At 35.6% G+C, this 72,089-nt stretch overlaps 4 protein-coding genes and 1 pseudogene across 5 annotated transcripts; 3 read left to right on the forward strand and 2 right to left on the reverse strand.

The window, feature by feature from the left end:
* The first annotated feature begins 6,159 nt into the window (after nt 1–6,159).
* Nucleotides 6,160–10,063, forward strand: LOC120087057 (probable aminotransferase TAT2). Its single transcript, XM_039043902.1, has 7 exons — nt 6,160–6,599; nt 7,749–8,088; nt 8,223–8,441; nt 8,570–8,629; nt 9,088–9,243; nt 9,328–9,421; nt 9,541–10,063. The coding sequence occupies exons 1-7, from the start codon at nt 6,223–6,225 to the stop codon at nt 9,657–9,659; spliced, it is 1,365 nt and encodes a 454-aa protein (XP_038899830.1). The 5' UTR covers nt 6,160–6,222; the 3' UTR covers nt 9,660–10,063.
* Nucleotides 10,064–11,894: 1,831 nt separating this feature from the next.
* Nucleotides 11,895–15,542, forward strand: LOC120087338 (D-amino-acid transaminase, chloroplastic-like). Of its 2 annotated transcripts, none has more exons than XM_039044323.1 (5): nt 11,895–12,163; nt 12,444–12,502; nt 14,076–14,251; nt 14,371–15,044; nt 15,134–15,542. In XM_039044323.1, the coding sequence occupies exons 1-5, from the start codon at nt 11,926–11,928 to the stop codon at nt 15,232–15,234; spliced, it is 1,248 nt and encodes a 415-aa protein (XP_038900251.1). In that variant the 5' UTR covers nt 11,895–11,925; the 3' UTR covers nt 15,235–15,542. The 2 variants fall into 2 exon arrangements, with proteins under 2 accessions (XP_038900251.1, XP_038900252.1); XM_039044324.1 differs by having other exon boundaries at nt 11,898–12,302.
* A 7,152-nt stretch (nt 15,543–22,694) lies between these two features.
* LOC120086917 (uncharacterized protein At4g28440-like) lies at nt 22,695–24,583 on the forward strand. Its single transcript, XM_039043726.1, has 2 exons — nt 22,695–23,213; nt 24,039–24,583. The coding sequence occupies exons 1-2, from the start codon at nt 22,940–22,942 to the stop codon at nt 24,227–24,229; spliced, it is 465 nt and encodes a 154-aa protein (XP_038899654.1). The 5' UTR covers nt 22,695–22,939; the 3' UTR covers nt 24,230–24,583.
* A 1,062-nt stretch (nt 24,584–25,645) lies between these two features.
* On the reverse strand, nt 25,646–26,541 carry LOC120084972 (annotated as a pseudogene).
* A 1,718-nt stretch (nt 26,542–28,259) lies between these two features.
* LOC120084973 (pectinesterase inhibitor-like) lies at nt 28,260–28,781 on the reverse strand. Its single transcript, XM_039040784.1, has one exon. It carries the CDS (start codon nt 28,779–28,781, stop codon nt 28,260–28,262), a length of 522 nt encoding a protein of 173 aa, XP_038896712.1.
* Nucleotides 28,782–72,089: the final 43,308 nt, after the last annotated feature.

A 72,089-nucleotide genomic window follows, 5' to 3' on the forward strand; every position in this document is an offset into this window, starting at 1 on the left:
TCATTTCTTCGTTTTTGAGAACAAGAAACGAGAAACGAAGAAACGGGAATATGTTTGATAACTATTCGTGTTTCCTATTTCTTGAAAAAAAAAAAGCGAAACAAAAACTTGTTTGATAACTGTTTCTTGTTTCTGTTTCATGTTTTTTTTTTTAATAATATAATATAAAAAGGATATGTCCTACATTAAAAATAAAAAAAGAAATTATCAAAAGTTTATATCATTTAATACAAATAAGTCTCTAGCACAACTAAACTCAATAACAAAATCTTATCTATCCTTCAAATGTTACCTAAATTTGATCGGCAATTTCATCTCTTACTCGAGCCATTTGTCTTAGATGATGTCAACTCACATCTAATTCAATTATATCACTCTACAAATTGTTTGGCAAAACGATCATTGATTTATTTCTAAAGTCATTGAATAGATCATCTTGACGATCATTCAATCTAATATAATTGTGAAATGTGCAACATGCTATCGGTATATATTTTGGTGTATTGATTAGGTAAGGAGACATTTGCTTAGAATAGGAAATCGGGCCTTCAAAATGCCAAAACAACGTTCAATGACATTCCGTAGTGAAGAATGTCGATAGTTAAATATTTATTCTTACCTCGAGGGCGATGCCTCATCTCTCTAAAATCTCATAAATGATATATTTGACTGTGAAATGGTACTAAAAATTCAAACATATTTGAATATCCCGAATCGACAAGATAGCCTAAGAGACTCTTGCTATTATTTTTACCACTCTTCAAATCAGCAAAAATTAAAAACTAACACATCAACCCACTTTAAATTGTTTGTTTTCCAAAACCATTTCGATTTTTTTATATATAAAAAAGGAAATATAACAACATGTTAGATGATGAAAAAAATTATTTTGGTCCTGAGTTTGAGGTCTAATTTCTATTTAGTCTTTTGGTTTTAAAAAATTGCTCATTTAGTCCTTAAACTTTTAATTGGTTTCAATTTAGTTCTTAAGTTTCAAAATGTTGTAATTTTACCTTTGACATTTGAGTTGTGTCTGAATTTAATCATTAGATTTCAAGATTTTACATTAGCTTCAATTTTTCATTAAATACCCACTTTCAAACATTGACGTCAATGTCTATTAATTAATCTAAAATAATTATGAAATAAAGTTTTAAAAACAATGAAAAATAGTGAAACTTAATTAATTATAATTCATTTAATTATATTAAATTTATTAACATACATTAACACTAAAGACGAAAAATAAGCATTTAGTGAAAAATTGAAATTAAAAATGTAAATCTTGAAATTTATGGACCAAATTCAAATAAAATTCAAATATCAAAGGTAAAATTGCAACATTTTGAAACCTAAGAACTAAATTGAAACCAAACTCAAAACTTAAATGATTAAATGTGTAACATTTTAAAATCTAAAGTCTGAATGAAAATGAGATCCAAACTTAGGATTAAATCACGAATCACGAATTGAATGCATTATTAAATGCATTTTCCTTTTAATCATCATTAAATCACGAATCGAAGGATGATTAAGATGCCAATTAAAATGGACCATTATTAAACAACAATAAATTCCTAAGTCCTTCTTTTTTTAGGATTGTTTGGTTGGAGAGTTTTCGTGGGAATTGGCATAGGTATCAAATTTTCATGATTGTTTCATAGTTTTCAACTTTTTACTTGGAAATAAGCTATTCTCAAGTATCTCATTTCCCACAAATAAGAGTTTTCTATTCCTTCCAAATCTGTGAGTTTTTTCTTTTTCCCTTCCTATTTATTGTTCATTTTACATATAATTTTACTTTGAATATAGTTAATTAATTAATTAATATTAATTTAATAAAAATAATAAAAATATTTATTTTAATAAATCAATAATAGTCTATTAAAATATTTACTTAACTTATTTTTATAATAAAAATTTATTAAATGAATGGAATTATTTTTTTTTACATAAATTATTAATTTATTAGTCAACACTATCTTAAATATATTTAATTAGTAAACTAGGATTAGTTAAATTTAGTTAGTATTAAACTTCATTTTTTTCAATAATAATAATAATTTATTACTTTATTGTTTTTTTTAATAATCAAGTGATTAATGTTGAGATTAATTTTAATTTAATCATTCATTATGAATATATAATCATGACTGATTATTTATAAGAATTGAATTATTTATTGTGATTAATTTTTATTACTCCATTCATTATTAACATATCATATTTACAAAATACTTTTTAGTATTCTTTATTAATATATCATATTTTCATTTCATTTTCTTCCCTTTTTATATAATATATTATCTATTAAAATATATATTTTTATATTATTTAATTAAAATTAAAATTACTAATGTTGAACTTAATTAATAATAAAAATGATTAAGTATTATATTATAATTAGTATGATGTTCATTAAATGCATTAATTAGTTAATTTTAATTACAAATTACCGAGTATTCAAATATTCATGATTAAAATTATTATTGATTCGTAATTAACTTTTTATTGATATATTAAATATTTTTTATCTTTAAATTATTAATCTATTATAATTATTATAAGATTTTCATGTTTAATTACATAATTAAACGACACAAATTTTATTCATAAAATTCTGATAGCATTCTCATACACCACCAAACAAAGTCATTTTTAATTCCTAGACATCTTATTCCCAGACATCTTTTATTCCTAAAAATCTATAAAACCTTAAACCAAATGATGCCTTAAGGGTTTCTTTTTCTTATTAACAAAGTTATAATAACTAATAAGCACTTAGTATTATGAATGAATCCAGATTTGATGGAATAAACCAAATTAAAGATAGAGAAAGAAAATAGTAGATAAGTGAATCTAGAACCAAATAAGTCTAAGTGTCAACTAATCATTAGTTTAAACAAATCTTATCATAACTTAAGTAGAATAATAAAATATCATCTTTATCACATTCTTAAGAAGAAAAGTTAAATTCCAATAATCCTTTCTATAAATATATTTATTATTATAACTCCATAGAAAGTACTTGAACTTCATCTAGTTAGAAGAACCTCCCGACTTATTTTCCATTCTACAATTTTTTATCTTTAACTTTGGCGTCGTCTTCTCTTTCTTCGAAATTCAAATTTATCCTATCACGTGAAGGTTAGAGTTTTTTTTTCTTTTCTTTTTTCCCTCTAGATTTTGTAATCAACATACATAATTTTTATGTTTTTTTATCCATAATTTAAATTTGAAAAGTTAAAATACATAATTATATTAAATGAAGATAAAAACATTTAGTAATATAGTATGTGATGTTATAAATCCAATTCAAAATTTTTTAATTAAAATATATATTATATAATGTATTGTAAATTAAATAAGTTAAGTTTCAAGTCTGGTCCCTATGGTTCTAATAGTTAAAAATTAGTCTATATGATTTTAAACTTTTAAATTTAGTTCCTATAGTTTGGCATAACTTCATATGTAGTTCCTTTAGTTTGTTAATCTTTCTTAAATATCCCTACATATGGACTATTATTATAATATAAATCGCAAGACCTAAATTTTAACTTACTCTAAATTATGGGGATTAGAATTTTAATCTTTCTATAAATTATATAATATTACAAAACAATAACGGTGTAATTTCTTTAACATAATACATGTTCAAAATAAATTAATAATAATTTATTGTCAACTAATATTTATTGGATAATCATAATTAGTTTACAATTATTTAAATTATAATTCAATTTTGAATTTTCCTACTAAACACATATGTGAAAACATGAAATATAATAATATTTTTATTTAATCCCTTGTTTTCAAATTTATATCTTAACATTTTTTGAAAGTACCAAGATAAAAATTAAATATTTAAAAATATAGTGATCAAAATGGTAATTTTCTTTAAAAAAATTTTAATCAAAAAATGGTAAAACACTTGTGTTGTTGGTAAAACACTCGTTTTTCTTTTTCTTTTTTTTCCTTTTTTAATAAAGCAATTTTATAAATGCTAAATTATTATAGTCGCTTTAGAATCAAATTTTGGATAATCAACACTTTCAAGTGGTTCTAAACCAATTTTGATTAGTTCAAATGATGTTTTTTTATTTATAACCAAACACCCTATTAAAAAAAAAAATTGATCTTGACATTTAAAATTACTTACAAAAATTAATCTAAACAAACCTTTTATTTATGTTCAAAGAAATGTAGGATTGGAAAGATTTAATCATCTATCCTCCTCTTGAAAGACATGCATTTAAATCAGTGGAATTATATTCGATAAAATTATTATTCAAGTATGCTCTTTAAAAAGGGTTTTTTTCTATTATTCTTGTTCTTGTTATCTTTTAATTTTTAATTTTTAATATTTTGTTTTTGAGGAAAAGAGAAGAGTGACCTTAGTTTAAATATTCTTTTGGTTATTTAAGAAAAATAAATGTTGAAATCGGAGTGATCATTGTTAACAGTTTTTTTTTTCTTTTTTTTTAGTATTATTATCATTAATTAGTCTTATTAATTAGCCTCTCGAGATAATTTGTTATAAACAATGCATTCTCATGTTTTTTTCTTTTTTCAAAATTTGACATATATAATATTGTTAAATAATCAAACATGATATAATTAAAATAAAAATCAACTTAAATATAGCTTATTTGTTTGTTCTAAAACTAAACGCAGCTCAAAAAAAAAAAAAAAATAGAGTGAAAATCTCAAACTAGTAGTAAAACTTGGCAATACAAAATTGACATGTATTATTTTTCATTAAATCCTCGTACCCATCCCTCATTTATCATACTAAAAAAATTACTTGTATTAATATTTTCTCAAAGAAATAAATACTTGAACCAATAAATTGACTGTAATACTATATTCTTAAAAAAAAAAAACTCCTAAATTTATTTGCTTTTCTCACAATATGTGAGATGAAATCGAACTTTTGACTTCTAAATAGATAGTATAAGTTCTATACCATCACTTTTACCGGTGATATTGACAATTTTAATTAGTTAATAGATATATAAAATTAGTTAATAGTGTATTCATTTAAATGTGATAAAGAAAGGTTGTCCAATTCATTCCATTGTATGTTTACAAAAACAACACGTCACCGTCTTTTTAAAGTTACAAATTTTATTGCACAATATTTATATTTTAAATATAAAATTTAATCTCTATATTTTAAATAAAATTAAAACAACGTCCAACAATCCCACTTTTTTTTTTTTCCGAAAAATACATCGTTGGAATTGGGTTGAAACACCAAGTAGCTCGAGATTCAGGGTTGTTGCAATAGCCGAACATGAGGAAAATATCAGTTATACCGATATGGACAAGATCATTTTTTTAGCAATGGGTATACTCAATGAATTCCATTCGTTATATATCAACGTTTTAATAATACTATTTGAAAGGTTTAAAAACATATAGTAAAATACTAAGGGAATGTTTGGAGCAAGAAGTTAGTTATTATAGTTGGATTTTAATAGTTTGTGTTTGGGTATAAATTATATTAGTTTGGGTTATAATAGCATGTTTTTGAGATGTAAACTATTTAGTTTGAGAAGAAAATGGTAAACATTGTAGCAAAGAATAACAAAAATGATAAATGTAAAATAGTAAAAATTGTAATAAATAGTAAATACGGTAACAAATTGGGGTTTTGAAATAGTGTTTATGGTAGTTAATTGAGGGTTCTGAAATAGTATATACGGTAACAAGAGGTGGTTATTATAATCATATGATAATATTTGCCCCAAATACCCTTTAAGATAGAATAAGTGAAGGAAAGAGCGTACTACTTCTAAAACACTTCTTATAGAAGTGAATAACTACTAACTTTCGAGATAATAATTGATATCTTAGTTATCACCTAAGTTCAAATTTGCAAAATTTTAACAACCTTATCCTTTCTAAAAGAGATTAATTACTTTTTTTTGGACACGTAGGATCAAGGATGATAGAATTTGAATTAGTTATTAGTTTTATAAAGTTTCAAAAAAAATAAATTACTTAAAATGTTTTTTTAATTTAATATTTTACTAATTTTGTTATGTAATTATCTCGTCGTCAAAATATGAAAAGAAAAAAAAGGCAAAATTGAAAATTTAGTGTAACAGAGGAATCCCACAATGCCCTCAATTTTGTTCACATGCAGAAGAAAGAAGAAGAGGACGAAGAAGAAGAGAGAGAAGCCGCAGCTTCAAATCCAACGTGTGGTCTCTGTGCATGGAATTCATTCACATTTCACTCAACCCTTTTTCCCAAATTCTGAAATTACTCCAAATTTTCGTCTATAAAAGAACTTCCCCAATTTCTTTTTACCAATACCCAGAAATCAATCAATCGATAATAATGGAGATTGGAGCTGTGAATCCTGAAATGGACACAGCTTCAACTATCACCATTAAAGGAATTCTCAGCCTCCTTGTTCAGAATGTCGATGAGAACAATGGCAGAAGGTTGATTTCACTCGGCATGGGTGACCCTTCTGCTTATTCTTGTTTTCATACTACCCGCATCGCTCAAGACGCCGTTGTTGATTCTCTTGAATCTGAGAAGTTCAATGGCTATGCTCCCACTGCTGGTCTCCCCCAAACTAGAAGGTTCAATTTCTAATTCAATTTCTATTTCTATTTCGATTTCGATTTCGATTTCGATTTCAATTTGAATTTATCCCCTGTTTTTGCCTTTTTTATTTGGGGGTTTGGAGTTGAAAATGGTTTCATGATTCAATGAATGCATGTATGAATTTTGTTCTGAATTTCTGAATTTGGTTTCGTTCTTCATTGTTTTGAATTCGAATATTCTTGGCTTATTCGTAGCAGTCTGATTCTGACCTTTTTTTTGGCTATTGTTTCTCATTTGTCCTCTTGTCATTGATTCTAGCCAACCAATGTAGAAGATTCTTTCCTATTTTTTCTTGCTTTTAGTTGCTTCAGTTACTGGGTATTTCTAATTCTTTCTACACGAATTAGATGCTGGATTGAGTTGCTCTTTTGCAAGCCTTTTAGGAGGAGACCAACTTTTGCCTCTTGCATCAGTATGGTGACTGTTCATCTGGGTTTCTATAGTTAAGATGTTTCACAACGAGTTTTAATATGTTTACTTCATCCAAGCTTGTATCATATTCATAGTAAGTACCAACCAATTAGAGGGTCAGACTCAGAGGCAATGTTTTTTTTTAGTACAAAGACTTCTTCTCTTCAAGTCACATCACATGGCTTCCAATTTATCATCAATTTCGATCCCTTGTTATATTTCCTTTTTCATCAGTTGGAGTTTTTGAAGTACTTCCTGGCATATCTTTTCCTATAATTTTCATTACTTATTCAGAAGCTGCCCTGTAACTTTCCAATGCAATTCTTTAGAAGAAACCATAGTAAAGCTAGAGAATGATCTGAACCAGCGATCTCACCTTATTTGAAACAGTTGATCACCATTTTCTCTCCGTATAAGGGACTTTCTTCGCTCTAGAAATGTTGTGATTTGAATTGTAATACTTGATGAAACAAGCTGCATGATTAAGTTTGTAATGAATATGTGTAGGTACTTTCCAATTCACTTTGTACTGAATATCTAACTAAAATGCATCAATTTTTGAACTGGGTCAGCTAAACAACCTACATGAATTGAAATCTATATCTATGGCGTAATCATAACTACTCATGTTTTGGGTAATCAATGACATGTAGCATCACATTAAGGTTGCAGTCTTCTTTTCTGATTTCTGTGTTTAAATTTCCCTTGAACAGATCGATTGCTGAATATTTATCTCGAGATCTTCCATATAAGTTGACATCTGATGACGTTTTTATTACGTCTGGATGCACACAAGCGATTGACGTTGCTTTGGCGATGCTTGCTCGCCCTGGTGCAAATATACTGCTTCCAAGGCCTGGTTTCCCAATCTATGAACTTTGTTCTGCATTTCGGAATCTTGAAGTGCGGCACTTTAATCTGCTTCCTGAACAAGGCTGGGAGGTCGATCTTGATGCCATTGAAACCCTTGCAGATAAGAACACTGTTGCCTTGGTTATTATCAATCCAGGGAATCCATGTGGAAATGTGTACAGCTATCAGCATCTGAAGAAGGTTGGTAATGTAGAATATATATAACCTCAAGAACTCAAGTATACTGTACCTACAAGAGTTTTGCTTTTGTTTTGTTTTCATTTTTTTTGACAGACAGAGTATCTGTATAATGTTTTTGGTTGATTGCCTTTCAGATTGCAGAAACTGCAGAAAAGCTTGGAATCCTTGTAATTGCTGATGAGGTTTACGGGCATCTTGCTTTTGGAAGTCGACCTTTTGTGCCGATGGGAGTCTTTGGATCAACTGTTCCTGTTCTCACCCTTGGATCTCTTTCAAAGAGATGGATAGTACCAGGATGGCGACTTGGTTGGTTTGTGACTAGCGATCCTTCTGGCACATTCAGAAAACCCAAGGTTCCTCCACCTCCCTCACCCGCGACTTGATTGCTAAATTGGAAATTTAATTAAATTAGCCGCACAACAAGTGACAAGCCTGTTTGCGTCATCTAAGGCTTATTGAACTATACCGTCTTTTCATGCAGGTTAACGAGCGAATCAAGAAGTATTTTGATATATTAGGTGGCCCTGCAACATTCATCCAGGTTCTCATCTTATAATTTTGTGTATTTTCAAATGCTGGCTGCTTTGCTTTTCTTTTGGGATCTGAGTTGCATCCGAACAAAATAAATTTCTCCTTTCATACAAGCCCGAACATATGGAGATGTTAGTCATATCAAAATTGATATAGAGACAAACACTAGGTTCTGGTAGATGCAGATGGTGATAAGATTCTGGCTATAGTAACTAAGATCATCAAAATATCAACTAACGACTCAAACTCGAAACTCAAATCTAGCTTTGTATGTATTACTGTTAGCACTAGATTCTGGTAGATGCAGATGGTGATAAGATTCTGGCTATAGTAACTAAGATCATCAAAATATCAACTAACGACTGAAACCCAAAACTCAAATCTAGCTTTGTATGTATTACTGTTAGCAAAGTTCCAAGTTGCAAGCTTCTTCTCATGCAATTTCTGCATGGTGTTTTGTTGTATCAGGCTGCAGTACCTCACATCCTTGAGTCAACCGATGAGGTTTTCTTCAAGAAAACAATTAATATTCTGAAGCAAAACTCCGAAATATGTTGCAGAAAGATCAAGGAAATCCCTTGCATTACATGCACACACAGACCAGAAGGGTCAATGGCTATGATGGTAATGAAAGAAACCACTAAATTAAGTACACAAAAAACTTATGAAATACCATGTTGCTTATTGGCCTATGGTTCAATAATGTAGGTAAGATTGAACATTGATCTTCTTGAAGATATCAGTGATGATATTGATTTTTGCTTCAAGCTTGCCAAAGAGGAATCACTCATCATTCTTCCAGGTAAGAACCCAAAAAAACCAATGCTTTTGATGACACTTCCAAATGTTATTTCAACACTGAGTTTGTTCAACTGTACAATACACACAACTGAAATTCAACAAATCGTGCTGTGGTTTCAGGAACGGCTGTAGGGCTGAAGAACTGGCTCCGGGTTACTTTTGCAGTTGATCCGTCCTTTCTCGAAGAAGCACTTGGGAGGCTTAAATCTTTTTGTCAAAGGCATACACTTATGATGTAAAGAAGTTGAGCAGCCAGTGATGCAAATGAAACAATAGGTGGAGTTTCATAAATTAACAGATAGTGAATGATTGTTGTAAGAGAAACTTCTTTTTACAAATAAATGGAAATCCCAGCAACTCCTTCCATGTACTGATGTAGCAATAAGTTCAAAGGAATTCATTGCTTTCTGAAATGATTGTAGGACATGAGAAATATATGGTCACGGTATCAGTTAGAGTACTGCCAAATGTACAAAATTATTGAAGTAGGGAAAGAACAGTGAGATTGAGTACCATGGAGATGGAGATGTGCCCCCCAACCCACTCACCAAAATAATCTTTTTTCCCCATTTTGGTATTGTACTTCTGAAACAATTTTGGTTAAGTTGAGAGTGTTCAGACCAAAATAAATTAAAGTTAAATGTAAAACGACCAAAATAAATATTTTAGGAATATATATGGACCAATATAAGCTAAAATTGAAAGTATATTGACCAAAGTAATATTCAAACCATCTAAAATGAGAATCATGTTGTATATTTGATAGAGATCGACTATTATGTTTAAGGACACAATGTAACATTAATAATCACATAAAAATGTACTATAGTTTATGCTGCCTAAAATGTTAAAAATCATTTTTAGTTTACTTTTTTTAGTTCTCAAAATTTGGTTTAGTTTTTTAAACCATTGATGAAAAGTAGATAACAAATGATGAAATTTGGAGGTGGAAATAATATTTATTGGCTTGATTTTCAAAAACAAAAGGGTTACCAAATGAGGTCATAATTTTTTAACTTTAGTTTGTAAGATGTAGGGTGTATTTGGATTACATTTTCAAGTGTTTAATTTTAAAAATAAGTCACATAAATAAAGTTTTTTACAACACTCAAAATAGCTTTTGAAGTGTATTTTAATTAGTTTTTAAATAAAAATGAGTTTTTTAAAAACCATTTGTTCCCTTAAATCAATCCAAACGGGCCCTTAGTACTTCTAAATATAGTCCTTGTACTTTCAAATTTGTAATAAAATAAATTTTTGTACTTAAACAATTTAATAGGAGTGTAGATGGGTTGGGTTGGGTTGGGTTGGGTTTTTTTTTTTTTTTTTACCAATCTGAAAATTCGGGTGAGTCAAGTTGGCAACCAAAATGACCCAAACATGGTCTCCAACCCAACCCTTGGGTTGAGTTGGGTTGGTTTGTCAGGTTATTAATATTTTTTTCTTCTTAATTTAAAATACTTAAATTTATCTATAACACATATTTAGTAACTAAAATTTTCATAGAATTAAATTCTTACATACTAAATATCTATAATATATATTACAAACTTTATATAAAAACAAATATTTTTTAAAGAAAAACATAAATAATTCACAAATTCATCCCTTCTAAATGAAATATAAATGTATTTTATTTATATATATGTAACTCGGATTGAGTTGGGTCAATCCAAATCTTTTTTCTATTTAACCTTAGACCCAACCCAACCCAGGAAAAATAGAAAAAATTCAACCAAATTCAATGCAAAAACCAAACTAACCCAACCCAACCTTTATAGTTTGGGTTGGGTAGACCGAGTTATTCAAGTTGTCGGATCATTTGAACACCCGTATAATTTAGTGTATGAAAAATACTATTAAGAGATTTGATGAAATTTCTTATACATGTATATTGTTAAATTGGTTAAGAGCCAAATTTGTTATAAATTATAAAAATAAGTCGTTACATAACCAAATTAGCAATTAAGTTAATCAAAGTTTTCACGAATATCAAAGTTTAAAGACTAAATTATTATAAATTGGAAAGTACAGGAATTGTGTCGTTACAAACGACTAAATTGTTATTTTCTAAAATTTAAAAACTAAATTATTACAAATTTGAAGGTAGAAAACTGAATAGTTATAAATCAAAAGTTAGAGACTAAATCATTATTTTTACGAAAATTAATTGACTAAAAGCCATAAAAACCTTGCCAAAAATGTAATAAATTCATTATCAATAATTTAAAAATATCAAATTCGAGTTGGGTCTTGGATTACACCATTTCATGGTCGGGTCAACCCGACTCGAATATATATATAAATAAAGTTAAAAAAACAGTCAAATTAAAAGAAAAAAATAGAACCGATTACTCAACCCAATCCAATCCCAACTATGCACACCCTATCAAATATATATTATTGACCCGAGGTTAATCCCGACGCCAGCCCACGTATTGAAATGAAATAAAATAAAATAAAGGCCAACCGCCGGCCTGTTGCTCATGTGAAAAGTTAATATGTATGTTCAGTGGTGTATTCCTGTTCCTACTCCTTTTGCCACGAAGCTTTGGCCAAAGAATGCTCCGTTTTATACAAGTTTTTTTCCCAAAAGACAAACAGAATAAAGGGGAATTCAATCTCTCTCAATCCTCCAAATACTTATCGACAAACTTTCAGACAGTCAATCCCAAAACGATTCTTTCTTTTCACAAATATCCATTTGAATACGATCTGAAACCGGCAAATTACAATCGAAGTGGTTAGTTTTTATGTTTCTTTATTGATCTCTACGCCCTTTATGTTGGCCGCTTTTCATGCTTCTGCACTGCACGTTCTGTAAATTTTCTTTGCGTTCTGTTCAATGGAGGCTTTGAACTCTCCTTCTAATGAAACTCAAGGTGGGGTTTTCTTTCTCTTTTTTTTTTTTTTTTCCCTTTTTTTTCAAGTGGGGTTTGAGATTTTTGTGGGTTTCCTCCCCCCCTTTCTGGTCTTTTTTTGTTGTTAATATGATTGTTTCTGTTTGTGTAATGATGCATTAGCGATTGGAAATGGAAGTGAAACTGACTTGAAGGTTCATGTGTTCTCATCTTCTTTCGAGGTAAGTTCTTGAAATCCTATGTTTGATTGATCATTTTTGCCCCTTACATGTTTGTATTGTATGTTTTTCATTTGGCATGGAGAAAGTTTGAGATAGATAGAAGAGGCTGTGAGGTACTGAATCAACTTACTATTAAAGGATTGGATTATGGTTTCGTTAAATTTATCCTCTATATGGTTAAACTTCCATGCTTCGAGTCTTAGGACCTGTTGGAACCTGTTTGAGTTTAAAAAAAGTGTGATAGTACCCAAATGAGTTGAAGTATAAATTATATCAAAACTACAAGATAAATTAAATGTTTGGAGGTACTTGAACCCTCCTCTTGAGAAATCTCTTGAGTCTTAATTCACTGACCAAAATAATTCTTCCTTTCTCCTTTTCCACTCTCCTAAAAGCACGGACACTTTAGTTTGACTAACGTGTTCGTGTCCAATATTTGGACACTCCGACACTTGTTGGACACGTATCGGATACTTATTAGTGCAATAGATGTGTTAGACACTAGTTGTACAAAGTCAAAATAGGACCAATATTTGGTAGGCATGCATCAAACACTTCTTACATATTCTAAGTCAACATATATATGACAAATAATAAAATTTGAGAGCAAAATACATCAAACTAATTTTTAAGCATAGAAATGAATAAAATAACTTTGAATTTCCTTCTTGGTTCATGATGATATATATTTTACAATATGTATGTTTTAATAAACGTGCCATTACCGTGTCTCTGACTTGAATTTTTAAAAAATGATGTGTCGCCATATCAGTGTCGTATTGCATCTGTGGTTCATATCCGTATTCGTGCTTCTTAGCCACTCTCTTTATATATAGCCAAATAGATATCAAAGTATTTTTAAGCTTTTAGAAAGTCATTTCAAATAGGTCTTAAGCTAGTTTAGCTTATTCAATAGTAGGGTTGCAGGTTTGAAATTGATTGAACTCAGTTAGTTTGATTTGTTTGAATTTTGAACTGGGATTATCCTCACCTGTTGGTTTGGTCATCTTAAGTATATTACCAAAATCTAATTGGTCTGCTCGGTCTGAATAGATTTCGTAGTTTGGTGCACCAGTTTTGGTCGCTCAGGCAGTTTGGTTTTTCATAAGAATTGACTTGTCTTTCTTTTTCCCTCAATGTTGATGTATTTTTACCAAAAGTTTCTGGATTGGTTGTTGAAGGTGAGAAACATTATTCTATGAGATTATGTAGGAGACGTTTTTCTAGAGAAGGAGCTGAGTAATTTGTTGAGTTTTCTAATGGGTTTTGTAAAGTATCTCTTAAATCATTGATTGACTTAAAAGCTTAAGTTGTTAAGGTAAATTTAATTATATATCTAACATTCACCCTCACTTGTGGGTTTGAAATATGAAGAAGACCCATTAAGTGAAAATCAATATTAATTGGGGAGGAAACAATGTTGTAGAGGCTTGAACATAGGACCTCCCTGGACCACCTACTTTAATACCATCTTAAATCACCGATTGACCCAAAAGCTGATGGGTGAAGGTAGATTTAATTATATATGTAACAGTATCATTGATGCAATTATTTTGCTTTTCCTTTCAAACAGTTGCTTGAAAAACTTCACCAGAAATGGAGTTTGGTCAAGAAGAAACCATATCCAGCAATGTATTCCAGCATTTTTGGTGGAATTATTACAGATCCAGCTATGATGGTGATTCCTATTGATGACCACATGGTTCATCGAGGCCACGGTGTGTTCGACACGGCCATTATTTTAAACGGGTTGGTACATGGGAATACTTCATCAAATTTATTTCACTTCCTCAAAATTTCTCAAGCTGCTGAACTGTTACTTCCTTACCAACTTTATTTGTTTAAGGCTTCGTTTTGGTTTCTAACAGACATTTGTATGAGTTGGATGCCCACCTCGACCGCTTCCTAAGATCGGCTTCAAAAGCAAAGATCTCTTCTCCCTTCCCGCGGTCAATTCTTCGAAGCATTCTTATCCAATTGACAGCAGTTTCACAGCTCAAGAAAGGCACTTTAAGATACTGGTTAAGTGCAGGGCCTGGAGATTTCTTGCTCACGCCTGCTGTAAATGCGAAATCTGCATTCTATGCAGTAGCCATTGACGATGACTTCTCTCAATGCAAAGAAGGGGTTAAAGCGATAACAACCACAGTCCCGATGAAGACGCCTCAGTTTGCAACAATGAAGAATGTGAACTACCTACCAAATGTACTAGCCAAATTGGAAGCTGAAGAGAAAGGGGCATTTGCTTCCATCTGGGTTGATGAAGAAGGCTATATTGCAGAAGGTCCAAATGTGAATGTCGCATTTATAACCAATGAAAAGGAGCTTATCTTTCCTTCTTTCGACAAGGTTCTCTCTGGGTGCACTGCACTCCGACTTCTTAAGATAGCTCCAAAGTTGGTCGAGGACGGGAAGCTGAAGAGTGTAGGAACTGCAAACCTTACAGTTAAGGAAGCCAAAGGCGCTGCCGAAATGATGTTTGTAGGAAGCACACTTCCGCTACTGCCAATCATCTCATGGGATGGAGAACCTATTGGAGATGGTAACATCTATTATCTGATCGAAACTTCTGCTAAAGCGATAATGAATTAAGTGTTCTTAATAAGCAATTCCATTGATTCTCTGCTACAGGAAGTGTTGGAGAACTGACGATGGCGCTATCGGATCTGCTTTGGGACGATATGGTCTCAGGTCCTGAAACAGAGAGAATACCAGTTCCATATACACAGTGAAGCCCCCATAGAATCAAAGGATGTCAAAGGCAATGCTATCATTTGAAAATGAACATCCACCTGATTCTTACTGTTGCCTTTTTCCTTGACCATCTTTGCTTTCTCTGAACATGAATAAAAGGAAAATATCCTATTGGACATGTTCTAATAGCGATTGTTTTTCGGTTTTACTGTGTATATTCATCGATTGTTTGTAACTCGATGCTTGTATCAATGGAAAACACCAATGTGCAATATTCGAGCTGAGCTATGCTTCGAAGCTGAAGACGTGTTCAACTTTGCATTGATCCATATTATTATCGGCTAAATTATCTTTTGCATTAGGAATAAACTCAGTTTGTGTTTTTAGATTTTTCAAAGATTTTGGAAGAGCTTACAACATTTGTTCTTGTGTTCTTCTATGTGGACACTGAGAAGATGAGAGACTATTCTTAACAGAGGCTATGAAACTTGAGGTTTAATCAATAAATTTAATCTGAACTTATTATTTAGTTTTTTTACTATAATCTTTTTAAAAGGAAAATGTCCTCTCACTACCTTCTGTTTTGTTAGTAAAAAAAATTGGTTGAAGTTTTACATTTATATTCGGAACATGACATGCTTGTCAATTTACACTCTAGAATCTAAACAAATAGTTCCTATGATTTGCTAAAAGTCTAAAACCTTCCCAAATAGTCACTAATTAGGAACTATTTATGGAGATTTGAAATTCAATCTTAAAAATATTTAATCATAAAGTTTTTTTTGGGTAATTGACAAAAATAACCCTTTTCAAGTTTTGGTTTGAGTTTTGGACTCTTTTTAAAAAGTTTATTTTTTTGACCCCACAATTTTGAAAATTAATGAAAGTTACCCTAATACCCTTTACATTTCAAAACTCACTCAAACTCTCCAAACCCTCACTTTTCTTTTCCATTTTCGGTCACTCTTCTCCATTTCAAAAGTCCTCAATCTCACTCCATTTCACTCTCCCCATTCTAGATTTCCTTGTCATTCTCCTTTTCATTGAAGATCATTTGGAAATTTTCAACTAAGGTATGAATTTTCATTTTTTTACCACTCAATGTGTTAGTTTATATTAGATGTTCTTGTGTGAATATTTGAAATCTATGTTAGATCTATGTTGAATGTCATTTTTTCCCTAAAAATATCATGTTCGGCATTTTCTGAATAAGTTTGAGCCTAAAAATGAGTTTTTGGAAATCGGTCTTACCTGGCCGGGCTTCATACCATTGATCGGGCGGAGAAGTTTGAGGAAGATTTGGGGGAAGATTGCGTCCAATGGTAGACCGACCGAGCCGTATATGTATTTCGACCAGTATGGGTGGGAAAGAGAGGAAAGGACGAGGGGGAAGGGGGCAAAACCGGGTAGGTGTAGGTGGCCCCTGGCCGGGCTTCAAATGACTTTAACCGAATATGTGACTGGGCTAAGAAGTATGTTTGCGACTGGAATTTGGCTCGGTCCTGGCCCGGCTGGGTATTGGACCGGGTAGGGGGAGGGGATCGGGTAGCATGGGGGCGGGTCGAGTAAGCGAAGTTTCTAGAATTTGGCCCGGTCCCGGCCCGACCGGGTATGGAACTGGGTAGGGGGAGGGGACCGGGTAGCATGGGGTGGGCCGAGTAAGCCAAATTAGAATTTGGCTCGATCCCGACTCGATCAGGTATTAGACCGGATAGGAGAAGGGGACCGGGTAGCATGGGGGCGGGCCAGGTAAGCCTTTCTGGAATTTGGCTAGGCTAGGTATGGGACCGGGTAAGGAGAAGGGACCGGGTAGCATGGGGCCGGGCCGGGTAAGCCAAGTTTTTGGAATTTGGCTCGGTCCCAGCCTGGCCGGGTATGGAACCGGGTAGGGGGAAGGGATCGGGTAGGGGTATACTGGTTTTTCGCCCGATGCGATACCCGACCGGGTATGAGTCGGGCCATTTTTTTATTATTTATATTTATATATATATATATTATTTTTTTAAAGTATGTATTGATGATCATGATGTGTTGTCTTTTAATTTATCTATTTCATGAAAAATGTAGGTTATAATGGAACTAGATATGAAGGTTCATCTTAATCATTTTTCTGTAGCCCTTTCATGTTGTTCCCATATAGAAAAGATTATCCCTAAAATTAAGAAAAAACTATCTTTGACACAATTAGCCATGTTTAGACAAACATGTTTTGGTCCTCTCCTTAACACAAACATCATCTTCAATGGACCACTAATTCATTATATTTTTCTTCAGGAGATAGAGGAACCTAGGAGAGATGTTATTAGAAGATTAAAAGGAATAAGGTACCATTCAAGCAAGTAGAGTTTGACCTTATCACAGGACTAAAACATCAAACTAGAAATATGAAGGGAGAAAATTCTTTTGTTAGACTTAGAGCTAAGTATCTAAACGATAATGAGGGCATGAAAGCATATGAGTTGGACTTTATTTTTCCAAGTATTGAGTCTGAAAACGATTTTGATGTAGTGAAAATTGCATTGTTTTATTTTATTGAGTTTGCTATGATGGGTAGAGAGAGGAAAAGGCAAATGGATTTGAAAATTTAGCAATCATAGACGATTAGAATAGATTTTGTAATGAGGACTGAAGCAAGAAAATTTTTGCCAATACAATTAAACGATTCAAACAAGGATTGAAAGATAAAGCAATAATTTATAAAGGCAGTACAGATGAAAAACAACATATGTACAGTCTTTACGGGTTTCCCCATGCTTTGTAGGTAACTTAATTAGTTTGATTTAATGAATATTCATAAAAGTACACCACTGATATACATTTATATTTCAAATAGCTATGGACATATGAAATGATTTCATCATTATCCAGACGCATTGCAAACAGATTGAATGACAATGCGATATCACGCATTTTGAGATGGTCGTGCCCACATTCTCCTCCATATGGAGTGATTAGAGACGAAGTCTTCGGATCAGATGCAATATGTTCCTTTCTAATTTTTTTAGGTTAGAATTATTTTGATGATCATAGCTTCTTAGTTTATTTATTCATGATTATAATTTTTTTGTAAGTGAGGATTACATTGCAACTCGTTCCTTCTGAGGAAGAGATTCAGTTTATGAATTGTGTTATGGAGTCACCCATCCCTCCATTTGCATCACCTGTACTACCTGTACCACCTGCACAACTAGAATTACCTCTACCCACAAATGATGACGATGTTGTTGGACCTTCAAACACTAAGGAGGTTGATGACAATGATGATCAACAAAGACATGACGGGAAGTCCCAGAAGAAACGGAAGAAGTACCACAAATTGATTAAGCTAGTCAAATGTCTTAATCGTCGCGTGAAAAGTTTGGAACGTGACCGAAAAAGTATTAAGAAGTACTTGCGACAATTATCAAAAGTAAGAATATACCATAATGATGATTCCTGTGATAAGTGCATGTTCTTGCGTGAATATTTACACGGCCTCCCAAACCTCCATCAATCACCCCGAACTCATGTTGGTCAATTGGCCGAACTCATGTCTGCTCGCTTTGTCTTCCACGTCACGAATTATTGCCATCGTATAGTCCGACAGTCTTGACGTACTGTTTGATACATCCATTCGACGTCTGTAATACAAGTCCTGTAACCAACCTCTAATATGGTTTAGAAATGAAGTGATTGGTAACAATCGTGCATCTTTTAACACTTCGTTTATGCACTCGATGAGATTTGTTGTCGTTTGATTGTATCTTCTATTACATTGGTACACCCAAGCCCATCGCTCAAGACCAATATCTTCTAAGTATTTGCGTGCACCTGGATACCCTGCAAATTGATTCTAATGGTACTTGAACACAGACTCATGACTTGCCTTGACTGCTTTGTCGAAAATTTCCTAAATATCTTTATTCTTAAAACTAACTAATAAAATAGCTTTCAAGTGATGGATGCAGATACCATGAAATACTTCTGGGAAGACTGTGTTAATTGCCTTTTTTATACTTGGGTGTCTATCTGATACGATAACCAAATCATGAACTTGTCCAATTGCACATTTTAATTGCTGAAGGAATCACACCCAAGATTCATCAGTTTCTCCATCAGATATACCGAATGTGACTGGGTATATTTGATTATTTCTATTGACCCCAGTCGCAAATAGGAGTTTACCACTGTATTTATCCCTTAAATATGTTCCATCTACAATTAAAACAGGGTGAATGCATTTCAGAAACCCCCTAATGGAAGCACTAAGAGCCACAAAGACGTGCTTGAAATATTTATCTTCCTGCATATCATATTTAAATGTTGAACCAGGATTTTCAATTTGTAAGGCTTCACCAAATTTAGGTAACTTCTTGTACGATTCTTCTAGTGACCCCCAAACAAGCACTAATGCTTCTTTCCTTGCCCTCCATGCCTTGTCATAACTTAAACTCAAACCATACTCTTTTTTTTATATCATTCACAATGTCCTTCGGTCTATATGAACGACTAACATCTTCAAACTTCGACGAAATTAAATGTCCGAGAACCCAACTAGAAACTTGTCTATGATCGTTATTCAATATTTCATTTCTACATGTGTGGACATTGTCATACTTAGAGATCTTAATTATTTCACAAATTTTCAATTTAACGGCTTGAAATCTCCATTTGCATTCTTCAACTAAGCATATAATTTTGTATAATGTTGTGGTCGTCTTATTCACCCTAAACTAAAAGTTACCTCTAATTGCTAACATAGATAACCGCATCTTTAAATCCTTCTTAGATATAAATATGTCACCAACTTGCACATCTTTAGAAGAATAAGATTGACCTGGCATGATTGTGCTACTATAAGGATGTGACAAGTCATGACCCGTTCCATGTGACGAGCCTCCGTAGTCTTCGATTGCTCGTTCTTCTGCAGGAGGTGTATGGTGGGTATTAATCTTGGGTTCCTCTCCATCATCCCTCCCTCCAAGATACAATTATGAAATATTGACATTGGTATATATCATCCCCTAAGTTATGAGTCGCCAAATTACTAGGCGATGAAGTAAGTGATGGGTTAAAATATGCGAGGAAAAATTGACTATCCGACTCCATCTTCCACTGTACTGGCCTAGATGTTGAAGGGATTTCTTTAGTTCGTCGGATATATGAATTTTTTGGATGAAATCCTTGGTTTGTTTAACACTTTGAAAGCGTGAATACATAAAGAGGTATTACTAAGACCTATTCCCATGTAAGGAATGTGTGCAGATCTTCATCATTCTGAATTACAAATGCAGGGGCGTTGGATCTCAATTGAAGTATATATCTTATAACAAGATTATACTCCTCTGACATTATACCACTTATCTTATAAACTTCGGTTAGGAATTCATTATAGGTTGTGCCCAACTCAATATCAAACCCCTGCAACTCTCCTCCATCATAATCCTTTTCCCTTTCATTTTAAACGCCATCGAAACAAATCCAAACATGAGGCATATTCCTACATTTTATATATTAGCTCCATCTCTACCAATGATGAAATCAAAATGAGGTTTGTCCCTCTTGTGTCTGCTTGCTACTCTCGCTTTCTCTTCCTTGATCGTAGTTGGTCCTACTTTCTTTTGCTGCTCAAGATGGTCGATTAAAATATAATGCAGTTAAATAATAATAATAAAAAACATGGTTATGTTTTTTGGCTCGGTGGTCCACCCGGTTTTTTTGTGTGCGCTCGGCCGGGTTAGGATCGACTCTACTGGGCCCGGACCTGGTGAAGCCAGGTCGGGTAACCCGGTGAAGCACGACTGGGAATCAAACTTATTCCAACATTTTATTTTGCTCCCGGTGAAGCCCGACCGGATAATTTAAACTCATTTGCTTCCTACCCGGTGAAGCCTGATCGGGAATAATTCCAGGTATCTAAATTATTCCAACATTTATTTTGTTTTCGGTGAAGCCCAACCGGGTAATTTGAACTCATTTGCTTCCTACCTAGTGAATACCCAGTGAAGCCCGACCGGGTATAAAAAAAGCATATTTTTTAAAATGTTTTTTTATATAAATTTATAAATAAATATCAATCAACAAAGTGAAATACATAACTTCTTAAAAAAATTTTGTTAAAAAAAAAGAAGAGAAAGAATACATACAACTAACAAAGCAAGCATAAATCAAACTCCAAAAATTTATAAATAAATATCAAATGCAGGGCATTGTCAATTTTCCCAGTAATTAGTGAACTATTGAGAATACATACAAAAATGAAATATATACCTTCTTACGACGAAATGTATAAAATTACAGCTTCGTGAAATACAAGTTTTGGACTTGATGAATTTCGTTCTAGAAACAATTTGATGAAGAGAATTTTTTGTGGGGTTGTAAAGAAATCAAATTTGGTGGAGAATTTTTTTGTGAGAAATTTTTTTTATTGATGGTTTTTGGATAAATTAATTTTAGGTGGAGAATGTAATCCATTTGACAGGTTGGTAGTTGAAATTGAAAGTGGGAACTTAATAAGGGGCACAAGAATAATTATACAATCAACAAATTTGGTGGAGAATTTTTTATGTAAATATTTTTTTGTTAATAGTTTTTGATAAATTAATTTTAGGTGGAAAATGTGAATTAATTTGATAGGTTGGTGGTTGAAATTGAAAGTGGGAATTAAATAAAGGGCATAAGAGTAATTATACAACCAACAACTTTGGTGGAGAATTAATAATTTTTTGTTAATGGTTTTTGGATAAATTAATTTTAAGTGGAGAATGTGAATTAAATTGGTAGGTTGGTGGTAAGGGGCATACGAGTAATTATACAACCATGCTTACAACATTTTCATCCTCAAGGGTAAAAAAAAACTTGTTTTCAAAAAATAGAATAAAAAAACAAAATAGAAGTTCTAATGGGTCATTTTGCCCAATTTTCCAATTTTTTTCATATATTTCGTAACTTTTGTAAAAGATCAAATATTATTAGTTCAACAATTGCATGGATGAAGGATTAGATTATTTGACTTATTCGACTTTTAATATGATAATTAATATCTTATGAACTTAGTTATGTTTAAAATCGTGGAGGTCTTACTTTTTCTTTTTTTGAATTAAAAATTGTGGGGGTGTGATCAAACTATCGATCTTTTAAGATCCATTCAACTATGCTTGAATTGACCGACAAAGGTATGTTTATGAACTTTGAGATTTATAAATATTTGATTTTTATTTTGGAGGATGAGTCTTTAAATTTTTAATTTTGTGTTCAATAAAATTTTGAACTTTTAATATTATCTAATTGGTTCTTAAAAATTCAAAAAAAATTCAATTTATGTATTATAGAATCTTAAATCTTCAATTTTGTATCCCGTAAAATTTGTGAATTTTAAAACATTTGAATGTTTATTGGCGAAATTTATAATCTTGAAAATTCAAAGATTCTATAGACACAAACCTCACTAATAATTATATATATATATATATGTATGTATATATATTGATACATACAAGGTTTCCAAGATTGAAAGGAACGTAGGTTTATCATTTTGTGAAAGTATATTGCCTTAGAAAAATGTCACAAAAAAACCAAAGAGGAAATCAGAAAGAATGAAGATGCTATATATTAACACCGGTCTCCAGCGTCCCACAATTGACAGCGCTACAGAAACGCACACACAAACCTAAATCGGTAAACGAAGAAGAGAGATTTTCGATCGATTTGTGCGGATTCGGATTAGGGTTTTGCCCGTGCTGTTGATCTTCAGCTTCCGCATCAATGGCGACGGGGAAATCACCTACGCCGGCATCGCAGGAGCTGCAGCAGAGCAATGCAGCGGCTAGACCTGGCCTGAGGAAGCCAGTCTTTGTTAAGATCGAACAGCTCAAGCCCGGCACCAATGGCCACACACTCATCGTCAAGGTTGTTAGCTCCAATACCGTGTTGCAGAAGGGTCGATCGGTGTCTCAGCACCTTCGACAGACGCGGATCGCCGAGTGCCTTGTTGGCGATGAAACTGGAACCATTTTGTTCACTGCTCGTAATGATCAGGGTATGGATTTTCGAATCTTCCATTACTGTTTGTTTTTCTGGGAAATTAGGTATTGTTTTGATCGCAGCTGGGGAGGCTAAATCAATGATTAAGTAGGTTGGGATATTTGAATTATGTACCTCTTAGCGATTGGAATTTGACATTATCACGTACTTTTAAAACTAAACCAGTGTTTGAAACAATGAAATGATATGGATTCTAAGATGGGTTTTGGAGGATTACCTAGTTCTTGCAGATGTGCTTAAAGAAACTTAGAAGTAGAAATAAGAGATCGTAAAGGATTTTGGTGTTTTCTTATTTGGTGGTGGTCTCTGTTTTATGGATTGCATAAGAAGCATTGATTTTGCTCTACAAAACGTAATTTCAATTTGATTATGAATGGCTGGCTAGGAAGAATCTGATCCCTGTGGTTTCCTGATCTTTCGAGTGAGCTTATTACCAAAGAGTCTCAATGTCTCCAAGGTCCAAACCTTATGGCGGGCGTGGGTGGCCTCGGGTATGGGGGAGAAGAGATCTGATGGGTATATTTAAGATTTTAATTGAAACTGAAAGTTTGATGTTAACTCCTCACAAATCCATAGCCCAATCTGCTTCTAGTTGGTCTGTGAACTGTTGCCACTTGAGTCTTTAGCCTTGAAATGGAATTTTTGTAAACAAGGATAATGATATATTGATATGCATTGGACCGATATATCATGGTTACCATACAAATATATATGTTTGGAAGGTATATAATATGTGCGAAGCATACTTAATCATATTTTCTTTGTTACCTCAGCATTTGATCTTATCTAAAGTTTTAAATGGGTTGTGTTGTTCCCTCAGTTGATCAAGTAAAACCTGGGACAACTATCATTCTTCGAAATGCAAAGATCGACATGTTCAAAGGGTCTATGAGGCTAGCAGTTGATAAATGGGGCCGCATTGAGCTTGCCGAACCTGAAGATTTTGTCGTCAAGGAAGACAATAATCTATCTCTAGTTGAGTATGAACTTGTGAATGTTGCAGAGGAATGAGAAGGTACTACTAAAGGCCAACTTTATGCATACCATGGGTTGAGATAGCTGGTCATCGAGTTTCCTGGTAATCTGCTGATGTGAATATATAACAACGCTATATTATAATTTTGTGTGGGTGAAGTGTTTAAGCGAACAATCCCTTGATTTCTTCTAAACTTCAAAACATGAAAGCTATATTCCGTCGGTATGACTTACATGAAGGCCTGTTTTGTCTGATAAAGGTATAAATAGGTACTAGTTTGGTACTTATAACTCTGGGAATGTAATCAAGCATTAACACGACAAAGAATGCTTTGGTATGCTCTGATATCATTTATCACATGCAGATATTTGCTGCGTATGTATATTGTATATTCTCTGGCAATTCTTATTACATGCAGGTTCACATGGACTTGTCTCCTAGAAGGTGGCTTAACTTTTAAGGCAATGGTAAAAGTCTTTTGGACCAATGCGACAGGTAAACTGTCTAAAACTTTAACGAGCATTAGCCTGTGAGTTGGATCCCTTTACTCGCTGTTCTGAATTTCAAATTTTGTATCACTGAATTCCATGAAACCTTTAGTAGGGTGTGGGAAATCTGCACGTTGTCGAGAACATATGCCTTATCTAGTTGAACTATGTTCAAGTTGGTCACTTTGTAAGCTAGTTTGTCGAGTGATAATCGATCGAACTGCCTTCAAACAGTGGTGGGTTGGGTTGACTCCCACCTCTTCTTCACCCCATGCGTTGTTGTTGAGCAACTCCATTTTTCTCTTCAAATGGTGACAGGAGATGAATTATTAATGCTATAATCTACCGTCCTTTTGAACTTGAATTTATTCTAAGAACAGGCAGCTACGAAATTAGAGTTTCACGTGTTGATGGTTGAAACATTGTCAAGTAAATACATTCTGAATTATTGTTTTGAGTAGTTCTTTTCTTGATTTTTTTTTTTCCTTTTTTCCTTTTTTAAGTTAAATATTTTTCAGCTGGTATCTAAATGCACTATATATGAGGTCATATTACAAATTTCCTCAACTTTAAATTTGGTATCTAATAGGTCTCGATTTTGGAAAAATCAAATGATCACCCGCAAGTAATAAATAAATAGTAACCAAACAAGTAAGTTCCATTTGATTACATTTGTGGTTGTTTACATGTGTTTCGTAATTGTAATGAAATGTTGGGTTTTTGTTTACATGTGTTTCGTAATTGTAATGAAATGTTGGGTTCTCATTGCTAAATCTATAATCAACAAAAGCAAGGGTTGAGGATGATCAATTTGATTGAGTTTGAGAATTATGTGGGATCTACTAACTTCTTAGACGCTTTTTAATGATTTTTTACATTTTGACCTCTTATCGTTCTAATTGTTTTGGTTGATCAGTAACGATCACTCAATAAAAGCTAACTTTATTGTTTGTTCATTTTTATTCATTGATTATATAGGTACATGTGGACGATAATGATAACAATGATAATGATAAAGTTTTCATAAGTGTCAAAGATCTCTCTTCGTTTCAACTCCTTCAATCTAAACATTGTCAATCGATCCCATTTTCCTCCATGAAGAACATTGGTATCTCCATTCGTGATTCTGATTCCACAATACATATAATACGGATTATTTGCATTCTTCACAATTACAATTATTCTCGGCACCAACAATGGAAGATCTGGCGGCTTCGATTTCTACAACCCCATAATCGCAATTGGAAATCCTTTGGTTAAGCCCATCAATTTCACTAGAATTTGAAGCGGAATGTTTTGGAGGAGGATTTTTCGATATGAATTTTCTCAATCTCGTCTCTTTGCCAGGAAATCCACTGGTTAAACCCCATTAGTTCCTTCTCGAATTCATCTTTCGAAACCCTAATGATAGTTAATTTCATGGAGGTTTATTGAATTTCACCCCATCTGTGCCGATTTCTATTGGATTATCCTCGACGTTTCTCTTGAGTTCCTCTATTAGATCTCACTCTCCATTGCAGAGGCCTCGAGAAATGGGCGGTGGAGGAGGAAGCAGACAAGCGGTGGCTGTTTTGGCCGAGGAAGATGGATTTGAGAAGGGAAGTTTGGGGATCATGAGTATGGCTCTGTTGATTTTAGAGTTGGAGTTGATAAGGTTTTAATAACAGAGGGTACTTGGTAATACATATTCATCGCATTACAACGGTTAAGTAAAACACCTCAATCATTATAATATTACATTTGTAAGATGTCTAAGTAAATGTATTATGTTTATAATTGATATTACAATTGATCCATTGACAGAAACTCGTCATGATTATATATATTTTCATTATGAATTAATAAATGTGGTCTTGATATGTATTTGACCTATTTGCATTTATCAAAATTTTTTGAAACACAAAGTTGTAAGTTTAGGATTCTATTAAAAACAAAAGTAATTTAATTTTATATCAGATAAATATTAATTTAAAATATTTGAATATGTTAGACATTTTATTTTATTTTGAATATCTCATGCGCTTTCAGTTCTAGGACACGTACTTTTAATTTAAAAATATTTGAATATGTTGGGCACTTTTAAAATATCGAATAAATTTTATTTCAGTTCCTGCCTGCCTTTTCATTGAATTATGAAACATATGTAAGGTACAAAATTGATGGACTTTTTTTTTTCTTTAAGAAGCAACATTAGAGCTAAATATTTATGATGAGTTTTAGTAAAATTAATTTGTCTTATGAAAATTTTAATATTTTTAATTAATGAGTTTATGAAGATTTTTTTTTCATTTTTTTTTAAAAAGGTAGTGGGCGAATTAAACTGAAATTGAATGGATGAAGAAACCACAACATTTAACTAATTTAATGGTGAAAATTAATACAACATAATTAGCTTAGAGGTCTTAACATAGAAAATTTCCTAAAAAATTAATTTGAGTGTGACTCATTTAAAAATTTTGTTTGCTCTTATTTAAAAAATAAGTCTTGTTTGCTACTGTACACATCACAACTCAAGACTTATGTTCATGATTAAGCTTATAATTGAAATTGAAGAAAAACTTGGGCTTAGCGTGGGAACCATTGTGTTTGGTGCTTCCAATAATAACAATTTTTTTTCATTTTTTTATTTTATTTTAAATGGGTAAAAAAATGGACCAACGAGTTAAATGCAATACCTAATCATTGTCCTTACAATTAAGAGATATTTTGAATAATTTTAACGATTTTTTTAAAATACACAAAGATTATGCTTCATTTGTTGAACATAACTTTTCTCGCCTCCTTTTAACCACATTCATTCTTTTCTATTACCTTTAGTTCATATTTGATAGTGATTTTTAAAATGTTGAAATCTTTTTTTAAATGAAAAATAACCATTATATTACCTGATTTTCTTTAGTACAAAGGATTAAAGTAGTAATAACATAAAAGAATTATTAAAAGGTGCTTCATATTTAATTCATCTAAGTGACCTAATAACAATCCTAGTTCGTTGATGCAATACAAAGTCTTGCGAGTATAATATATTAACACATATATTTGAAGCAATATTATTAACCATCTGCTAAACAATAGATGAATATCAACAAACTTATGGGGAAAAAAAAACAAATTCATTTAACAAAAACAGAAATATAACTTTTAGAAATCTAATCAATATAAATATAAAAAATGAGAGTGTGAGAGCCAAAATACAATAATGTTATAAGTTCAAGAACACAAACTAAATACAAATTCCAAAATTTTATATCTATATACTGAATCCACATTGAAAACGGAAAGTAAACTAGAAATAGAAAAGAACGAGAAAACACAAATATAACCTCAGAAAAGGTTTGATAATGTCAACTTAAAAGTAAATGAAAAAAAAAAAAAAAACTTCATTTTAAATGATATCGGTCAAATTTTACTTTTCCGATAAATTTTAAATGTATCACCATAGTTAGATATTGAGTTTAGAGTAAAAAAGACCAAACTACATATAGTTCGATTGTCATAATAATGCTTTAGTAAGTAGGAGGTCTATGGTTTGAACATTGTAATTCAAAAAATTAAGAGAGAGAAAAAAACAGAGCTCTCAAATATTATTCAAAATCTCAGAAATAATCCGGCAATCTTGGGCGGCGGCCACCGTCCCCGCCAAAACCTCCGACGGCACCGGAACGCTAGGGTTTTTATTGAAGTTATCCAAACAGCTATTCGCATTCCTAATCGTAATCTCCAAAACGTTTCTACCGCCAGCATAGTCTCCCGCCGCGACGGATCTTGCGATTCCCGGAAAATTGCCAGCGGCAGAACCCGTCGACAACCAGCAATCATTCAAAAGCGTCTTCAATGTGGAATCCGGTGTAGAACGGACAAGGCCGCCGAGCCTCTGCGCCATTAATTTGGTATTTTTCTCGGCACATCCAATGGCGATGAGTGCGAGTCCAAGGCCATCGGCGGTCTGACTTCCGGAGCCGGAATTGAGGCAATCGGAACAGATCTTTGGCTGCTCTGTCTTGCAGCAGAGGTTGGCGATTAAGGCGGCGTCAGGTTTCGCCGGAGAGAAAAGGGCGAAGAGGACGATAATTGGAAGGATTGAACTGAGGAGATTCATGTTTGATTAGATTTTGATGAAGAATTGATGTTGAATTGCACGTATTTATATCTGGAATTCGTGAAGCGTTTCATTTATTATTTATCAAAGCTTTGATTTTCTTGTTTGGAAATAATCGAGACTTCCAATTTGAATTTGCATTTTCCTACTATTTTTTTTTTCATGTAATTAGTTTTGAATTCTATTTCGGTCGGAATTTTAACTTCGGTCCATTTTCATTCGATTTTGAGTTTTGGTTGTTTATTAATTTCGAAAATAAATTATTTTTAAAAAAATTTGAAATATATAACAACTACTCCAAAATACTTTTAAGTTTTTTCTCTAGCAAAAAAGACACTTCATCTCCTCAAATTATTTGGATATAATATTATTATCTTTGTTTTGGGATTAAAAACACTTTTGATCCCTTAACTTTTAGGAAAGTAACAATTTAGTCCTTAAATATTGTTTTGTAACAATTTAATCCTTGAACTTTAATGAGAATTTAGTTTTTGTACTTTTAAATTCATAAAAACAAATTTACCAAAATTAGATGTCAATTTTTATTATTTTATGATGTAGATTTTGTATTTATAAAAAATATCAAATTTCTAATTAGTTTATATATTTATATATACTATATCAAAAGGGGGAGGGGAGAGCCCTTCAATTTTTTTTGAAAATTTCTACTTTACTCTCAAACCTTTTCCATTTATGGCAAGACACTTCATTTATGAAAGGACACGTCGATTCAAACAAAATCTTCCCAACAGAAAAAAAAATCTATTAATAGACACATATATATAAAATTCATGAGAAGAATAGAAGATCACTTGTGAAAATGGAAATTTTTTTAGAGGCTGTTGGATCTTATGATGGAAGAGAAAGACATTTGCCTTGTTGAAGCTCTTTGGCCTGAACATTTTCAAACAGGTAGGGGTGTTGTATCAAAATATTTTATTTGTTTGTTTTTTTTTTTTTGTAAGTGTGTGTGTTTTTTTTAATGGATTTGATTTAGGAGTTTAAGAGTTTATTTACATGGAGAGATCAAGACAATATGTTCATTGATTTTAGTAATCCTTGTAAATATTTTATTTGTTTGTTTCTTTATGAATGTGTGCGTTTTTTTTAAAGATTTGATTTAAGAGTTTATATACAGGGAGAAATTAGGACAATATGTCCATTGATTTTAGTAACTTTATTGAAACAAATGAAGATGTAAAATAACCTAAAAGAGTTCAAACATTAGCTATTACTTCCTATGGATTAGAAGATTATGTGATTTGTTTATTCAATTTTCTTTCTATTTTTTTTTTTTAATTTAACTGCAGTGTATATGAATATTTGATTTTATAGATTACATGATATCCACCATATTTGTTTTACGCAAATCTAAATTTAAATATAATAATTAAATTCATTTGATTTCATAGAATATATAATCTCTACCAATTTGTTTTACTCGATTTTAATTCTTTAAATTTGTTTTGCATGTGGATGATGGGATCTTCGGCCTAAACGTTTTCAAATGGGTAGTTTTTTCTTTAGCCATTCTTTTGGATATTGTATTGAAATATTTTGTTTGTTTATTTTTTTGGAAATGTTTTTGATTTTGTTTTTTTTTTTTTGGAACAAGTAGCTTGTATTGAAATATTTTATTTGTCTGTTTTTTTGCAAGTGTGTGTATGTTATTTTTTGTGATGGATTTGATTTAGGAATTTATTTACATGGTTAATTTATTTTAATAACTCATTTACTTTTGTTTACTTTGTTATTTTACTTGAAAATGGAAAAAAAAAAAATGCAGGGAAAGAAAGATGTGGGAATAAAACAAATGAAGATCAAATAATGTTTAAAAAAAAATCAAAGCCAAATAACATACCTTGGCTATTACTTACCTGTTCTTACTTCCTTTATCACTTCACTCCACATGATTTTTATATGTGATCCCTATATGATTTGTTTTACTCAATTTTTTTCTACTTTTAATTTAATTAATATGTATATAAATGTTTGATTTCATAGATTATATTATATCCACCATATTTATTTTTAACTAATTCTCAGTTTGTAAAATTTATTTTTAAGGTAAATATAATAATTCATCTAAATAAAATTCATTTATTTAATAGAATACATAATTTTTACCAATTTATTTACTCCATTTTTATTTTTTATTGTATTGTTTTTAAATATAAAAAACATTCCCATAACAACTAATTTTGAATTTTATTTTTAATGGGAATTGTTGATTTATTTGTAGCCAATATGAAATAGATTGGACTATAAATATATGGTTTCAAATAATTTTTTTATATAAATTAGAAAAAAATATATATTGAAGGATCTTGAAAAGGGAAAAGTCGAAGATCTTTTAGATTTAGTTTTTATCTAATATCTTTTTTATATTATTTACTAATATGTGCCGCATGAAAATTCAACCATTCACTTTTATTAATAACCATTAATTAGGTCAATTATCTACTAAAATTTGGTTGAAGAAAAAAATTAATTGAATAATTTTAGAAGTTCGTAGGATTGGAAGTTGACATAATTGGAGTAACATAGTGGATCATAAAAAGTTGATTACTTAAATAGTTTTATAACGTCTCTTTAGGGTTCACCGCCGCCTCTACGGGTTCGTGGTGTGGTTGACCGTCATGGGCCCCCGCTTCAGACAATGGCGATCGTCTCCGCGGGGGGGGGGGGCTTCCGCTGGTCGTTTTCTATGGGTTTCACGACTGGTGACGTTCATTTGATCTTATCGAGGTTGTGTTTCTACTGCCTTCGTCGATCTGTTGACGTTCATTCACCGATCTGTTCTTCGGGTTTCGCGACGGGTTTCTACGAGTCTTTGCCGGTCTGTTCGTCGTTCATCTACGTACCGCCGGTTATGTGGGTTCCTGGATTCGGCCGACGTGTTTACGACTGAGGTCTATACCGATTTTGTTTGCGACTTGTTGACTGGTGAAAGGTGCTTGCAGTCGACTGGTGAGGCTGGGTTCTGTTATTCACTGTGTTTTAGCAGCCGATTTGTTGGCAGACGGTGACGATCTTATTGAAGTGTGGGTTTAACACGGTGAGAGTTGGTGATGATGGTGCGTAAGCAGTCGCCTCTAAGACTGAAGGAGAAGAATGGAGGGCGAGTTGCTCGTCAACCCTTTCGTCTACTTAAATCGAAGATCGATTTGGGATTGGGTGCTCGTTCTTCGGAGGTCAAGGATTTTAGTTGTCTGACAGTCGCACTGAGCAAAGTGAAGGGTCTGGTATGGGGAGTGTTGGGTTGAAGAAGGAAATTCAGGTTGTGAGGGTTGAATCGGGTGGGCTGGGTATTGGGTTAATTGATGGGCAGGAAGTGAAAGGGGTGTTTGGGAGCCTTGAGGAGGTTTTATGGGCTGGGCTTTGTGGAAGTGAGGGTCGATCGGTGGACACTCAAGTTCTTCATGAGCGGGAGGAGCCGGTTCCTAAAACCGGTTTAGCTAGGGGTTTGGTCCAAAATTGGATCGGTTGGAGGAGGGGTGTGGTTCTGGTGGTTCTGGATCCGACGTGAAAGGAGGAAATTCATGGGCGGCCCTTTTTAGGTCTAACATGAGGGGTAATTTGGAGTTCATTCCCCCATTGGTTGAAAATGATAAAGTTATTGTTGAACCTTATGAGGAGATTATTGATGAGGGTGTCTGTATGTGGAAGAAATCTCTGGTTGGTCAGTTTGTGGATGCCAAACTCCCGTATTCTATTATTTGTCGTCTTATTCAGAAAATTTGGGGATGTGTAGAGATGCCAACTATTACCTTGTTGAAGAACAGTTTGATAATCTTTAAATTTCAGAAGGTAGAGTCACGAGATTGAGTGCTGGAGAATGGTTCGTGGCACTTGGGTGGCAAGCCCATCTTATTATGACAGTAGTCTCCAGGTATTGTTCCTGAAACCTTTGAGTTTGATTTTGTTCCTATCTGGATTAAACTGGAGCATGTTCCCCTGAATTTGTGGACGGAAAGGGGTTTAGCAGTGTTAGCTAGTGTCGTGGGTAAACCTGTCTCTTTTGATGTTGCAACAAGAGAGTGGCGACGGTTATCGTATGCGAGTGATAACTGGCAGATATGCCAGTTATTATAAGCCTTTTTATCTAGTATTATGAGGGTTGACAAATAGAAAATGCGACAATAATACTTAGAATTTGTGAAAAATTGAGATTGCGTCGATCACCATTGAAAATCTTGGCTAACCCAATATTATGCATTATTCTGTGTCAAATTGTCTATTTTTGTAGCTATCGCAGGATCAAATGCATGCGTTGGAAGGCAATCGCAAAATCAAACGCATGCGCAGAAGCCAGGCGACCGCAAAGATAATCGCATTCGGTGAAGCCGAGCTATCACATAGATGAGTGCATGCGGTGATCGCATACATTCATCGCATGGATGTTGCGGCTATCGATCGAATGCGATCATCGCTTGGAGATTGCGGCTACAGAGTTATAACTATAATAGAAGGGCGATCGCAAGATGGGTAGAATGCGTTGATACTTCAGTTGAACTAAGCTCGAACGCATACCTTGGGAGTATCAACAAGATAAGATGATATGACATTGCCCATACCGCGACAAAGGCATCAGTGAGCCAGAATGCAATCATGATTGCTGTCGGCGTTTAAACTCTATAAATAGCCCCTGGGACCTTCATTTCAAGGCATCCGAGCTTCTGCCTTAATGCAGATGTTTGCAATCACAGATGAGAACATGAGCAAGATTTTATTTGAGGATTCTTCATCTCTATAAACCATTTCGAGTGACGACCAGAGCTGTCGCCGGAGATAGAGCTTGAGAGAGACGACTCCCCATCCATCCATGGCATCACCAGCAGCCTTGACCCAGAGCCTTTCATTTCTCCTCTGATCTCTATGTTGTATTACATTTTAGCTTAAGATATTAAGACATTTTGTAATCAATGCATATCTTTATTCCTTTAACGCCATCTTCTTCATCTTCTTTATCTTTATCATTGTTTACCTTCATCGTTTAGTTATCAAAGGCGATCGCATACTCAATCGTGTAGCCTAGAGATAGGACGCATGTAGCAACCCACTGAGAGGTGTGCATTGTGCGAGTATAGTGAGTTAATCCTCTTTGCTTAGTGTGAGGCTGTAGCAACGCTTGTCTATAGGCTGTTGCAATGCTTGTCTACGAGCTAATTAGTCGCATCTAACTGCCTGAGAAGGTAAGAGATGAAACGCACTAAAATAGAGTATGCATTGTCCCTAGAGATAGGTACGGTCTTATGCTCGATGCAACCATGCACTATAGAGATATAGGCATGCGGCTGGCCACTGAGAAGTGTGCGATGCGTTAGTGTGGCGAGCTGGGATTACTCGAGCGACTTAAGATAATGAACATTACTATGCGTTAATAGTTGTTGGATATCTACCAATTCTCATCACTAGTCTTCCGTTGTTCAATCTGATTAGTTAGGAGTAGGAGTAGTGTGTAATCCATTTTCTTCTTTTTGAGTTACATGTCCCTGAGTTCGACCTCGGATCACCCAAGAAACTTACTTCTCGTTATACCTGGCGAGAGGGTAAGAAAACTTGTGATAGAAACGCATGGTCATTGCATACGAGAATAACGCATACTTTCCATTCCAACGCATGACCACCGACCCATGGGTATAAACACATAAGCATAAGACATGCACCACATATGTGCTTGCAAATTTTTTACCACCAGTAAGGGTTTGTGTTTAGGTGGATGGTGATTCGTTAATGTCCCCTTAAGTCACTGTTAGAATGTGGGTTCAGGAGTTTATTATTCCAGTAGTGTATGAGTGGAAACCTTGTAGGTGTACTTGTTGTGGTTTCTTTGGGCATACTGGGGCTGTGTGTGAGCAACAAGGTATGGAGAAGGGTCAGAAGTTGTGTATTGTGGCAGTCAATGGGGGATGTTTGGAGGAGAATGGAGGAATTGAGAGTGTGAGGAAGGGGTAGGACTTGGGTATGGGTGCAAGGGGAGCTAGCCCAATGGATGAGATTAAGGGCGTGGGGAAGGTTGAATAGTTTACTATGTTTAGTCATTGTAGGCGTGATAGAGGAGGTGTAGGCCATAGGGGTGGTAGTGGGTTACCGGGTACGGCAGCCTTGAAGAGCAGAATAGTTTATGGGTCCCTTGGAATTACGGGGTTTGTAAAACATGTTGATGATCGTAATCAGTTTGATGTTTTGTGTAATGAGGGGGAGACTCGTTGGCATTGGTACTAGTGGGCAGATCCTGATCCGTTGTCTGTTATGGATGGGATGTTCGGAATTTGGGTAAAGGCCCAGTGGGAGGTGGTAGGTGTGATTTCTTGCAAGGTTCATGATTTGGTGTTCCTGGGAATGTTAGGGGGTTGAAATGACCCTATCAAGTGTACGGGTGGTGGCAGACTTTCTGGTTTCCTTCTTTGTTACTTCTGCTGTTTGCTTGAGACGAGGGTTCACCATAGGAGAATTTTTGGTATGGTGATGGGTAGGTTTGGTGATGCTTGGAGTTGTGTGTGTGGCTATAGTGTGCAGGGGAGTTGGGAGGATCTGGGTGATGGCGGAAGAGTGTCTATGATCTTTTCCATTGAATGTCAATGGGGATCAATTCATTTCTGGAACCTTAGTGGATATTGTACTCTAGTGCTAGGGTAATATTTGTGCTGTTATGCCCTCTACTCACGTGAGGCAAGAGGAGGAACTTGTGGTCTCAGTTGATTGATGTGTGTGCCTCGTGGCAGTTTCCTGGAGTTGTTTTTGGGGGATTTTGATGCTATTCGTAGTAGTTTGGAGATTTTGGTGGTTGCCCTAGCTTGAGGGAGATGAAGGAGTTTTGATGGGGTGTTATTGGAGGCGGATCTGGTTGAGTTGGGTGTGACAGGTAACTGGTTAACTTGGACTAGTAAACTTCAGGGAATGGTATTTGCGTCGATTGGATTGATGCTTGTCTAATGAGGCGTGGAAGGTAACTTTTCCATATTTCGTAGGTTAGGGTTGGTCAGTGGGGGATTTCTGATCATAGCCCTTCTTCTGGTTTCTAAAGGGAAGACGAGGAGTAGGCCCACCCTACGTTTCGTTATTTTTCTCATTAGGCAGAGGCAGAGGGTTTTCTTGATACTATCAGGTCAATGTGAAGAAGGTCTGAGGATGTGTCTCCTATGGTTAGTTTTGTGCGAAATTTGAAGGCAGTGAAACGGGTTTTTCATGCATCGTTTGGTAGGCGTATCTCTGTGTTAGCTGATGAGGTGCGGACGGCTAGGCAAGTTATAGAGGCTGCTCAGGCTGCAGTAGAAAAGGATCCTACTTTAGAGTCGGTTTGTGCGGAGGCAGCTCGGGCCATTAAGGTATTTTGGTTAGTGGCGAGATTAGAGGAGGCATCGCTCTGGTAGAGGGCCAGGGTGAGGTGGATGGAGTTAGGTGATATGAACACAACTTTTTTTTCATCCCTGTGTTCGTTCTCGTTATAGCTACAGTGGTTTATTTATGGTCGTGGATGCTGGGGGGACTCGCTAGACGATGCATGATAGGGTGGCAGGGGTGGCGGTAGAATTCTTTCGGTGTTGCTTAGGGGATCAGCATGTGGGGTATAGGGAACTTACTGTCCGAATTGGGGATATTGTGCAGTTCAGCTGGTCCGAGGAGGGGGTGGAGGCACTTGGTCGGCCAGTCAGCCGAGAGGAGACTCAGAAGGCTTTATTCTCGATGAAGTCTAGGAAGGCTCCTGGGCCTGATGGGTTTTCGGTGGATTTTTACAGAGTTGCTTGGATTGTGGTTGGGGATGATTTTTGTGACGCTGTGATGAATGTTTTGAGACCAATTTCCTGCCTGGTGGAGTTAATTCTACTGCTATTACTCTCACCCCAAAGAGGCGGGGAGCTGAACTTATGGAGGAGTTTCATCCAATTTCATGTTGCAATGTTGTGTATAAGTGTATCTTGAGGATGTTAGTTGAGAGATTGCGGTTGTGGTTGCCTGATTTCATTAGTGGTAATCAGTCTGCATTTGTTTCGGGTAAGTCGATTTTCGATAACATTTTATTGTATCAAGAGCTCATGGGAAGATATAAGAAGGGCAGAGGGAAGCCGCATTGTGTGTTAAAGGTAGACCTTCAGAAGATGTACAATTCGGTAAATTGAGATTTTCTGTTTGGTGTGTTGTTGGCTATAGGTATGCCTCTTCAGTTTGTTAGTTGGAAGAGGGATTATGTTACTTCACCTAAGTTCTCTTTGATGATTAATAGTTCCCTTGAAGGGTTTTTTCCTGGTAGGAAGGGGTTGAGGAAGGGGGATCCGTTGTCTCCTTTTTTGTTTGTGATGGTGATGGAGGTATTGTCTAGGTTGTTGAATAAACCTCCTGTGTGGTTTAGATTCCATGATCGGTGTGAGCGTTTGGACCTAACTCATTTGGTTTTTGCAGACGATCTGTTGATTTTCTGTGCAGCTGAGAGAGATTCTTTGGAGTTTGTGAGGCAGGTCTTGATAGAGTTTGCAGGGCTGTCTGGGTTAGTTGCAAATGTTGGGAAGAGTTCCATGTTTGTTGCGGGTGTAGAGTCAGGGGAGGCGGAGGAACTAGCTGCGTTTATGGGTGTATCTCTTGGTTTGTTGTTAGGTATCTGGGTTTACCTTTATTGGCGGGTCGGTTGAGGGCTGTGGATTGTGCACCTTTGATACAGAGGATTACAACTCGTATTAGAAGCTGGGCAGTGCCGTCCCTCTCCTCTGCTGGGAGTTTGCAGCTTGTTAGGTCTGTTTTACAGTCCTTTCAGGTTTTTTGGTGTAGCATCTTTGTGTTACCTGCGTGTGTAACTTATGAGGTTGATCGTCTGTTACGTATGGAAGGGTAGTGTGGTGAGTTGAGGTGGTGCATGGATGGCGTGAGATGAGGTGTGCTTGCCGTTGGGAGGGGGTTGGGGGGTTGGGTGTGAAACATGTAGCCTTTTGGAACCAGTCTGCTATTATGAAGCTGCTCTGGCTTCTCTTAATTAAATCGGGGTCACTATGGGTGGCGTGGGTGGAGGCGTATGTTTTGCGTGGGCGGTTGTTATGGGCTGTTCGGAGTGAGGTTGGGAGGTCTTGGTGCTTGAGGGCTATCTTGCGAAGTAGAGATAGATTCAAGCATCTGGTTCGTTTGATGATTGGCGATGGACGATCTTGTTTTGTTTGGTGGGATCCTTGATTGTCGGGGAGGGGGGAGGGGCATGATTTTGGATTCATATGGGTCTACGGTAGTTAATGATGCAAGGAGTAGTTTGAAAGAGCGGTTGTCGGAGTTCATGGATGGTGAAAGAGGTTGGAAGTGGCCCATAATGTCTTGAGAGTTGCTTGAGATTTGGGATCTTATCCAGGCAATGAGACCTAGGGTGAGGGGGGAGGATTATTGGGTTTTGGTGCCGAATGCTAGTGGTCAGTTTTTTATCGCTAGTGCTTGGGAGAGTATGCATCCGTTGTCTTAGGGTGTCTTGGGCTAGTATTTTGTGGGCAGGGGGTGGTATTCCGCATCACTCCTTTTGTGCGTGGTTAGTGGTGAGGGAACCAGGTTGGGTACGCGAGATTGATTGAGGAGTTGGGGGTGTGTTGTTAGAAGAGGGGGGGGGGGTGTCTCTCTGAGGGGAGGTGTGGAGTCGCGGAATCATTTATTTTTTAGTGTGGGTTTGGGAGAGAGGTTTGATCTAGTGTGTTTGCGTCAGTTTGGGTTCGACGCATCGGTGGCTGTTGGGAAATGTAGATTTGAGTTGTTGTGTCGAAGTGGGGTTGTGGTAAAGGGATGCGTAGTAAGTTTAAGTCCTGTGTTTTCGGTATGCTTCCATATACTAATTACTTGGAGGAGCGTAATCGGCAGTTGCATCGGAGGTCGACCGAGGTCGATATGGTGCTCTGGTTCACCTTATGGTCCTTTATGGTTCGTGCTCGTGCTTACTCTCTTGGCGGTGTTGGACCTTCTTGGTCTATCTAGTGTGTGTACGGATGTTTTTTTTTCTTTTTGAACCTCACTTGTTCTCTATTTTGTTGTAGCCTTAGTTTGTGGGGTTTTGGGTTCTTTCTCTGCCTTCTTCCCCTAGTGGTTTGTGTGTTTGTGTGTTTTTGTGTTGGTTTTTGTTTCTGTCTTATCCTATTGGCTTTGTTTTAGTTTTGTTGTCCTGTCTTTGCTTATGCTTTGTTGCTTTGATGCCTTGATCCTAGGCTGTGGGATCCCCTTGTTGTTGTATAATAATATCACCTATTCTAAAAAAAAAAAAAAGATGAATACTTGTGTAAATAACATAATATCCCTACATTTTTATAATTATAAGATCTTTATTTTTAGTTCTTCATTTTTCATTTTTTAAAGTATTAAATGGCTAAAGTATATAGTTGAAACGGTAGTATAAGATTAATCATTAACATGTAAAATAATTATTTTACTTTCTTCAACATGGTGAAAATTTCTCCTAAAAGAAAAATAAATAAATATAAAGTGAAAAATTAAAAAGATGGATATATAATCTCTGACCAAACAAATTATGCTAAAGATGTCACAATTTTATCATTTTTAATATGAGTTGTTTTAAAAATTATAGTTTAATTTAGGTATTAAGGATTGTTCTAAAAACATGATATGATTATATATTAATTTAGATATGTGTAAAAGCAAACCTAAATATTTGAAAGAATAAAAACCAAAGGCACATAATTCAAAATAAGAAAAAAAAGCACAACATTTTAATTTTTAATAATTTATACGTTCTTTTTTTATAAGTGAACTTACAAGCGGTTTGTTTATATGTTTTCAAGGCAACCATTTTAAACGTTACTATTGCACGTGTTATGAAACTAGTTTAGACAAGAAATCTCATCAAATCTTAATACTAGTTTCTACAATAGGATTAAATTATTACAAATCTTAGAGTACAAAGACTAAATTGTTACATAGTAAGGTTTAATGACTGAATTGTTACAAACTTAAAGTTCGGGGACTGAATCATTACAAACCAAAGTTTAGGAACTAGTTACTTTTCTTTATGACAGTTTATGGATTAAAGTGATTTTTAACCTTGTTTAGTTGCTTATAAAATATGTGTATGGGATAGGATAATGTGCGAATATAAACCAAACTGATTATTTTATCATCCATTTAGATTCAATAAAGTTTAAGAAATGATTTTAAATCCTCTTATTCCAAATTTGATTAATTATTCTAAATTAACTACTTTATTTGAAATGAGAATGATTTAAAATAAATATATTTAAAATTTTGTATTTGGATGATAATCGAAAAAGAAAAAAGTTAAAAATTTAATAATATATTATTAATTAAAATTTTAGAATACGACAAGATTAAATAAGTAAATTATTTCTAAACCATTTCAATAAAAAAAAGTTTTTTTTTCTTTTTATATTAAAAATAAGGTTTGAAAGCATTTCAGATTCCATTAGAACAAGTAGAATTCATTTGATGTTTGTACTGCTAGGAAGCACAAATAATTCTAATTGAGCAGGAAATCGATATCAGATACAGATACGTCTAGATATGTGAAAAATACGTGTCTGAAATGTGATTTGAAGTATATGATTATTTTTATTTTTATTTTTAATTTTTAGATATGGGTATCTGCTTCCAGATACATATGGGGATACGTGGGACAATTTTTTTTTTTTTTTTTCAAATTTAAGCCTAACAACTTAAAAAGCCCAACCCACAACCCATTTTATTTTAATGCATGTTTAGGAGAAATTTTAAAATCATCAAAAATCACTTTCTTCATTTTTAAAATCACTAAAAAAACACACTTTTAATTACTCAAAATTAATTTAGTTTTCAATTTTACACTTTTAAATGCAATTTTCATATCATCAAAATTAGTTTTGAAGAATTAAACATGTTTCACAGTGATTTTGAAAATGACAAAAGTGATTTCAATCATTTTAAAATCATTCCCAAACATAAAAGTCCACTTAAATTGAGTAATCCAAAATAAAATAAATTAAAAATGATAAAAACATAAAAAATAAAAAGAATCAAAACATAATTAAATCTTCATTCTTCCTTTCTCTTTCACTATTTAAATCATGATTCATACCCCCTTCATCCACATCTTCATTCTTCAATCTTCATATTCTACTTCTTTTCTACCGTTTACTCTAGTTGTTCAACAGTTACTCGATGTTACTAGATTTTTTTTCCAAGATTTTACTCTCTTCTTGAATATATTTTAATCTAACTTAAAATAAGTATTATAACAATTAACTAGCCATTATATATGTGTATATGTATATATATATATATATCATATTTAAATATATAAATTCTCCTATCCCGTTTAATTCTAAAATTAAACATATAATTATATCTCATATAATTACTAATTCACTTAATTCTAATTTGAACGTTTCAAATTAGCTTATCACGCTATTCTAGAGCTAGTTCATTACGAGCTAATAGGGGGACCTCGCGGACTTACAGATATAGGCTCCAACGATCTGAGATTAATTGGCTCAACTCATTAGACCAAGTTAATCCCCATTCGTTAACTAATGGTCATTCCACTAAAGCCCATAGTTGCACTCCCCTCACTGTAGATATATTATGTCCACATGATTTAATCATAATTAGCAAGTCGACCCTTCACAGGTTGTTCGTAATAACGGCTGGGTCAAATATCTGTTTTACCCCCGAGATTACGTCTTATTCCTCAACTCCCTACTGATCCTTTAATGAACAACTGGTTTGTGATCCAATCACTAAACCAAACTCTCTCAGTCTACTGAGAGGGTGGGGCCCTTTTTTCAAGACCTGGATTCAGTACTTGAGAGAACAACTTTTCTCCTATCCTTAAATCAGGTAGGTGTGAACTACGTTTTGCACCCTATTTCCCCAAATATCTATCCGGTCTTACCCTTGAAATGGGAGTCTTATTGAACCTGCGCTATTGAGCCAACCCTCAACTATGCAAATCTAAGGGCAATCTCGAATAAACATGAGTTCATAGCTAGCTCAGGATTAAGATCGAGTTACCTAGGTCATCTAGTTGAAATAGTCAGTCTTAAACAGTAAACAACGTTATAAAGTAAGAGTGATTTATTTCTTGATCCTGATCTTATGCAAACTCATTGCATAGGACGCCCCCACTCCTCATGTCATAACATGTACGACTTAGAATCACATCGTATGTAGCACTTTACAACTCTTTGTAACAACTATAGAGGAGACCGCATCCAATGGTGTTACCAGAATAAGGTACCCAACCTCATTCATGTACCATAGATCATTTTGACTATTTACTCGAACCCGATCCACTCTTATGTCTCCACATAAAGTTCAAGTACTCATCCAATAGTCATGGGTCTTAGTTTATTGGATTTAGACTTTCATACAATTTATGAGATCAATAAGAAGTATATTGATAATGGAAAATGTTTATTATTTTACAAACTGCGAGTTTTTAGGACATAAAATCCAACAATACTCCCACTAAGACTAAAACTCCAGTGGATCAATATATATAAATATATACAATGTTGAGTTTACATGGAGAGAATAAAATGTACAAATACAATAAACTAGGGCATCACAATACTCATCAATTCTCCCACTTGTCCTAGTGATACAAAACTCGTAGATCTAGTCCTACTAGGTGACCCTTGAACACTTTAGCCTAGAGGGCCTTCGTAAATGGATCAGCTAAGTTGTCTTGGGAAGCAATCTGAGTGACAATGACGTCTCCTCTGTGTACAATCTCCCTGATGAGATGGTACTTCCATTCGATATGCTTTTCCCTTTTATGGCTTCGTGGTTCCTTTGAATTTGAAACTGCTCCACTATTGTCACAATAGAGAGTGACAGGCAAATGCATGTTAGGAACTACTTCCAAATCTATTAGGAACTTTCTAAGCCATACTGCTTCATTTGCTGCTTCGCTTGCAGCTACATACTCAGCTTCCATTGTGGAGTTCGAAATACAACTCTGCTTGATGCTTCTCCACACAACTGCTCCTCCGTTCAGAGTGAATATTGACCCCAAAGTTGATTTTCTTGAATCAATATCGGTCTGAAAGTCAGAATCAGTGTATCTAGTAAGGATCAGATCCTTAGGACCATACACGAGTATATAATCTCTCGTTCTCTGAAGATACTTGAGAATGTTTTCAACAGTAGTCCAATGGTCATAATCAGAATTGGACTAAAATCTGTTGGCAATTCCTATGGCATAGCATATGTCGGGACGAGCACACAATATTGCATACATCAAACTCCCAACTGTAGATGCATATGGAATTCGATTCATCTTCTCAACTTCTTGAGGTGTCTTTGGACTCTGTTCCTTAGACAAGTGAATTCCATGCCTGAAAGGTAAAGATCCTTTCTTGGAATTTTGCATTTTATACCTAGACAACATCTTGTCTATATAAGATGCTTGAGATAATGCTAATGTTCTGTTCTTGCGATTCCGAACTATTTGGATTCAAAAAACATACTATGCTTCTCTCAAATCTTTCATTTGGAATTGTGAAGCCCGCCATCTCTTAACGTCGTCTAGATATTCTACCTCATTCCCAATAAGTAGAATATCATCAACATGCAGCACTAGAAAAGCGACAGTTTTGTTGACGATCTTCTTGTATACACAGGGTTCATCAACATTTTGTTCAAAGTCATAAGATTTGATCACAACATTAAATCTCATATTCCAGGACCTAAAAGCTTGTTTTAATTAAAAAATGGATCGATTAAGCTTGCAAACCTTTTGCTCTTGACCCTGCCATATATATCCTTCTGGTTGAGACATATAGATACTCTTTTCAAGATAGCCATTCAAAAAAGCTGTCTTGACATCCATTTTCCATATTTCATAATCATAAAATGTGGCTATGGACAAGAGTATTCTAATAGACTTTATCATGGCAACTGGAGAGAAGATTTCTTCAAAATCTAACCCCTCTCTTTGGGTAAACTCTTTTGCCACAAGTCTAGCTGGTCTGTACCTTACCAGCTTGGTCTCATTTTCTCTTGTAGATCCACTTGCAACCGATGGGTTTTACCCCTTCTGGTTGATCTACAAGATCCCAAATTGAATTGAAATACATAGATTCCATTTCAAGGTCCATGGATTTACTCCATTGGTCTTTGTCCACATCGTTCATTGCTTGATTAAAAGAAAATAGATCCTCTAAACTATCATTTGGTATGATGACTTGAGTTTCAGTTAAGCCCATGTACCAGTCAGGCTGTTGCACAACCCTCCCACTACGACGAGGCATTCTCAGCTCTTTAGTAGGATGTGAAATATCAGTTTCATCAACAACTCTTGTTGATGGACCTGCTTTATCAACAACTCTTGTTGAAGGACTTGCTCGATCAATAACTCTTGTTGATACATTTGTTGTTTCTCTGGACATTTCTTTTATTACTAGCTTACTGCGAAGTTGATGGTTCTTTATATAATCTTCCTCCAGGAAGGTTGCATTTATCGATACAAACACTTTATCTTCTTGAGGATCATAAAAGAGACCACCTTTAGTTTCTTTTGGGCAGCCTACAAATAGGCATACTTTTGAACGGCGTTCCAGCTTTTTAGGATTCTGCACCAACACATGTGCTGGACAACCCCAAATCTTAAAGTGACATAAATTTTCTTTACATCCCATCCAAAGCTCGTAAGGCATTTCAGAAACGCTTTTCGAGGGAACTATGTTCAAAATATACACTGCAGTCTCAACTGCGTGTCCCCAAAAAGAATTTGGTAACTGAACATAACTCATCATGGAACGAACCATATCTAACAAGGTTCTGTTTCTCCTCTCTGTCACACCGTTCTGCTGTGGTGTGCCACGGGCTGTGAGTTGAGACTGAATTCCATGTTCTATCAAATAGTTTTGCAATTCTCTCTCCATATACTCACCACCTCGATCCGATCGAAGTGTTTTAATCTTTTTACCTAATTGGTTCTGAACCTCAGCCTTATACTCTTTGAACTTTTCAAAACTTTGAGACTTTTGGTGCATTAGGTAAATATGTCCATACCTAGAATAATCATCTATAAAACTGATGAAATATTTATACCCTTCTCTTGCTCTAACATTTAGAGGCCCACAAAGGTCTGAGTGAATCAACTCTAGGGGTTCTTTGGCTATAAGATCTTTTCCAGAAAAAGATCTCTTTGTCATTTTACCCTCAAGACAAGACTCACATGGTGGTAATGAACTATCTGCCAACTTATTTAGATGACCGTTCTTAACCAATCTCTCAATCCTGTTGAGATTTATGTGACACAGTCTCAAGTGCCAAAGATAGGCATTTGGAGAAATCTTCCTCTTCTTATGAGTCCCAACAGTTTTCAACATCTCTATGTTCAAAACAACTTTGACCTCAGTTGGTTTTAACATGTATAAATTATTTTCTAATTTTGCATAGCAAATCTGTTTATTTCCCATTTTGATGAACACTTCACCATTTTTTAAATAAATTTGATAATTTTGTTCTAGCAAACAAGAGATGGATATTAGATTCCTTTTCATAGAAGGAATATAATAAACATATTTCAAATAAATGTACTCCTATAAATAACTTCATATCTCCCACTGCTTTGGCTGAAACAATCTCCCCGGTCCTACCTTAAAGATTATTTCACCTTTTGTCAACTGTCTCCAGGAACTTGTTTCTTGTGAGATAGTACATACATAATTAGCGGCACCTGAATCAGTTATCCATATTTTATCATTTTCCACTAAACATGTTTCGATAACAAGTAAATCATATTTATCTCGTTGTTCGAATTTAACATTCTCATCTACATAATTCATAATTTCAGGTGAGTTGGGAGATAGGACAGTCCTCTGTTAAAACTCATTTGGTATAATCAACTGCTAATAATTTGTTTGTTGATTTGATTTTGCTGTTATGTACATAGAAGAATTTGACATGCTGATAAAATTCAAACAAATTCTAATTAGAAAATTGTAACTAAATCCAAAGTCAAGTTTTAGCAAAAAGTAATAATGTACCCATAACCATTATTTATTTGCAACGATATTTTAGTGAGTTAAAATATGTGCTACCGAGGGGCAGTCAGATACTCATTCACTAAAACAAACAATTTTGACCAAACACTATCCCCGTAATAACTCTTATTCCTATTGTCTCTAGAATAACTCTTATTCCTATAGTCGTTTAGTTATCGTTTTCTGTCAAGATCTTTACTAACAACTTAGTAATTCTTGTAAGTGTGACCCGCCATTTTCAGATCCTATAGGACGGTATGAACTTGCCTCCAAAATAGAAGACAATATCCAAGATGGAACTATATGACCCTATTCATTTTACTGAAGCCTGTGTTGTCCCGAATCCTATGTTACAACCCTCCGCGGGGATAGCCATCGCTAAACAACTAGCAAAGGGCCGCTTAAAGCTAACCAGTAGGCGCAACATAGGAATCTCACGGTTCAAACTAATGGAAGAGACCGTAGGATATATTGACACGTATTCTTCACCCACTTACTATGAACTACTTCCTCCATTTACCTTGATATTGACTCATACAAAACACTTTCCGTAGGGAGGTCACTCCTAGGGTGACACGAAGTGTCATATGAATCTCACAGTGTAAACTATATGGAGACATGACAGTTGAAATCTATTTATCATATAATAGACTTATATTTGAACAACTTCCTATTATTCACCAAAATCTAGATTTAAGCTAAAAAATACTTTTCGTGGGGAGGTCACTCCCAGTTGACATGAAGTACCGCTTAAATTTGGATTGTGAACTCTTAGAGACGTGAGAGCTAAAAATAACGTATCGTATATGTTATAAATCTCCCACTGAAGTTTTCTAATAACTCTATCATATAGAAGTTATTAAACTGCCACTGAAGTGATGGGTATATTTATACTTAGGTTTTTTTCAGCTAATAAAACAATCCTAAGTCTATGTGGTTTATCCAAGTATAACTCTCATAATTGGATTTTAACCTATGATGTCTAGGTGATAAACCATTTTATTACCTCACATCACTCACGTATGCTCATAAAACCGATTACCAATGCTCAATAATTCGGCCATAATCCCCAAGTAGGAGGTGTTCTGTAAACCGTCAACTTAAGTATCCCCAGCCTTAGACAGAATTATATACTGGTTGATTTTGTAACTTAGGTTTTATAAGTTTTAACAATTAAAATAGGTGGTCAACCTACGTGAACATGCAACTGTTATTTATGGATTTTAAATGTCTAACCCAATATTATAACAACTTATAAAACTTTAGACATGCTAAACATTCATAACATACATGAGGCATTCAACATTTAATATTACATTTATATTAAATACAAGAAACCCTAACATGCATACTATATATTATAACAATTATAACATACTTTCAATGCATATTACATGTTTCCTATGGTGGGATTTTAAATCTAAATGGCATACTATATGCATAAACAAGATTTATTTAATTATAACATACATCAAATGCATAAATAATTAAACAGAGACTGATATGGTTTTAGTTTTGGCAAAAACAAGCAAACAGAAGCCTAACTATTATAAAATAGCTTCCGAACCGCTCGAACCGCTCCAAAATGTACTCAAGTAGCTTGAACCGGACCAACCAAGTCTGAACTGGACCAGCCAAGAACCATTCGAAGCTGAACCGGACCAGACCACAAGAGAACCGATCGAACCGGCAGCCCACGCACATGTTCAACATCTCGNCCAGACCACAAGAGAACCGATCGAACCGGCAGCCCACGCACATGTTCAACATCTCGCTAAGTCTCATCGTTTAGCAATGACGACCATAGTCTTGCATTTTGCCTGATCGTTTAGTAAATGCTACACGATCATGTAGTATTTTCCTTCTATCGCATAGTGAAATCATCTAGTGCCGAAGGAAGCTACATGATCGCTTAATGTCGCACACTATCGCGCAGGTCTATTGTTTAACACGGAAAATTTACTACACCATCGCTTAGCTCCATCGTCTAACGCATGAAGCCGATTGTTTAGTGCAAGCAAAAGGTAAACGATCGCTTAATGCCATCGCATAGCATTTAATGCAATGCCCAGCTGCCGCACAGAGGTAACCGATCGCGTAGTGCTATCGCATAGCAACTCAACGCATCGTTTAACTCCTGATAAAAAAAATTAACGATCGTCGTAAGCGATCGCTCAGGGCTATCGTATAGCTCTTCATAACTATCGCTTTGTTCTATCGTATAGAACCAAAAAATCGCTTAACACCATTATCTAGCGCTTTCATGTCATCGTTTAGCATCTGCCGTAGCTAAATGATCGCTTAGCTCCATCGTATAGAACTCTATCGCGTCCTTTAGCATTTTGTAGGTAAGCGATCGTTTACTTCCATCGCATAGAAACTTCAACGCATCGCTTAGCACTTCGTCTACATGATCGCTTAGCTCCACTTCTAAATGATTGCTCATCGTTATCATGTAGCACTTCATCGCATCGCTTAGCGTGCATCATTGCTAAACGATCGCATAGTACCATCGTATAGTAAATTCAACCTATTGTTTAGTTCCCACGCCAAAACTAAACAATTGCTTAATGCTATCGTATAGCAAATTGAACGTATCGTTTAGCTTCCGTAGGTACACAATCGTCTAGCGTAGGATACCTCAACGATCAACGTCCAAATCTACTCGATCGCTTAGATTTTCTTCACATCGTCTACGCATGAAACTAAACGATTGTTTGCTCAATCACGATAAGAACAAAGGTTGGTTTTCTGGAACTGCAACTCGACCTCTTCACTTGTTTCTTTGATTTACAGCCTAGTCTATATCTACAGCTGACGCAACTTCGTACCGACACCTCCCGAATATATCTTCCATACATATATTATCATATAGAATAACATATAATTAAATAATAAAAAAAGATTGATTCAGTATATGTATGTTCAGCTTAATTTCAACTCTAATGACTCCAAATAAATTTCAGACTCTTGGGAACACATTAAAGCTCATCAAGCAAGAGCCAATTACAAATTTAAATGAGAAATTAAAGAGAATTAAATAGCCAAAACTCAGAAAACCATATCAGTGCACCAGTTTGATATTTCTCATATAAAACACCCACCAAACCAAAAATAAATCGAATTGAATGCTTATTTGATGCTCTGATACCAATTGTAGGATTGTATCAATAGCAGCGGAAGCACAAGGAACATCTAAGCACTCAAATTCACTAATTTTGGCAAAATATAAAGCATGCTTTTGCAGAAACATGTGGATTTCAAGATATACCTCTTGTAGAACTTCTTCAAAGTTCCATCTCCAACTGCTATCTTCTCCATAGCTTATTGCAGACCACCTCAAGATCTTCCCCACTATTCTCTTGGTACTCTAGATTGAGTTGTGGGACTCAAAACAAGTTTGAATCAAGGGATGAAGGAGAAAAGCACACTGCAGCAACCTTATTGAAGAACCCTTTCTTCAATCCAAATTTTCTCTAAAATTCTCTATAGATTGCATGCCCGATTTTCACTCCAATATATTCATTATATTGCAGATCAACATGCAAAGAGAAGAGTTGCATGAGTTACAGCTCATGCTTGGAGAAGACAAGGCCAAGACATTGCTTCATGTGTGAGCTACTTAGGTGATGGATAATGGAAAAATCATTTTTTCCATTTTGTGTGTTTTATTTGTTTTTCCTTTTTCAATTTTATCATAAAATCAAAATTTTGATTTAAAAAATCTATTTGTTTTTAAAAATAAAAAATTAATTAATTTCATAAATTAATTATTAAATAAAATTAATTAATTTAATATCAAATATTAAATTAATTTTAACACATAGCCATCTTTATATATTTAAATCATATTTAAATATATAAATTCTCCTATCCTGCTTAATTCTAAAATTAAACATATAATTATATCTCATATAATTACTAATTCCCTTAATTCTAATTTGAACGTTTCAAATTAACTTATCACGCTATTCTAGAGCTAGTCCGTTACGAACTAGTAGAGGGACCTTGCGGATCTACAGATCATGGACTCCAACGATCCGAGATTAATTGGTTAAACTCATTAGACCAAATTAATTCCCATTCGTTAACTAATGAGTCATTCCACTAAAGCCCATAGTTGCACTCCCCTTACTGTAGATATATTATGTCCACATGATTTAACTATAATCAACAAGTCAACTCTTCACAGGTTGATCGTAATAACGGCTGGGTCAAATATCTGTTTTACCCCCCGAGATTACGTCTTATTCCTCAACTCCCTACTGATCCTCTAATAAACAACTGGTTTATGATCCAATCACCAAACCAAACTCTTTTAGCCCAGTGAGAGGGTGGGGCCCCTTGTTCAAGACTTGGATTCAGTACTTGAGAGAACAACCTTTCTCTTATCCCTAAATCAGGTAGGCGTGAACTCCGTCTTGCACCCTATGTCCCTAGTTATCTATCCGGTCTTATCCCTGAAATGGGAGTCTTATTGAGCTGGGGCTGTTGAGCGGCCCTCAACTATGCAAATCTAAGGGCAATCCCGAATAAACAGGAGTTCATAGTTAACTCAGGATTAAGATCGAGTTACCTAGGTCATCTAGGTGAAATAGTCAGTCTTAAACAGTAAACAACGTTATAAAGTAAGAGTGACTTATTTCTTGGTCCTGATCTTATGCAAACTTATTGCATAGGACGCCCCCACTCCTCATGTCATAACATGTACGAATTAGGATCACACGTATGTAGTACTTTACAACTCTTTGTAACAACTATAAAGTAGGCCACATCCAATGGTGTTACCAAAATAAGGTACCAAACCTCATTCATGTACCATAGATCATTTTGACTATTTACTCGAACCCGATCCACTCTTATATCTCCACATAAAGTTCAAGTACTCATACAATAGTCATGGGCTTTAGTTTATTGGATTTAGACTTTCATACAATTTATGAGATCAATAAGAAGTATATTGATAATAGAAAATATTTATTATTTTACAAACTGCGAGTTTTTTATTTACTCAAACCCGATCCACTCTTATGTCTCCCATTTTAGTACTCGTCCAACAGTATTATTGAGTTTTATGTCCTAAAAACTCATAGTTACCAAAAGCAAGAATCTAAAGACGAACTCTCATTACACAAACTTTGTTAACAAAAGAAAGAATAAAGTAGTTACCTTGATCGTTTTCAAAGAAAACATTGAGAGGGTCAAATGATAAAAAATTAACAAAATTTTTCTTGCTTTTTTTTTTGGAAGTAAAATGCAGATAGATAAACAATAATTGAAACATCGTAGTAATGAGAGTTCATGATTCGTAAGTAAGCAAAAGGATACTCCAGAAGACTTGCGCCCCAGATGATGTTGCATGCCAGCGCAGGGGCTAGTCCACTTTCCTTTATTCCGGGGTTTTCAGGTCTACAGAGGTCTTTTCTCGCTGAAAATCACCCCTGCAATATGTCTTGACTCGCTGCCTATTAACCTTAAATGTACGGGTACTGTCCTCAGTAATCAGCTCCATCGCACCATGCTAGAATATTTCTTTAATTATAAAGGGTCTGGACCAGCGCGGCTTTAACTTGCCAGGAAAGAGCTGTAGCCGTGAATTGAAGAGTAAGACCTTTTGTCCAACATGGAGATTTTCACCGCATAGCCGACTGTCATGCCACCATTTTGCTCGTTCTTTGTATATTTTGGCATTTTCATAAGCTTGTGTTCTCCACTTATCAAGCTTGACCAGTTTAGCTTTCTTGCTTCCCCTGCTGCTTTTAAATCAAAGTTAAGCATCTTCACCGCCCATAGTGCTTTATGCTCCAGCTCCAATGGCAAATGACATGCTTTACCAAATACCAATGTGTACGGAGACATGCCTATCGGTGTCTTATAGGCAGTTCGGTATGCCCACGACGCATCGTCCAACTTTGTTGCCCAATCTTTTCGCGAAGGCTTTAGCACCTTCTCCAATATCAACTTAATTTCTCGATTGGACACTTCAGCTTGACCATTCGTCTGTGGATGGTATGTGGTGGCCACTTTGTGGAGGATATTATATTTCAACAGTAGATTTTTGACAAAGTAATTGACAAAGTGGGAGCTTTCCTCACTCATTATGGCACGTGGAGTGCCAAAACGCGTGAAAATATTTTTCTTCAAGAATTTGGAGACTACTGCCGCATCACTTGCGGGAGATGCTATTCCTTCTACCCACTTGGACTCATAGTCGATGGCTAGCAGAATATACTTGTGACCATTCGTAGGTAGGAATGGTCCCATGAAATCAATGCCTCAGACGTCGAACTGCTCCAATTCTAGAATGATGTTCATGGTCATCGCATGTTTCCATGAAATGTTACCCCTGCGTTGGCACCAGTCACACTTCATTGCGTAGTCTCTGGCATCCTTAAATAATGTTGGCCTATAGAACCTACTTTGTAAGACTTTTGCTGCAGTGCGCTGCCCTCCAAAGTGTCCACCATATGGTGAATCATGACATTGCGATAATATGCATTGATGAGCAGCCTCCGGTACACATAGTCGCATAATCTGGTCTGACCCACACTTATATAGATTCGGCTCATCCCAATAATAATATTTGCATTAATGTTTGAGCTTCTTCTGTTGGTGGTAGATATGTTCTTCTGGAAATTGCTCGCAAACCAGATAGTTGACTATGTTTGCATACCATGGCAGTTCTTCGATTTGGAATAGCTGCTCATCTGGAAACACTGCGCTCACCTCTGGCTCATTGCGGTCAACCTCATGATTTTCCAATCTGGATAAATGATCTGTAACTTGGTTCTCCGTCCCCTTGCGGTCAATTATTTCCTTATCGAATTCTTGGAGGAGGAGAACCCATCTAATTAGCCTCGGGTTCACGTCCTTCTTTGTCATTAGATATTTTATCGCCGAATGGTCAGTATGGATGAGTACTTTTGTTCCCAGCAGATATGCTCTGAACTTTTCTAACGCAAATATTACCGTAAGCAGCTCTTTTTCTATGGTGGTGTAGTTAGTTTGAGTAGGGTTTAAAGTCTTACTTGCATATGCGATGGGATGCAATATTATTTCTCTTCTGTGCTAGTACTGCTCCCATCGCATTCTCACTCGCATCACACATTATTTCAAAAGGAAGTGTCCAATCTAGCACGATCAGAACGGGCGCAGTCGTTAGTGCCTTCTTTAAAATCATAAATGCGTTGCGGCAATTATCATCAAAATCAAATTTCCTATCAGCTTCCAACAACGAACTCAGTCGTCGTGCTATTTTTGAGAAATCCTTGACAAAACGTTTGTAAAATCCGGCATGCCCCAAGAAACTCCTTACAACCTTTACACTTGTTGGGGGTGGGAGTTTTTCAATTGCTTCTATTTTTGCCTTGTCCACCTCCAATCCGTCCCGTGATACCATGTGCCCTAGCACAATGCCCTCCTTCACCATAAAATGACATTTTTTCCAGTTAAGTACGAGATTTATCTCCTCGCATCTTTTCAATATCTTCTCCAGGTTGGCAAGACAGACTTCGTATGTGTGCCTATAGACAGAGATGTCATCCATGAATATTTCAATAGAGTCCTCAAGATATTCTGAAAAGATGGCCATCATGCACCTTTGGAACGTGCTCAGCGCATTGCAGAGGTCGAACGACATGCGGCGAAAAGAAAAAGTTCCATATGGGCAGATGAATGTGGTCTTTTCCTGATCTTCGGAAGCAATCATAATCTGATTATAACCGGCATACCCATCCAAAAAGCAGTAGAAGTCATTTCCGGCCAGACGATCCAGCATTTGGTCAATAAAAAGTAAAGGGAAATGATTTTTCTTCGTTGCCGCATTCAACTTGCAGTAGTCCATGTAAATACACCACCCGATGATGGTCCTTTGAGGTATCAACTCATTATTTTCGTTGGGGACTACCATCATGCCACCTTTTTTCGGCACGCACTGCACGGGGTTGACCCACGTGCTGTCTGCTATCGGATAAATAATGCCCACATCTAACCATTTGATTATCTCCTTCTTAACGACCTCTTTCATCGCAGGGTTGAGTCTGCGTCGATGTTCGATTGATCCCTTATGGTTTTCTTCGAGATGAATTCGATGCATTCAGTATGAGGGGCTAATTCCTCGAATGTTTGCGAGTGTGCAACCAATCGCTTGCACATACTTTCTTAGAATGCTTAACAACGCATTCTTCTGGTCTTCATTAAGTTTAGAGGAAATAATTACTGGTAGCTTTTCATTCTGCCCTAAAAATGCATACTTTAGGTGATTCGACAGGGTCTTCAACTCTAATATTGGTGGTTCTTTGAAGGACGGTTGTGTTTTTTTTTCTTTCTTCATTTTCTTTTGGCTCTTCTTCTTGGGTTGCGATCATCTCATCTTCCTTGTTTGGTTTTTCTATGATCGCATTACATGTAACAATGGATGCGCTTGCATCCTCATCTTCATTTTCATTGTCAGGTTTCTCTTCTTCATTCAAACTCTGGTCACCATTAGATTCATTCAGGTCTTCGTAGTCATAAAATCTCATGGCATGAATGATGTTGAACTTGAGCTTCTTTCCATTCACGCTCAAGGTGATGTCTCCTTTATGCACATCAATTTGGGCACGACCTGTTGATAAAAATGGTCACCCCAGGATGATGGGCACATCTTCATCGGCTTCGTAATCTAAGATGATGAAGTCGGCTGGTAATATAAATTTGTTGATGGTAACCAGCACGTCCTTCACCTTCCCCTCTAGATGCACTAGAGATCTATCTGCTAGTTGGAGAGTCACGATCATGGACGCAAGTTGCCCCACATTTAGTTGCTTAAAGATTGACAGAGGCATCAAGTTGATGCTGGCTCCAAGGTCACACAATGCTTGCCCGATGTACAGTCCTCCAATGAAGCAAGGTATGGTAAAGCTCCCAGGATCGCTCATCTTCGGTGGGATTACTGATTTCGAGCTCTGCGTCAAAGCCACCGTGGCAAACTTACCAATGCTTCTTTTCTTGGTTACCATATCCTTCAGAAACTTTGCATATGCGGGCATTTCCTCAATCGCTTCACTGAACGGAATATTAATGTGCAATTGTTTTAACATAGTCATGAAGCGTTGGTACTGTACCTCGTCATTCTTCTTCTTTCTGAGTCTCTGCGGGAAAGGTGGCAACTGTATTATCGTGGTCCCTTTTGCTTTTGGCTCTGAGGTGGATGCAATTTCTAGCTCTATCACTTCTTTTTCTCCTTCTTCTTCTCGAGTCACTGTAATTTCGGATTCCAGCGCAATTGGAGTCTTCTGGCTAGGCTCTTTCCTCTCCCCTACCACAGTCTTTCTACTTTGCAATGTCACGACTTGACATTGCTCTTTACTTGTTTCCCCTGGGTTGCGTGGGAGTTCTGTTGAACTCGGCAGGGCCCTTTGCGGTCTGTTCTTGAGCTCGTTTGCAATCTGACCCATCTGTAGTTCCAGGTTGCTGATGGATATCGCCTGGTTTTAAAGCACAGTTTCGTTTTTCTCGATATACTACTTCAACAAACTTTCCAAGGAGGAAGATTGTGGTGGTTGCGAGCTACTGACTTGACTGCTCGTCTGACCGTTATTTTGCGGGAAGAATCCGGGTGGCCCTTCTTTTTGTGCCACAGATTGGAAATTTTGCTCCTGATTCTTCCACACAAAGTTGGGGTGTTTTCTCCACCTAATGTTGTAGGTGTTAGAGAATGGGTTATTTTTCACAAAATAAATAGATTATGGGTTTTGCGGGCATTCGTCCATTGCGTGTCCTTCACCGTAAGTCGCACACCTTGCGGCATTCTGATTAATTGCGTTTACTTGCCCACTATGCGTGTTAGGCTGTTGATCATGATTCCCTGAATTAGGTTCATCATCGCGGTCATTTGACTCTGACGTGAAGCGATAACACTATTGTTTGCATTGTTATCCTTTATTCTCAATCTCTGATCGCTCTTTCTCCAGTCCTCATGATTTTTAGAGATGCGATCCAGGATGTTCTTAGCCTCATCATAAGTTTTATCCAGCAGACCACCAGTGGCTGCCGCATTGGCAGCGGTCTACGAATCAGGATTTAAATTGCGATAAAAGATTTCCATTTGCAAGCAGTCTGGTAATCTGTAGTGTGGACAGTCCCTTACCAGCCTCTTAAACCTCACCCAGGCATCACTGAGCGATTCGTCTATGTCTTGTTCAAAATTAGTTATTAGTTTTCTTCTCTTGGCGTTCTCAGTAGGTTGGAAATATTTCTTCATAAACTTCTCTACAACCTGTTCCCATGAAGTGATCTCTCCCGGCTCGAGGGAATACACCCATTTTCATGCCTGATCACACAGAGAAAATGGAAACAAAGTTAGTCGAACTTCTTCAGTAGAGATGTTTGGGAACACAAAAGTGTTCAGATTTCTATGAAGCTCCAGAGGTGAGCGTGCGGGTCCTTGCCACACCGTTCTCCGAATTGTCCTGCAGTCTGAATCATCTGTAGCATCACCGATTTCATTTCGAATCGAGATCCATCAAGGGCAGGCCTCATGATTCCTGGAGAGAAATCGTAGAGGTTTGGTGATGCGTAGTTCCGAATGTGCCTATTACGATCGTTTGCCAGTAGGATTGGATTCGCCATGACGTTATTTTCGTTTGGTGCTCCATTTCCATATCTTCTTTATCTGGTTGTTGTTGTTGGCAGCTGTCTCTTAATCGTCTTCGGAACATCCTCTCAATCTCTGGGTCGTAATTCGCCAGAGATTGAGAGCTGCAAAGAAATCAGAAAAATTACCGTTAGCATACTGATTTTCCAAAGTCCCCGGCAATGGTGCCAAAAACTTGATGCGTTATTTTTTGAAGTGAAATTATGGAATGAGATGCGGTGATGGAAATGCGTTGAGCAACAAGTTTTCTTAGTGGAATCCAAGTATAAACCCCATTGAGTTTCCTGGTAAGTCTAGGGTCGAACTGAGGGACTAGAGAAAACGGTATGCGGTGGTAATTTTCAAGAAAACCTTGCGGTGACCAAGAAATCAAATAGTTGTTTTGGGTTGTTGTTTGCGGTAATAAAATAAACAAATGCAGAGGATTTGAGAAAAGTTTGATTATGCGGTAGATACATTGAGTATGCAGAGGAACGGGTTGAGAAAGTCCTTAGCTAGCGTTTCCTGGGAATGCGTTAAACTATGTGATCATGCTACACTCATGCGACAGCAGATCTTTTCCAATGCAAATGTGGTGCTCCTAGTTCTAGGACGCATGTGTTGAATGCAACAATGTCCATAGAGATTATTCCTAAGTCTCTGCTCTTTTCCTATGCGATGATGCAAGATGTACACAAAGACAAGGTGACTGTACACAATCATATCCTATCTCTAGGATGCATGTGATGCATAAATAGCAAACAATGCTTATTCCTAAGCTCCTATCTCTTGATTATGCATTCTAATCTGACTATTTCGAGCCTAGATTCTAACCTGACTTTTCCAAGCCTAGATCCTATCCTTAGACTACCCTCCTGAGTATCTCTAATGGACGAATGATGTATACACAATACAAGATAATCGCATAGAATGAAGATCCCCAGTTAAGCTAGCTAAGTGCTTCTCAACCCATTCGACAGATTTAGCTACTCATGCATAATAAACAGAGAGTGAACAGATATAAAGAAGTAAATTCCATTTCTATAGATAAATTTGAATACAAAATGACAATGGAAGATAAGGATAGAGAGCCTGGTAGCAATCTCTTGCTTCCCAAGGCTTTTACACCGTCAACTCTTCTCTTGTTCAAAAGATATTCCTACTTCCGTAGGAGCTGGGCCTCTCTCTAATCTTGACGCTTATGACACTCTCCCAAGTTCATCGGAACGATCTCTTGTCACAATCTCACTTTTCTCGCTTCCGCCTTAAAATAAAAGAAAATCTAAGAACAAGGCTATTCTAACTATGGCGAAAATTATCTAAGTATCCGAACTATCCGAACTCTTTTGCTGAAAGTGGCCTTCAGTATTTATAGAGCTTCGGGGTGAAAGGCAGCTTCTCTCTTATGATTGCACAGATGAGATGATTTTAATTCTCTGACTGATACGCCGAATATTTATCACCGAAAAGCTGAGTGTACTTGTTATCGTTAGCGGCTTGTCAACTTAATTCGGACTCGACCGCCATCAACTTTCGTTCCCATCATGATTAATTATGCTTTTCACCCAGATGAGCCCACCAAGTTGTACTTGCTCTATGCAGCAATCCTTCTTGAGCAGATGTTTGTGAGCACAAGTCACCGTAAAGCCTTACGGTAACGTTGCGCTCGGCCATTGATTTCTTGTGATCGCACTTTACGCCTTGTGTCAATGCATATTCTGCATAAAAATACAAAAGTTAACTATTTTTATGTGATGAACGCATGTGACCGCAATGTTATGAACTTAATGCTTTTTGGACGCAATCTAACATATTTTATCAATGCAAACTTTCATTGTTTAATAACTTAGCACTGTAATAACGTGCATTTCTGCCCATTATCAGGAAATAACAAAAGTGTTCAAGACAAGTTTGGAGTTGAAAACAATCTGAACAGCAACATTCTGCCGCTCATCATCGTGACGGTGCTACTGCAGTGTTGCAACGTTGAAAGGCAGACGCAACGCAAAGTAGTCATGGTGTTGCAATGTAGCCCTTAGCGTTGTACCGCTCCGAGTTTTGATGGAGTGCTGGCAATACGCGTGAGGACGATTCGACTACAACTGTTTTGACCTAGTTCCCTTTGTATTATTTAATTAATATTAATTAATTAAATTAATAGAATAGTTATATTACCTTTAGCTCTCATCATTATCTGGTAAGCCTGTAGCTCATTCAGAAGAGTAGTCAGGCCGTATTCAATTTTATTCATAAGCGCATTCGTGCAGAATTGCAGAAAATTCTTCGGAAGAGATTCTAGAATAAAACCGACTTGCCTTCTCTTGTCAACGACAACTCGATTTACTTTCACCACATTTAAATAGACCATCATGTCCAGGACATGTTCTCTGACAAAGGCCCCCTCTTTCATATGGCAGTTGTAAACATACTTAATAGCATTATGCCTAAGGGAGAAAGACGGTTGTCCGAACATCCCGTGTAGAGATTCTATAATCTCTTTGGCAGTACCTATAACCTCATGTTTCTTTGCCAAAACATCAGATATGCTGGCCAGGATATAGGCACGAGCTTTGTCATTCACCGATCCATCTATCGTACACATCCCGAACCGTTCAGTCTGTGTTAGCGCTTGGAATGGGAGGAAAATCCTTTGTTAAGGCGAACCATAAATCGTCTATTACCAGTATAGTATTCAAGTTTGATTTCCATGTTGCATAATTATGCCCAATCAGTTTATTAGATACCAATAATTGTACTGGTGAACTTGTCATCTTGAAAAATATAAACAAATTTTATAAGTGAATTGCTTTTAAACCCAATCAAGTTTTAGCAAAGTAATAATATACCTAAGATTATTTTTGCAATGATATTATAGCAAGACATTCTTGACTAAATACTATCTCTAGAATAACTCATATTCCGATAGTCATTTAGCTACCATTTTTGGTCAGAAATTACTAACTCTTTAGTAATTCTATAAGTGTAACCCTTTGTTTTTAGACCTTAGAAGTCTGATCCCAATGATGCTCCCGAAGTTGGAAAGTCAAAGTCAAAACCGACTTTAGAAATCCTATCCATTTCTGGTGTTTGAATTGTTTCGAATCCTATGTTAAAACCCTTCGAGGGGATAGTCGTCATTAAACGACTAGCGAGGCCGACTTAAAGACGACAAGCAGGCGCAACATAGGAATCTCATGGTTTAAACCAACAAAAGAGACCGTAGGATATGTTGACACATATCCTTCACCCACTTACTATGAACTACTTCCCCCATTCACTTTGGTCTTGACCTCGTAACACTTTCTGAATGAAGCAATCAAGGTATAATCGACACGAAGTGTTGCATAGATCTCATGGTAGGAATTATCTAGGGACGTGAGAATTGAAATCAATATATCGTATATTTGATTTTCCATTGAACAACTTCCCCTCATTCACCATGTCCAATTCACGCAAACATTTTTCGGATGGAGCAGTCGAGGTATAATCGACACAAAGTGCCGCATGAACCTTTCAGTGTGAACATCTTGAGAACCTGAAAATTTTAAAATCAAAACATCACAGTTGATTTTAAAGTGAACAACTTTCCCCATTCACCAAAATCTCAATTCATGTAAACACTTTTCGAATGGAGCAGTCGAGGTATAATCGACACGAAGTGAAACATGAATTTCGATCATGAACTCTTAGGGACGTGAGAGCTAAAAATAATCATATCATGTATGTTTATTAATCTCCCACTGAAGCATTCTATCATATCATATACATTATTTGATTTTCACTGAAGTGCTCTAATAGCATATAGTATATGTTATTAAACTCCCACTGAAGTGTTCTAACGTTTAAACGAGGTATACGTTTCTTAGGTTTGTTTCGGCTAATTAAACAACCTAAGTCTAGGTGTTTATCCAAGTATAACATTTATAATTGGATTTAGCTTACGATGTATAGGTGATAAACTAGTTTTAAAACCTCACATCGCTCATGTATTGCTCATAAAACTGATTAACAACGCTTAATAATTCAACCATAGTCCCCAGGTAGGAGGTGTTTCATAGACCGTCAACTTAAATACCTTCAGTCTTAGACAGAATTATATACCGGTTGAGTTTGTATCCCGAGTTTTATAAGTTTAACTACCTATTTTAATTATTAAACGAGTGGTTAACTTATGTGAGCATGCAACTGTTCTTTGTTATGGATTTTAAATGTCTAACCCAATTTTATAACATTTACAAAATTTTAGACATACCAAACATCCACAACATACATCAAATGCATTCAATATTTAATATAATATTTATATTAAATAAAAGAAACCCAAAACATGCACACTATATATTATAACATTCTATAACATACTTTCAATGCATGTAACATGCTTCCTGTGGTGGGATTTTAAATCTACATGGCATAATGTATGCACATACAAGATTTATTTAATTATAACATACATCACATGCATAAATAATTAAACACATACTGATATGGTTTTAGTTTTGGCATTTTCAAGCAAACAAAGGCCTAAGAATTACAAAAACAGCTCCAAACAGCTCCAAACCGCTTGAACTGCTCCAAACCGAACCTAAATAGCTTGAACTGGACCAAAATTGCCTGAACCAAACCAGCCAAAACCCATTTGAGGCAAAACCGGACAGGACCTAAGAAAATCGATCGAATCGTTTGCTCTCGCTAGCTTTCGCTTGTTCTGGTGTCGCTCGGTTCAATCTCTCACTAGCTCCAGTCATGAACGGTTCATCTCTTGCTAGCTCTAGTAGTGCTTGGTTCATCACTCGCTAGCTCAATTGAATATCACTGGTTTTGAAGGAAATTTTGCTTGAACTTGAACGAAAATCTCGCTCTTGCTCGAATTATGAGCAGCGTTGTAACGTTCAAGGGCAACGTTGCCCTTACAATGCTGCCTGGACAGAAGCTCACTATCTGGAAATCTGCAGCTCGGTTTTCTTCATTTCTTTCTTCAATTGTAACTTAATTTCAACTCTAATGACTCCAAACAGATTACAGACTCTTGAGCACATATATAAGCTCATCAAATAAGAGCCAATTACAAATTTAACTTAGGAATAAAAGAGAATGTAAATGCCAAAACTCAAAAAACCATATCAGTGCACAATTTTCATATATCTTATGAAAAAACACCCACTAAACCAAAATTAAACCAAATTGAATGCTTAAATGATGCTCTGGTACCAATTGTAGGAATATATCAGCATGTAGCGGAAGCAACATTTTAATTCATCAATTTTGGTTATAAATAAAGCATTCTCATACAATAATAAAAGGGTTTCATGACATACCTTTGTAGAATCTCTTGAAACTCGAATTCAACTGCAAATCTTCTCCAAATCTCGTTTTGAACCACCTTAAAGTCTTTCTTATTATTCTCTTGGAGCTTTAGGAGTTATGAGACTCAAAATAAGCTTGAATGAAAGGAATTTGGAGAAGAAACACACTGCTGCACCCACTTGAAGAACACATTCTTCAACTCATGTTTTTCAGCAAAAACTCAACTGATGCATATCTGATTTCCACTTCAATCTTCTCTATTTATTGCAGGACAATCATGCAATGAAGGTAGTTGCATGAGGAGCAGCTCATGCTTGGAAGATTGAATAAAAAATCAAGTGGGATTGTTGTGAGCTACTTGGTTAAGGTAATGGGTTTTCCAACTTTTCATTTTCTTTGTTTTCCAATTTTCTCCATTTTACAAATTGATTTTCAAAATCAATTTGATTTCAAAAATTGAAAATATTATTATTTTTACAAAATTAATTCCATAAATTAATTTTTTAATAAAATTAATGATAATTAAATAATTAAATTAATTCTAATTAATTTAATATTAAATATTAAATCAATTTTACATAAATTCCACCTTCATGTATCCTTATTCATGAATTTAATATTTAAATCATATTTAAATATTAATTGATTCTCCAATTCCGTTTAATTTCAAAATTAAACACATAATTATATCATATATAATTACTAATTCCCTTAATTCTAATTTGAACATTTCAAATTTACTTATCACACTACTCTAAAGCTAATCCATTTACGATCTAGTAGGGAGACCTTGTGGACCTATAGATCATGGGCTCCAACGATCCGAGATTAATTGGCTAAACTCTTTACACCAAATTAACCTTCATTCGTTAACTAATGGGTCACTCCATTAAAGCCCATAGTTGCACTCTCCTCACTATAGATATATTATGTCCACTCGATATAACTATGATTATTAAGTTAACCCTTCACAGATTGTTCGTAATAACGGTTGGGTCAAATGTCTGTTTTACCTCCAAGATTACCTCTTGTTCCTTAAGTCCCACTGATCCTTTAATGAACAATTGGTTAATGATCCGATCAACAAACTGAGTCCCTCTCAGACCAATGAGAGGGTGAGGCCTCTTGTTTAAGACCTGGAGTCAGCACTTAAGGGAACAATCTTTCTACTATCCCTAAAAGCGGGTAGGAGTGAATTTCATCTTGCACCTTATGTCCTTAGCTATCTACCCGGTCTTACCCCTAAAATGAAGGTTTATTGAGCCGGCGCTGTTGAGCCAACCCTCACCTATGAAAATCTAAGGATAATCCCGAATAAATAGGAGTTCATAGTCAGCTCAGGATTAAGGTCAAGTTACCTAGGTTATCGCTTTGAAATAGTCAGTCTTAAACAATAAATAGTGTTATAAAGTAAGAGTGACTAATTTCGTGGTCCGATCTTATACAAACCCATTGCACATGACACCCCCACTCCTCATGTCATAACATGTACGAATTAGAATCACATCGTCTATAGCACTTTATAACTCCTTGTAACGACTACAGAGTGACCACATCCAATAGTGTTACCAGAATAAGGTACACAATCTCATTCATATACTATAGATCATTTTGACTATTTACTTGAACCTGATCTACTTTTATATCTTCACATAAAGTTTAAGTACTCATGTAATAGTCATGGATCTTTTAGTTTATTGGATTTATTTCTAAAACGAAATAAGCAATCGTATTTTCAATAACAACTAATTGAATTTTTAGAATAAGTTTTATTGTTTACAAACCACGAGTTTTAGGACATAAAACCCAACATGTTGGTGGTGTAAGTATATAATAGGAAAAATATGCATAAAACGGAAGAAAATAGAATCATTAAGCACTCTAATTATACTTAATTTGAGTTCAAAAGCATTCTTAAAATAGTTTTTATAAAAAGAAGGTTTCACAGTTTGTATACCTTTGTAGAATCTCTCTTGGTCCTTGCTGAACTCCACGAAATTGATCTCCAAACCACCAAGAGGAGCTTCTCTACTATTCTCAACCTTGGATTGAGTGGTGGAAACTCTAATTTAAGATGGATTGGGCAAGGGATTGGAGAGAGTTTTAGAGTTGAAGAGTTTTTACAGAAATTTCACCACATTTTAGAATGCATGGGCTTCAAAATTCTGAATAATGAAGTATTTAACAAGTTGTAGCATGCAAGCACTCATACATTCAGCTAATTAACACCTCATTTAGCACTAAGTGGGTAAGGTGTCAAAAAATGGAAAACTCCACTAAAACCCTCAATGTTGGATTTTTCCACTCAAAAATCCAATTTCTCCAATTTTATTATATTTAATTTAAAATTAAATTAAATATAATTTAAATTCAATTTTCCAAAAAATGAATTTCTTAAAAAAATGAAATTAATTTTAATTTAATTAATTAAATAATAGTTTCGTACCAAATATTAAATTAATAAAATACCTAAATTAAACATGAATCCCTATTCATGTAAATTATATTTAAATCAATATTTAAATATTTTAAACTCGCCAATTTATGTTTAATTTCAATAAATTAAAACGTTTAATTATATGAATATAATTATCCAAACCATAAATTGAATTTGAACATTTCAAATTCAAATCCTAATTCCAAATTTGAACACTTCAAATTTGCTCAATTTCTAATCCAAGGTGTAATGTTTTACGAATTAGTAGAAGAACCTTATAGACCTACAGATCATGAGCTCCAACAATTAGAGATTAACTGGCTAAACTCTTTAAACCGAATTAATCAATATTTGTTAACCACCGAGACATACCACTATAGCTCGATGGTAGTACTCTCCTCACTATAGATATATTTTTGTCCACTTGACTTAACCATAATCAGTAAATCGATCCTTCACAGGTCTATCATATTTACAGTTAGGTCAAAATTACCATTTTAGTCCTATAAGTACATCTTGCTCCTTAAGCCTCCATTGATCCTTTATTGAAAAATTGGGTTATAGTCCAACTAATAAACCATGTCCCTCTCGGCCATGAGAGGGCGAGGCATTTTTGTTCAAGACCATGAATCAATACTTAAGGGAAAAACCTATATGCTAACCCTCAACGGGTAGGAGCGAATTCCATCTTGCAAGATTATGTCCCTATCTATCTATCCGATCTTATCCCCAAAATGGGAGGTTGGTTGAGCAGTGTCGTTGAACTATTCTCACCTATGTAGATCAAAAGATAATCTCGAGTAAACAGGAGTTCATAGTTAGCTCAGGATTAAGATCAAGTTACCCTCGGTCATCAAATTGATATAATCAATTTTAATAATAAACGATCATTATAAAGAAAAAAGTGACTATTTCGTGGTTCGGTCTTATGCAAAACTCTTTTGCACTAGATGCCTCTTCTTGCAAGTTTCCACATGAGCGATTTCGTAATGACGTTCTTTGTATCAGTATACAAAGTAATCCGCATCCACAGTGTCCCCAGGACGAGGTACTCAATCTCATCCATATACTTATAGATCTTTTTGGCTATATACTCTAACTTGATCCTCTTTTATGTCTCTACATAAAGTTACAGTATTCATACTATAGCCATTGATTCATTTATTGGATTTTATTACAAAATGCAATTTCAATAACACTTTTATTGAATAAATGCTTCAATAATACTTTTATTTATAAATAGAATATGTTTCCATGATTACGAACTATGAGTTTTAGGACATTTCCAACAATCTCCCACTTGGACTAAAAACTCCAGAGGGTTACTAATATATACAAATATAAAATGTTGAGAAAATAGAAAATACAATAAACTAGGGCATCTATATATCCTTGACATTTTCCCACTTGCCCTAGATTTATGAAGCTTATAGTCCCAATCTGACTAGGTGGCCCTTGAACACTTTAGCCGTGAAGGCCTTCGTAAATGGATCAGCAAGATTATCTTTAAATGCTACTATCGTGACTATCATGTATCCTCTGTTTACTATCTCTTGGATGAGATGGTACTTTATCTCAATGTGTTTCCCGCGTTTGTGGCTCCTTGGTTCCTTTGAGTTAGCAACCGATCCACTATTATCACAATACAAAGTGATCGGCAGATGCATATTTGGAATTACTTTTAAATCTATCAGGAACTTTCTGAGCCATACTGTTTCTTTAACTACTTCACATGCAGCTACATATTCAACCTCCATTGTGGAATCCGCAATACAACTCTGTTTGATTCTTCTCCACACTATTGCTCATCTGTGAAGAGTAAATACTGATCCTGAAGTAGATTTTCTAGAATCTACATCAATCTAAAAATCAGAATCAGATGTATCCCATAAGGATCAAATCCTTAGGACCATACACGAGCATATAGTTCCTCATTATCCAAAGATACTTGAGGATGTTCTTAATAGCATTCCAATGGTTATGTCCAGGGTTGGACTGAAACCTGCTGACAATTCCAACTGCAAAGCATATGTCAGGACGTGTACATAACATAGCATACATCAAGCTCTCGAATGCTAATGCATAAGGAATTCTTTTTATTTCCTCATTCTTAAGGTGTCTTAGGACACTGTTCCTTAGACAAATGAATTCTGTGTCTAAAAGGTAACATACCCTTTTTTGAATTTTGCATGTTGTATCTTGACAATATCTTGTCAATATAAGATTTTTGAGATAATGTTAGCGTTATGTTCTTGTGATTTCGAATAATTTTGATTTCAAGAACATATTGTGCATCTCCCAAATCTTTCATTTGAAATTGCGATGTTAGCCATCTCTTTACATAAGCAAGGAATTCTGTCTCATCCCTAATGAGCAAGATATCTTCAACATAAAGGATCAAGAAAGCTACAGCCTTGTTGACTATCTTCTTGTAAACACAAGATTCGTCAACATTCTGTTCAAAACCATAAGATTTGATCGAAATATCAAACCTTATATTCTAGGATCGAGATTCCTATTTCAATCCATAAATGGATCTATTAAGCTTGCAAACCTTTTGCTCCTTACCCTATTCAGTAAACCCTTTTGGTTGAGACATGTAAATACTTTCATCAAGATGACCATTCAAAAAAGCTGTCTTGACATCCATTTGCCAGATTTCATAATCATAGAAAGCAACAATGGATAAAAGTATTCTTATAGATTTAATCATGGCAATAGGAGAGAAAGTTTCTTCAGAGTCTACCCTCTCTCTTTGGGTAAAATCTTTTGCCACGAGCTTGGCTTTATAGGTTTGCATGTTACCAATTTGGTCTCGTTTTCTCTTATAGATCCACTTACAACCAATAGGTTTGACCCCATCTGGTTGATGTACAAGTTTCGAGACAGAATTGAAGTACATCTACTCCATTTCTAGGTCCATGGCTTCAGTCCATCGATCTCTATCTACATCTTCCATTGCCTGTTTAAAGGTTAATGGTGAAGGAAATTGAACACAAGGATTTCCATGAGCAGTGGAATAGATCATTCCAAATTACAATCATGTATAAACATTACAAATTACAGTCGTAAACAAAATAAACGGTTATGCAATCAATACAGAAATTACAGCATGAGAAAACAAATAAACAAAGAGAATGCTCTACGAACATTTGGAGAATTGTCTTCGTGTTCCTTGCTCACGAACGCTCGAAAAACACAACTGCTCCATAGCACGAACACCACGTACTCTTCCTCTACGATCGCTTCGATCACGAATACCCCAGCAACACGAGCGACCTCCACAGAACCTCGACGATGTCGAGTTGAGTATGACACCACCATGAAGACTACCTTGGTATTATCGGTGCGAGAATCCAAAGGGTGGGCTTGTGTGGACTTTGTTTGAGGTAGAAGAAGTAGGAAACAACAATCGTGTACATGATTGGGCAAGTGGGAGATGGCTGAAACCTATCGTATAGGTCGATGCCCAATCGTTTAGCAAAAGTTAAGCGATCATCTAGCAAAAGCTAAGTGATCGTTTAGCTCATCGTTTAACAGCGTGTTTATCGCTATAAATACTACACGATCGTTTACCTTTTGTCAAGCTATCATTTAGTAAATTCGTATTTACTTGACCAGCTCCGTGAGATTCTTTTTTCGAGAGAGAAATCTCAAAATCAATTTTGACAAAAAACTTACTAAAAATAGGAAAAAAATTTTCTTTTTATCTCATGGATACCATGAACCACCAAGAACCTCCCACTCAATTATTTATTAGAGAAAAAGATCTAATGATCCAATAATTAATATTATTATAAATATAAATGATAAAAAATTTATCATACTATATTTATAACCTATAGTTTTAATATTTCATCTCATGAAACATATAAACCATATAGTTCTTTTTCTATTCCATGGTACTGATAACAAGTAGAAATGCACCTTATCATAGTGCTGAATCCTTAAACAATGTTGGATTGCTTTGATGAAATATGTTAAATTGCGTCCATTAAGCATATAGTATTGCAGTCGCATGCGTCCAATGCATTAGGGCAGTTGATCTTTATATTTTTGTGCAGAATAATGTGTTAACACAATACAAATAATGCAATCATAGGAATACATTGGTCGAGTGCAACTTCACCGCAAGACTTTGCGTTGATTGTACATGCAAACATTCACCCAAGGAGAATCACTGCAACATGGTGGACGCATCCAGACGAAAGGACAATTAAGATCGATGGGATAGAAAGCTGACGGCAGTCGGATCCAAATTAAGTTGACAGCCAATAACGGTCACAAAGTACATCCAGCTTTATCGGTGACAATTATCCAGTGCATCAGTCAGGAATTAAAGCTGTCCCATCTGTAGAACCAGGAGAGAGAAGCCGCCTTTCACCTTTGATGCCTATAAATACGAAGTGCATTCTTCAGAGAAGGGGTTAAGCAGTCGATTATTTCATCATTTTACAAGTTCGCATCTCTGTTCATAGTCTTCTTTCATTTTAAGGCGGATGCAAGGAAGAAGGTGTGCCGATAGATCGTTCCACAAGCTAGGGAAAGCACAGGAAGCTCCAAGATAGAGGGAGGGCCGATGCCCACGTAAACGGGAATATTTGTAGATCAGAATAGAGATTTAGTGTAAAAAGCCTCGGTCAGCAAGGAATTGCTACCAGGCTCTCTACCTTTAATTTCCATTATCATTTTGTACTCAATTCAGTTATAAGAATGGAACGTCTTCCTCTATATCTGTTCACTCTCTGCAATTCACGCATGAGTAGCTAAATAGTTGAATGGGTTGAGAAGTATTTAGCTAGCACAATTAGGGAATCTTCATCCTTTGTGATTATATTGTTTATGTATGCTTCATTCGTCTATTAGAGATACTCGGGAGGGTAGTCTAAGGAGATGATATAGATTTAGGAAGGTCAGGTCAGAATCTAGGTTTGGAAGAACCAAATTAGAATACATAAATGAGAGATAGGCGCTTAGGAATGAGCATTATTTGTTATTAACGCATCGCATGCATCTTAGCAATAAGATATGATTATATGCGGTCACCTTGCTTTCATGGATTTTGCATCAATGCATAGGATAAGAGTAGAGACTTAGGAATAAGCTCTATAGACATTTTGTATTCAACACATGTGTCCTAGACTTAGAAGCATCGCATTTACATTGGGAAATGACTTGCTGTGCATGGTTGTAACATGATCGTAAAGTTTGACGCATTTTCAAGTAACGCTAGCTAAAGAACTTCTCAATCCATTCATCACATACTCATTGCATCTATCAACGCAACTCTCTTTCTCAAATATGCCGCCTTTATTTATTCTTTTTTATCAATGCAACAACACACCCACACTTTATTTATTTACTTGGTTACCACAAGGTTTTCATAAACATTATCAATGCAACTATTTTTACAAGTCCCTGTGTTCGACCCTAGACTTACCAGGAAACTCAGAGGAATTTACACTTGAATTCCGCTGGAGAAATTTGAGTGCACAACGCAATCCATCAACCATATCATCCATAATTCCACTTCATAAAATTCAAGCATCAAGTTTTTGGTGCCGTTGCTGGGGACTTCGGCAAAATAGTTGTTAACGATAATTTTTGTGATTTCTTTGCAGAACTCTCAATCTTTGGCAAACTACAACCCGGAGATTGAGAGAACATTTCGAAGGAGACTAAGACACCGCCAACAGAAACCACAATCCGATAAAGAAAAGATGGCGGAGCATCCCATGAATGAAGCACCAAACAACAACAATGTCATGGCAAATCCGATTCTGTTGGCAAATGATCGCAATAGGCCATTAGGCACTATGCATCGCCAAACCTCTATGATTTCTCTCCGGGAATCATGAGGCCTGCCTTAGATGGAAGTAGATTTGAAATAAAACTGATGATGCTGCAGATGATCAGTGGAAGGCGTGGCGAGGATCCGCACGCCCATCTCCGAAGTTTTATTGAAATCTGCAATACTTTTGTGTTCTCGAACATCTCTGCTGAAGAAGTTCGACTAACATTGTTCCCATTTTCTCTCTGTGATCAGGCTAGGAAATGGACTTATTCGCTCGAACCAGGAGAGATCATTTTTTGGGCGCAGGTGGTGGAGAAGTTTATGAAGAAGTATTTTCCACCTACCAAAAACGCAAGACGAAGAAAGCTTATTACTAATTTTGCACAAGATATAGATGAATTGCTCGGCGATGCTTGGGCGAGGTTTAAAAGGTTGGTACGAGATTGTTCGTATAATGGGCTACCAGATTACCTTCAAATGGAAATTTTCTATCACGGTTTGAATTCTGCTTCGCAGACTGCTGCCAATGCGACAGTAGCTGGTGGTCTGCTTGACAAGACTTATGATGAGGCGGAGAATATCCTGAACCGCATCTCCAAGAATCATGAAGACTGAAGGGAGAGTGACCAGAGATTAAGAATCAAGGATTCTGATGCAAATAACAGTGCTATTGTCTCATTGCAAAACCAAATGACCGCAATGATGAATTTGATTCAAGGAATGACGATCAGCAGCCCAACACCGCAAGGTGGGCAGATTAATGCAATAAGTCAAAACACCGCAAGGTGTGCGACTTGTGGTAATGGTCATGCGATGGAGGATTGCCCGCAAAATCCACAGTCTGTATATTTTGTAAAGAATAATCCTTTTTAAACACTTACAACCCCGGGTGGAAAAACCACCTCAATTTTGCTTGGAAGAATCAACAACAAAATTTTTAATCTGTGGCGCAAAAAGAAGGTCCATAAGGATTCTTTCAATGAAGTAACGGTCAACAGAGCAACCAAGCAAGTAGCTCACAACAACCACTGCAATCTTCTTCTCTAGAAAGCCTATTAAAGAAATACATAGAGAAAAACGAGACAGTGCTTCAAAGTCAGGCAACGTCCATCCGTAACCTTGAATTGCAAATGGGTCAGATTGCGAATGAGCTCAAAAATAGACTGCAAGGGGCATTGCCAAGGTCAACCGAGCTTCCACGTAACCCAGGGGAATCAGGTAAGGAGCAATGTCAGGTTGTGACATTGCATAGTGGAAAGGCTGTGGAGGGAGGAAGAAAGGACCAGAGTAGAATAACTTCCATCGCAGTTGAGTCTGAGATTGCGACAACGCAAGAAGAAGAAAAGAAAAATGAAGCGTTAGAACCTGAGGTTGCGTCAACCTCAAAATCAAATGAAACGGGAACCGTGAAAATTCAGTTACCGCCCTTCCCTCAGATGCTAAGGAAGAAGAAAAACAAAGAGGTACAGTATCAACGCTTCCTGTCTATGCTAAAACAATTACATGTTAATATTCCTTTAAGTGAAGCGATTGAGGAAATGCCTACCTATGCCAAGTTTCTAAAGGACATGGTAACTAAGAAAAGAGGTGCTGGAAAATTTGCCACGGTGGCACTAACGCAAATTTTCAAATCTATCATCCCACCGGATATGAGCGATCATGGGAGCTTCACTATTCCTTGCTCCATAGGAGGACTCTATATTGAGCAAGCCTTGTGTGACTTGAGGGCCAACATAAATTTGATGCCGCTGTCAATCTTTTGACAATTAAATGTGGGGACATTTGTGCCCACATTCGTGACTCTTCAACTGGCTGACAGATCTCTGGTTCATCCAGAGGGTAAGGTGAAGGACGTGCTGATCACGATTGATAAATTTTTTTTGCCAACCGACTTCATCATCCTGGATTATGAGGCTGATAAAGATGTGCCTATCATTTTGGGGCGACCATTCCTATCAATGGGTCGTGCTCAAATTGATGTGCACAAGGGAGAAATCACTTTGAGCATAAATGGACAGAAGCTCAAATTTAACATAATTCGTGCCAGGAAATTTCCTGATGTGGAAGACTTGCCAGATTCTGAAGATGACCTGAATTTGATTAAAGAAGAAAATTATGATGAAGAGTGTGAAGAAGAGGATGCCAACGCATCCGTAGCTGCCTGCAATGCGATCGTAGCTAAAACAAACAAAGA

The sequence above is a fragment of the Benincasa hispida genome, chromosome 9, assembly GCF_009727055.1.
Source record: "Benincasa hispida cultivar B227 chromosome 9, ASM972705v1, whole genome shotgun sequence".
NCBI lineage: Eukaryota > Viridiplantae > Streptophyta > Magnoliopsida > Cucurbitales > Cucurbitaceae > Benincasa > Benincasa hispida.

Excerpts from the sequence above, each read along its gene's own strand:
- LOC120087057 (XM_039043902.1), top strand. The coding sequence starts at position 6,223 with ATGGAATTCATTCACATTTCACTCAACCCTTTTTCCCAAATTCTGAAA. Across the intron at positions 8,442-8,569 it reads GCACATTCAGAAAACCCAAG|GTTAACGAGCGAATCAAGAA; the intron begins GTTCCTCCACCT and ends CTTTTCATGCAG. Across the intron at positions 9,422-9,540 it reads ATCACTCATCATTCTTCCAG|GAACGGCTGTAGGGCTGAAG; the intron begins GTAAGAACCCAA and ends CTGTGGTTTCAG.
- LOC120087338 (XM_039044323.1), top strand. The coding sequence starts at position 11,926 with ATGTTCAGTGGTGTATTCCTGTTCCTACTCCTTTTGCCACGAAGCTTT. Across the intron at positions 14,252-14,370 it reads ACGGCCATTATTTTAAACGG|ACATTTGTATGAGTTGGATG; the intron begins GTTGGTACATGG and ends GGTTTCTAACAG. Across the intron at positions 15,045-15,133 it reads TGGAGAACCTATTGGAGATG|GAAGTGTTGGAGAACTGACG; the intron begins GTAACATCTATT and ends TCTCTGCTACAG.
- LOC120086917 (XM_039043726.1), top strand. The coding sequence starts at position 22,940 with ATGGCGACGGGGAAATCACCTACGCCGGCATCGCAGGAGCTGCAGCAG. Across the intron at positions 23,214-24,038 it reads CACTGCTCGTAATGATCAGG|TTGATCAAGTAAAACCTGGG; the intron begins GTATGGATTTTC and ends TTGTTCCCTCAG.
- LOC120084973 (XM_039040784.1), bottom strand. The coding sequence starts at position 28,781 with ATGAATCTCCTCAGTTCAATCCTTCCAATTATCGTCCTCTTCGCCCTT.